General features: G+C 44.0%; 1 protein-coding gene and 1 long non-coding RNA gene across 9 annotated transcripts in view; both read right to left on the reverse strand.

Annotated features, from left to right (window-relative positions):
• Positions 1-3931: 3931 nt before the first annotated feature.
• TRIM36 (tripartite motif containing 36) lies at positions 3932-52305 on the reverse strand. 8 transcript variants are annotated; one of them, XM_065599256.1, is made up of 11 exons: positions 33591-33832; positions 32202-32288; positions 31856-32093; positions 16516-16859; positions 14963-15109; positions 13129-13224; positions 11684-11937; positions 10087-10211; positions 7678-7971; positions 7049-7346; positions 3932-5634 (listed from the first exon to the last, which is right to left on the reverse strand). In XM_065599256.1, the coding sequence occupies exons 4-11, from the start codon at positions 16672-16674 to the stop codon at positions 5280-5282; spliced, it is 1728 nt and encodes a 575-aa protein (XP_065455328.1). In that variant the 5' UTR covers positions 16675-16859; positions 31856-32093; positions 32202-32288; positions 33591-33832; the 3' UTR covers positions 3932-5279. The 8 variants fall into 8 exon arrangements, with proteins under 8 accessions (XP_065455328.1, XP_065455327.1, XP_065455329.1 ...); XM_065599255.1 differs by having other exon boundaries at positions 16516-16841; positions 33591-33817; XM_065599257.1 differs by lacking the exons at positions 32202-32288; positions 33591-33832 and adding an exon at positions 52176-52305.
• Positions 52306-71755: 19450 nt separating this feature from the next.
• The window catches only part of LOC135972395 (uncharacterized), a 2614-nt gene continuing 2280 nt past the window's right edge, over positions 71756-72089 (reverse strand). The window contains exon 2 of the long non-coding RNA XR_010588833.1: positions 71756-72089. This exon is cut by the window's right edge and continues 1529 nt beyond it. This is a non-coding gene — a long non-coding RNA (uncharacterized LOC135972395).

Below are 72089 nucleotides of genomic sequence, written 5' to 3' on the forward strand. Positions count from 1 at the left end.
GTTCTGGCTAGAGCACTGCTGGGCTTTGGTGGTCATTGTGTGTGCGCATGCACACATGTTCTGACTGGAGCACAGGTGAATTATGTGGGTGGGGGAGGAGTAAAGTGGCAGGGGGGACTCACATGGGAGGAGTAGAGAAGGCTTGGGTGGAAGAGAAGGAGCTTGCTTCAGTTCCACTATATCCTTGGTCCAAGGTTTCAGGTTGCCAGTTCCCTCTAGGCCAGAGAGCCCTGGCCTCTCTGGAATCTTCCCCACAGCATGATGCCTAGACTCACTTCTCTTTCCTCTTGGTTAAAGGATTCCACAGCCTTCCTTCCTGGGGCTGTGCTATGACTCTGACAGGCTTCCCCAGCCCTCCAACCTCTGCTCTGGTTCTAGTTCCCATCCCAGAGAGCCTCTGTCCTGACTCTATACTCCCCTATAATTCTCCTCTCTGGGCAGTCACCTAACAGCTGGGTTTTATTGTTTAAAGGCAGTACCTACCTGATTAAACAATTCCCCAAGCTAGGCCTCAGCCCTGCTGTCCCTTAAAAGGGGACAAATGACCATGTTAGGAGTTTACCACCACCACCACCACCAAGCTCAGGTACCACAACCTAGTCTGTGTAATTTCTTGTCTTAACCAACAAAGGAAATAGAGGAGAGGTGGAAAGCAAATCCTCAGATAGGGCTTATAATTGAGAAGCTGTAGTATTGCCTCATTCTAAGTGGAATGTAACATGATGTAATGGTGTTGAACAAAACCAAATGTGGATTGGCCTTTGTATATGCCTTATGCAGACATCTCCCATTAACACTGAATAGTGTGCATATGAAGAGGGACTATACTATGGAAAAGGATATATTACAAGTAACTTGATTCATCATGCCACTAAAGAACATCTACACGTGCATCCGATTCAGTAATACGCAAAGTCCTAAATAAGGATGTTATCCCTTTGCCACCGGTTTTCAAAGCACGTAATGTATTAGTACTAATGGAGGGCTCTTGGAACAAGTGCCAGCATGAATGAACTGACTCAGGCGTATGCTCTACTTTATCAGCCCAGCAATTTCTTAGTGAGAAAAGGATGGAACAGCAGCACTTCACGCTCCGTAATTCACTGCTTAGTTTGGTTACTTGGATAAATAGATCTAGACACAGTAAGAGCTCATGCTTATTTCTTGAGCTGGTCTTGCACATGAAAAACTGTATTTAGAAAGCACTTATGACTCCTATTTATTTTTAATAGTAGGAATCTCTTTCACTTCATCACTTTTTTGTAGAGTAAAATGACTAAGATTTAGTTTTGCTCTCTTATAGCCCTTTTAAATGGCCTCATTGCTCACTGGGAGACTGACATCTTCTTAAATCAAGTGATGCAATCAAATAGGGACCATATAGTTTCCTATCTAGTGCAGAGGCAGAGAAAAAGCATTGGTTTTAAACTGGAGTAGGAAGAGATATTGCATTAGGGCAGGGGTTCTCAAACTGGGGGGGGGGCACGTCGAGAGCCCTCCGGGGATCATGAGGGGGTTTGCGAGTTATCGGCTTCCAACCCAAACCCTGCTTTGCTACCAGCATTTATAATAGTGTTAAATATATAAAAAAAAAAGTGGTTTTAATTTATAATGGGGTGGTTATACGCAGAGGCTTGCTCTGAGAAAGGGGTCACCAGTACAAAAGTTTGAGACTCACTGCATTAGGGCTTGTCTACACTGGCAATTTTAAAGCACTGCCGCGGCAGCGCTTTAATGTGGCTTGTGCTGTGCCGCCACTACACTGGGAGAGAGCTCTCCCAGCGTTCTTAAAAAAAAAAAACAAAAAAAAAACACCCACCCCCACAAGGGGCACGGCTCCCAGTGCTGGTGCACTGTCCATACTGTCACGTTACAGCCCTGAAACTTGCAGCACTCGGGGTGTTTTTCCACACCCTTGAGCGAGAAAGTTGCAGTGCTGTAAAGTGCCAGTGTAGACAAGCCCTTAGAATCCTTAAGACAGAAGTGTGAGAATCTATCTAGCAGAGTAGAAGAGGGAGGGAGAAAGGGGTTAAGAATTCAATAAAAGGACAGTCTGTCAAACTAGACAGGCCAGCGAAAACAAACGAATCCCTTCATCCTCAGTTGGATTTGCCTAGTGCGATGTTTATGGTTGGTAATAAAAAGACAAAAAAAGCCTTATTGCAGTGCCAAGGAGCTAGAAATATTCCTCAGGCCATGCCAAAGCCACTTCTCTCAATTTGTACTGAAGTCTCACATTGAGTTTTCTCATACAGATATACATTTATAGTAATGTTTTCCTAAATCTTAAAAATCCAGCTCCAGTCAGAGACCATAAAGTCTTTAACTATGCCCCTCAAATTATGCACTTCCAGGAAGTACCAGCAAACTACCTCAACTCAAGTGACACTCAGAGAATGCTTACTTGTAGTCTGACAGTTGCTCTCCCCTCACCCCCAACATTTATTTTAAATATCATTTCTCATGTTAAAGGTACATCACTCAAGGCACTTTACACAAAAAGTTACAATGTATTAGTGCAGTCACTATAAAAACAAGAGCAGCATTTTTGCCTTTAACAGAACAACAGTGTTTTGAGCTTGTGTTGGCTAAATTTGGACTGCCCCCTTACCTCTTTGAAAAGGTATATGGGATCATTTATTTGCACAGATGAAAGGCTGGAAAGACAGACTGTTCTTTAGTCTCTGTAGAGAGCAACTCTAATGGCCAAGCAACCCACAAAAGTCAGCACTGCGTATGAACCCAACTCCTTGGGTGAAACATGAACCAAACCCTTCTGCCTCAGAAGTGAGAATCCAGCTGAGCCATATTGACATTTATTTGTTTACAGTTCACTAATTTGTTATATAGTAAACTTAACCATAGCTCTCAGTGTGCAAAAAAAAAAAAAAAGACAGATGCAGAAAACCCACTGCCACAAAATAGGAGAAACTTGGGAGTTCTGAAAGCAACAAATTCCATGTTTAAGAAGTCTCATATAACTTCATTTTCATGGTGCAACATAGGTGAAGTCAATAATTATCAGAAACTGTTAAATCACTAGGGTTACCATATTTAAAAAAAATAAAAAAAGAGGACGCTCCACGGAGCCCTGGCCCCACCCCTTTCCCACCCCAGCCCCGCCCCAACTCTGCCCCCTCCCCTGAGCGCCCCCCATTCCCCCTCCTCCCTCCCAGCCATGCAAAAAGGGCTGCCCGAGCTCTACCGGCTTCATGATTTGCCAGGCAGCCCCCAGACCCTGCGCCCCTGGCCGGCGCTTCCCCAGCGCAGCTGGAGCCCGGGAGGGGAAGCGCCCAGCTGGGGGCGCAGGGTCTGGAGGCTGCCCGGCAAACCATGAAGCTGGTAGCGCTCGGGCTTCGGGCAGCCCCCATGCCTCCAGACCCTGCACTCCCGGAGCCCGGCAGGGGAAGTGCCCAGCCAGCGGCTCAGGGTCCGGAGGCATGGGGGCTGCCCGAAGCCGGTAGCGCTCGGGCAGCTCGGCTCTTTTCAAAACAGAGCCGAAGAGTCAGGGGAGGCGCACAGCAGCTGGAGCCAGGGAGGGGAAGTGCCCGGCCGGGGGCGCAGGGTCCGGAAGCATGGGGGCTGCCCGAAGCCGGTAGCGCTTGGGCAGCTTGGCTTTAAACAGAGCAGAAGAGTCAAGGTAGGGAGCACAGCAGCCGCGGGAGGGGAAGGGCCCGGCCGGCGGTATTTTTCCCGGCAATTCCCCCCAGACGGGGGTTTGATTACCAAAAAGCCGGACATGTCCAGGAAAAACCAAACATATGGTAACCCTAATTTATTAGTCACGGTCTAATAAATAAGTTCTGGCATAGGTGGCAAATCTCAAATAAAACATTAAACTTTACCTTGCATTCATTTAGGTTTATGATCCAGAATGATTAATACCCTCAATCTTGGATTAAAAAAAAGAAAGAAAGAAAATACTGTGATGTTCAGGTTCCGTTTAAGTATTTACTTAAATACTATATACTTAGTAAATGTGTGAAGTACATTTACTATTTACATCCATCAAGACAGACAATCACAACCAAACATGAACAGTAAGTTATTAAATATCTTGTATTTCAGGAATATTTTCAATTTTAGAGATGCATGTTTCTTATAAGCTACGGTAACAGTGCAGATACTTAAACCATTTTTGCACATACTGCTTTCAAACATATATAAACACCACAACATTAGAAAATTTTAATACAACAAGGAAATGTCTGAGCTAAACAGACACATTAAGGCAAAAAAAGAATGTCTCAAATGTAATCAGTGCCTTTTTCTAACACATTCTTACTAAAAACAATCCTTTATTAAAGACAAAGTTAACTTACAAAACATGTATTAACAAAGACCTGAATTTTTTAATTAAAAAGTTGTTTATGTATTTTATCATTTGTGTCAGTTCATTATTTGTTTTTGCCCAGCAAAAGACCAGGAACCATTATTATAGATTATACATACCGATAACTGAGTTTCATAGACATTGAAGACCAATGTTTCAAGACAAATTGCACTTTTTTAAATATACTTTATACAGTCCATACTAAAAACCTGGGATAGTAAAGATATTTAAGAACCTCATTATTAACCACTTGTACAGTTATTCACCAGTTTCTGGAAGTCATAATTTTAGTTTATAGTCAATCTAACTGTATATCAGATACAATAATTGCCGCCCCCACACACACACACACACCCCAAATATAACCTATTCAGTGCAGTTTTGATTTCCTACTGCTTTGCATTTTCCATTGGTGCAAACATTATTTAGCACAGAAAAATCCATCTCACTGGTGCTCATGAGTCAGTTACAAAAATGCCTGACCACTCAAATGCATTCAGACAAACGCCTTTTAAAATAAAAGGACACACAAAAGATAATCACAATAAATGCACTATTATGTGGGCCCTGACTCCATTAAAAAACAAAAACAAAAGTGAAACCAGCAGAGCCAGCTAAGTAAGGATATAAATTATATAACAAACAGGTTTCCAGCTCATGAAAGACAATTAGGTTGCTAATCAAACTCTGAAGAGCAAGTTTCACCACACAATCAAAGAAAGGCAGGAGAGCGACTGGAAGAATGTCCTCATGGGCACTATAAGTTGGTTAAAAGGTTGAAGAGGTTGGACAACAATTTTTGTTTCTATGATTAAAAAATGACCCAAAAGCATGAGTGCAGCAAAAGCACTTAGGAGATATGATGTAATTAATCAAGACTTAATGCTAAGGCAGATCCTTCTGCTCACATTTTTCATCTCAAAAACAGTACCAGTAGATATTTGCACTACATATCATCTTGGTATTCCAAATACTTTGCTGTGATGGCTTCCTCAAGATGAATTCCTGCACTCCCCATTAATGCAAATGCTGGATACATTGTACCAGAGCAGTCTACCTGGCGCTCATAGAGGCATTTCATGTGGTCTGCATCATAGAATCCAACTTTGCCTCTGTCACAGTCAAGGCAGATTCCTATACAAGATGGCATTGGAAGAATTCTATTTGCAGAATCTTTGGGAGCAGTAGGTGCCTTGGGAATAAAGAATTTATTCATGCCTAAAGTAATCAATGTGAAAGGCTGTGATGAGTCAAAGCAGGTATCTTCACTCCCACTGTCGTGACCGCTGTCTTGTTCATATCTAGAATCAAAGAGTACAATTTTCTCAACGAACAAATCATAGTCAGAAGGCTTTACGTTATTTTAAACTGAAGTATTTTATGAACAGATAACACTATATTTAACTTCTGGCTCTGCAACAGATGCTCAAAATGGATGTTCAATCTCAAACTGTTTTATGAGCATTGGAAGGAAAAACATTTGAATTTGGACTTCCTCACATGGTGTACACTGCTCAGCATTCAAACCAAACAATTCTGCTAATCCTTCACTGACTCAAAGATTGGTTAGGGGTTTTCTGATTTTTGGCTTTTATAAAAGATTGATGCAGCTAGTCCCATCAGGCTGACGGGTTCTTGCCAGAGTTGACAACTCAGACGTGGTGCATCTCATTGACATTAGGAATTCTATTTTGAAGAGTTCTACATAGATCTCATCAGTATAGTATCTGACCTCACCTGAATGTTAGTGAATTTAGTTTCACAAGAACTTTGTGACGTAAAATAGAACTATCCTTATGTCGCAGAGAAAGAAACTGGCACCAGCGTCATGAATTGACCAAGGTTGCACCCAATCTGTTGCAGAGCCGGAAGTTAAATCCAGAGCTCCTGATTCCCAATCCTTTTCTTGACCACCAGACCATTTGGAAATCTGTCCAAGTGGCAAGGTTCCAAGATTTATTGCACAAACCTCTTGCCGTGCTCTGGTTCATACAGCATTATCTGTGACGTTTTGGTCCCTCCAGGAATCAGAATACCCTGAATGTATAACCTCTTCACATGGATTCTCCATCTCACGGTAGATGCATCCATGATTATTACAGTTGTGACTGAATATATTTGGAAGTCCTTCATTTGTACTTTGCCCCTTGACTGCTACCAAGCCAGCAAATCTTACTCCAGTGCAGTGCTATGCCTGCAACCAGTGAGACTCTGAGGTCCACTAAAGTAGACTATTACAGAAACATGTCTCAGGTATTATTACAGTGTCCATTCCAAGACCTAACAGGCCCACTGAACTCTGGGAAAGCCTTCTTACCACAGCCTATGATATCCTGGACACTTGCAATGGCTGAAAAGTCATGGAAAGCTATGTAAAGAAAGACACCAATATACTTCAATTGTCTCCAGGGGACAAACTAGGGTTTTGGATAATTTAGACATCAATAGTAATTGCTAGCTTCTCAGGAAGTCAACCAACTGCTGAAAACGTACAGTAATTTTTCTTTAGATCAGAGGTTCCCTGGACTGCTTCCCATCTCTTCTTTCACCCCTCCACCTTCCCCCACATGATTGCTGAAGCTAACCAACTGGAACCAATTAGAGGTAATTACGGTCAACTCTTAATTCTACCAAATGGAAAGCTGTCCCTTTAAATTTATTTTAAAAGATTCACTCTTAAAAAAAAAAAGTTATACAAAGATCTACCACATTTACCTTGGGCTGGTTACATCACGGGGATTATGGAGCCATTCTTGTAGTTTAGTGTTAGATGCAACTCCCACTTTCACCAAGTATGAATAAGATTCCACATGAAAAGCCCAAAAGTGCTTCCCTTTTGTGATTCCAGTGTCTCCAATGATGTAGTCCAGAGTTGTGTAACACCCCACTTGGATACGTTCAGCCCCTAGCAGCAAAGGAAATCCAGCCCTACTTTCCACAGAGGTTCTCCTTGGATTCAGCATGAGACGTTCACTGTTGAAGCCACATTTATCATCAAAAAGAAAACTAAAGACTAAAAAACAAAAACAAAAATTCACACTAGGTCAATATTTTACCATGGAGTTTTTTGTACTTATCTTACATTTTTTTAAGATGCGCTAACATAAGAGATAAACTACTGGTAGTGCGATACAAGACAGTGTAAAACTCTTACAGCTGATTGCCAACTAGTCAACCTTAATTCATGAAAAAATGCATGCTTATTTATTCATTCACACACACGTGGGCCATAAGGATCACAGCAGGTTGCAAATTTAAAATTTACTTGAAAATGGGCATAGGTTAAAGAGAAACTGTAGGCATTGTATATTATTCCGTTATGGAGTAACTTATACTTGGTATACCTGGAGCTGCAGGTGTGTGTAAAATAACTTCCCTGCTCCAGGGGCTACAGATAGATCCTTTATATCCTCGGACTCTAAAGGCATAGCTGCTGTTATTTTCAAGGTCAGAGATTACTTTACTCTTGCTGCAGGCTTCAATCTCTTGCCATGTTGCATTCTCCTCTTCTCTATTAAGTTTACGGTATTCAAGGATATAGGTATCAGCTGAATCTTCCTTCACTATATGTTCCCAACAGATCAAAGCTTTATTATACATTCTGCTCTTCTCCTCATTGATCTCTGGTACATCTAGACCTGGAATAGCCATAAGATACAAGAAAAAACAAAACAAAACATATTTTTGTATGTAAGCAGCTACTAGTATTAGTTTTAGAACTACATACCATTGGTGTACAAATGGCTTATGAAGTAATGGAAAGTTCTTCCTCCCATGATGAAAGACATAGAATCAGAGATTATTAGGGTTGGAAGGGACCTCAGGAGGTCATCTAGTCCAACCCCCTGCTCAAAGCAGGACCAATCCCCAACTAAAGCCCTAAATGGCCCCCTCAAGGATTGAACTCACAACCCTGGGTTTAGCAGGCCAATGCTCATGTTCTCTGTACTCATGTTGAAAGTTTCCAGAATTCCTTATCTATATATTTAAAATGTCAAGAAACTATAGAAAGTTTAAAAAAGAAATCTATGTATGTTGTGCGAGGCACAAAAACTTCTAGTTAGATCAAGTATTATTGCCAATCTAAAAGATACTTCTAACCATCAAAGAACAATCCTGATATAAGAGTATTAGCAAATAGCTACTGAAATAGTTTTTGGTGCCAATACCTCTAAACACAAATGTCAATTATTGTGGTTACTTATAAAGTTGTTCTGTGTTCCAGGTTACATTAGGTTTCTATTGTATCTCATTTTTACCCATGCACACACACTAATAGTATTTTTCCATTTTCGGAGTTATGATGATACTGCGTGTTAAGATGGAGAGAGTTCCACTCATGCTCTCAGGCCTAGTCTAGGCTTAAAAATTAGACCCAAGCTACGTCAGTCAAGACTGAAAAATTTTGCACCCAGGGCATCATAGTTAAGGCTAAGATTTTGTTGCAGTTTTTTTTAGTAAAAGTCACGGACAGGTCACGGGCAATAAAAAAAATTCATGGAGCCCATGACCCTGTCCCTGACCTTACTAAAAGTAACTGGGGTCAGGGCTAAGGGGGGAGGAATGGAATCGGGGTGAGGTGGGAACCAACAGGCGGGCACAGCCCCGGCCCCAGTGGCCACAGCGGATGATGAACAGCCCCCTGCTCCAAATCTGGCCGCAGCTGTGGGACAGGAGTGCATGGCCCCAGCTCCAGCTCCCGCCAAGCTCCGGAGGCAGCCCTGGGGAGACATGAGGAGGATACACAGCCCCCATGGCAGCTGCCAGACAGAGACGCGGGGCTGGGACGCAGCACGGGGGGCACATAGTCCCCACTCTGGAGCTGGCCGTAGTTGTGGGACGGCGTGCACGGCTGCACCTGCAGCCCCTGCCAAGCCCTGGGTGTGAGGGGGCACATGGCCCTGGGACACCACGAGAAGGGTGCATGGCCCACAATGAGGTCCCTGCCACGGGGCTGGGTCACATGGCCCTGGCTGCAGCATGCTCCCCACTGCAGCCCCTGGTGGAAGCCACGGGACTGGGATGCTGTGGGGGGGCGGTGGCGCAGCGCAGCCACAGGGACCACACAGTTCCTGCTACAGAGCTGCCTGCAGCCCCTAAACAAGGGCTCACAGCCTGGCTGCAGCTCCCCACTGCCCCCCTAAGCTGCAGAGCAGGGGCTGCAGGGTACTGGTTCCAGCCATCCAGCCCCAGTTGCAGGGTTGGGGCGCACAGTCCTGCCTCCAGTTCTGGCTTCAGCTGCTGACAGCTGAAGTGGAAGAAATCACGGAATCCATGACTAAACCATAACCTTAATCGCAGTAAGGAGGGCCTAAATTCCTGGTGTAGACGCAGCTAGGTCAATAGGAGGATTCTTCCGTGACATAGGAACTTCTCGAAGGCATTATATTAACTACATTGATGCAAAAAAACAACCTTCCGTTGATCTAGGAAGCATCTACACTATAGTGACACAGCTGCAGCACCACAGGTGTGTGCTATAGCACAGTCATACCCTTAGTAAACATGGAGCTACGAGACTGAGAAGCTTGAAGTTTCAGAACATATTGTTGGGAGTGTAGAAATCTGTCTCCATAAAAAGCTTTTTCCTGATGGAAAGCAGCTTTTGGGAGGCGCATCAGGGATCTCTGCAGCCATGGTCTGAAGAGCTTGGGAATCCTACCTAAACCTAGCCTCCCATCAGAGCTAGCACCACCACCTGGGCCACAACTCAGGAAAGAGGTAATAGAAACAACCACCTTTATTGAACTTACCACTGGAGTAAAAGGACAAATCTCCAAGAACCTCTTCTTGCTTTGTTATATCAACCACATAATCTTCAAAAGAAGTTTGAGCTGCTGGCCTGAAACTCTTCAGAGATTCAGTAGCTTTTTGAATTCTGAAAGGGAAGTGGGGGTGGGGAGAGAAGATACATAGACAGAGATATAATTTAGCAAAGTAGGGCTACATTCACAAGGGGAACGGGATGAGACTTTGGGTATGTCTACACAACCAAAAAGGTCCTGTGGCAAGGAGTCTGAGAACTCAGGTCAACGGGTCCATGCTATGGGGCAAAAAAAATAGCAGCGTAGACTTTCCTGCTGAGACTGGAGTTGGGCTCTGAGACCCTTCCCCCTCACTGGGTTTCAGAGCCTGGATCCCAGACCGAGTAGGAATGCCTACACTGCTATTTTTAGCCCTATGGGCAGGAATCTGAGTCTGTAGACCCAAGCTCTGGGATTCGCTGCTATGGGTCTTTGGTTTTGCAGTGTAGACGTACCCTTAGGCTCTGAGTACTGCAACACCTAACTTTTAGGCTTCCTAAAAGGCACCTACAGGAATTCACTACCCCAGACACCCTATACAATGCATGGGAACAGTTAGCTGCCTAAGAAGGGATTCAGAGAAGCCAGCATGCTGAGCAGACAGCCACCTAAGCTAGCTGACAGCAAATGCTAAGGAGAGAGGTCTAAGCCCTGCCCCTCAAAAGGAAGTTAGATGCCTAACTCCAGGCCAGAAGAAGCACGCTTACCAGACTGGACCTGGCAAGAAGGAATAGGCAGAGGAACACCTGGACTTAGGTGTAAGCTAGGTGCCAAATTTTTCAGTACTGTCAAGATTTAGATGGCTTTGCATATACCCACCAGCATGGTTCAAGGGTTTTGTGAATGCTAGTAGTGCCTAAATGTTGGTCTTAGGCACCTAACTATCCTTTAAAGCACCTTTGTCTCCCCTGTGAATCTGACCTATAGTGTATCGAAAACAGCATTAAAATACAAAGCATGAAGTCCTGCTGTCCTGGGCAAAACTCCCACTGACGTCACTGGAGCCAGGCTTTCACCCAAAAACTTTTAACATTGTACACTGTGACAGAGAAATCTGACAAGGTAACAGATTAAAACTGATATTTCTATTTACACATTTCAGTTTTGTAAACATGCCACCACAAAAATAGCTTAAAGAACAAGATGACTATTCATTGCCCCTAATGGAGATCAGCTTTTAGGATCAAAGAGGTTAGAGGCAGAAAATACCTATTAGATCATCAAGTCTATCCCTTTGCAAATTCATATATAGTCTCCCTGCCAACAGTAGGATATGTATTCATCCAAGAGTGTTCCACTTTGTTTGTCATTTTGCAAGGGATGAATTTTTGACTTTTCATCTGCATACAGTGTTTCCTATATTACGATGCAACTTAAGAATTGCCACCTCAATAAGATTGAACTCATTAAATTAACCTCTACACAATGAGCATCAGCTACATCCAAAATTTTATTTAACAAACAGCAATATCTTAATACACGTGAAAGATATGATAGAAATAAGACAAAACTTTAAAAACACTCTTTATAACATAAGATAAAATACCTAACATGGAGCTGTTTTGCTGTTTGAACAAAGCAAGATTGGTCTGTTTCTTTAAGCACTTCTTGAGCATATCCCACAAGACCATTGTTTTCCAGAAGTCCTTGATATTCTTCTATTTGGGTTTGGAGTTTCTCTAGTCTTAAGTTCTTGGATGCCTCAATTGCCCTCAGAGCAGCTGATCTCCTCTCTTCCAAAACCTCGAACAGCTTGTCAAAGTTATTAGATGCTTCTTCTTTAGCCCTCTCACCATTGCACTATTACAAAATACAAAGTACATTTAAAAAACAAAAGAACTCATTCTGTAGTACTTTGAAATCTTATGGGAAGCAATAGAAGGTTTTATGAAAATTTTTCAAAAACAGCATTGCAAAGTTCTACTCATTCATGGCAAATAATTTTTGATGGGCAAAACAGACGTCAGTATTTTCATCATCAAAATAAAGAGCAACTGAGTAGATTTTGTGCCTGAGTTGGGAAACGGTCATGACAATTTCACAACTTTAATGTAGTTAGGTGAGTGGACAGGAAAATGCTTCTCTGCTCAGCCAATGCAAACCCTTGAACCATGCAAGGCATTTCTCCACCTACATCATCCCGCAAGGATTTAAACTGATTCTTGAACAACTTCTGTGATGGCAGCTCTACAACTTTATGTGAGAGTGGAATAATTTAAGCCCTGGAGAACACTAAGAAGTTTCCTTAGAGCTAATATTCATGTATATTTCCCATGTAAACGGAGAGTTATTTCCATTATATGCGAGTAGAAACATGATTTTTAAAAGAATATTTCTTTTATTCTATATTTCTAAAATATAGTAAGTGAAAACTCCTGGACCTATTATATTTTCCATTCTCTCTGCACACGCTCTTTGCTTATGTAATACCAGCTTCTTCTCAGCCCCTTATGTCTTATATATAAGCTTTTTTCCCAGCCTGAACTTCCTACACTTTCTCATTCTGTTATTTCCTTAAATTTTATTTTGACTGTATTATAGTCTAACTACAATTTAAGATGGAAGAGACCTATTAGATCAAGTTCCTCTTCTGCAGGAGGGTCATTGAATATTATTTCTATTTAGCTATAGAATGTAGCACCTATACATTTCTAGTTCAATGGGGACCCAATGCAGATTGGAAGACATTCCCTGTCCTAAAAAATATATAGCATAATGGGATGTTATCAAACATTAAATTTAGTATATTAGTCAAAAATGGTTTAACTCCAGACAAGCAACTTTTGATTATTTTGTGCATTGTCACTCACACTGTAAAGTTCTACTTTGAAGCATCTGTTCATCCCAATTTGCAGAACATATACAATTTTTATTTACAGTGTAAAAGATGACAGTCTAGAGAAAATACATAAGAGCACAACCTTTTCTTTGAGAGAGCGCGCGCGCATGAATGTCTAACAAAAAAAAATCTGACCAATAAGTTATTCCTACCTCTGTTTCTTTCATTAAAAGACCCAATTCAGAAATTTGACCTTTCACCTGGCTCTCCTTACTAATGAGGTATTCTATGTCCTTTGAAAGTTTTTCCTGTAGAAATAGAATAGTAAGTTAGAAGAAATAGGATAATATACCTACATTGGCAGTTGGTGCACGTAAGTCATATACAAGACAGACGTCCAATGCTCAATTTGAGTTGTTCAGTTAAATTTACCTATTTACAGAAGACCAACAGCCAGCCATGGATTATATATAAGCAATAGATTACAGGAACGACAGGTCACTGATCAGCTCTACCTGGTGATCTGTATGCAGTGTCAGATGTTTCCAAGGATGGTGAAAAATCTCTATAATGCACCTAAGTTCATGCTATAGTGTACCATACGCCATCGAAGGACATTTCTTCCCAACCTCAGAAACCAATTTTCTCATACCCTGAAGAGTGAGATTTAAGGTCTTTGTGATAATTACTAATATTTATATAAATGAAATATAAATGTAATATCTTAAAAACACTATGGTAATTAAGATGATTAGGACTGGCAGAATTTGACTTTATATTATTTTGATAAAAATAAAAACTAAATATTTGTAGTTATCTATTTAATTTTTCACAGTTGCAGGATATTACTGGGGGGAGGGGGTCATAAAATAATTTAATTTCAGTAGACACTGGGATTCAAAAAGTTAAATTTTTAACTGTAAAAACACAAAAAGTGTCCTTAAATTAAACTCTAGTAAGTTCCCATGGAGCCTTTTTCTTACTTTGCCTACATGTAAATTGTGATTATCCATCAATGGAAGTTTGTGCATTGGTTCGTGTACACCGTGAATTTGACTTTAACCAAAAGTTACCAATAAAAATCTTCCAAGACTAATTAAGATTGAGTTTGGAGTTTCTGAATATTTTGCTTCTGTAGCTCATTATTTTTCACCAGAACCAGAAAGTTGGAAATACTGCAAGGATAGTGTAACATAAATAGCCAGTGCTGGAAACTGAATGAAAAAGAAACCCTATCCTAGACCAAGTAGCTCAGATAAACAACACTCCCACTTCCCTACCCCACAAAAAAGGAAAAACAAGTATTTTAAGTTTGCTCTACAGTTTATATATATATATATACACACACACACACACATATATACACACATATACACACACACACACACACACACACACACACTCTAGTTCAATTTTGGTTTAATTTAACTTGTGGTTCTTTTAGGCTTCTAGAACCTGCTTCAGCTATGGGACAAATTTGCTTTTCACTATTTAAAAAACAATTTCATCATTTGAAATTCCGTTTGCTCCTTTGTTTTTTAGTCAGTTCCTCCCCAAGTCATAAGACAAGAGTCTGTTTTACCTGAATAGCTAGAGTGAGCTGAGCTATACTGGCCAGTAGTGCCATGTTCTTAGAATCATAGAATATCAGAGTTGGAAGGGACCTCAAGAGGTCATCTAGTCCAACCCCCTGCTCAAAGCAGGACCAATTCCCAATAAAAATTTCTTAACTTTTTTGAAGTCTGTACTTTAGAGTGAGCTAAAAGAAACATTAATGGAAACATTTTATAAAGATGGGCAGATAAGGTTTATCATTTTATATGAGCCAGAGTATGTAGTGTTGTGTATTGTTTTAGATAGAATTAACACCCACTCACATGATTTAAGAAACTAGTTACATCATCATGTTCTATTGTGCAACAGCCACATGGATAAGGCATTAATTACAACATCCTCTAAATGCAAAAGCCTGGGAGTGTTTATAACATGCAATACCTTACACAGTTTTCTTAAGACAAACTGAAAAGACAAGACATTTAGTCTTACCTTGAGAGTTTTGTAGGCAGTGCTCATGGTTGTTACTCTATGATTTGCATGAGACCCACCCAATTTACAAAGATGACACACAGGCCTTCTGCAAATTTCACAGTACATGTTTACCCTCTCCATTTCATGTTCTGGACACATCAAGATCTGCCAAAAATAATAAGAATGAACTGTATTTCAGAAAAACATCTAACAGCTCATTAAGGTACAGTATAACAGTAAATCAATCCCACTGGACAAACTCAAGTAATTTACGTTCATTTTATTATAATCCATTGCATTATAATCCATTGCAAGTAATATCAGGAGGGGGGAAAGAAATATTGCCCAGTGGCCTGTGAATAGAAGAACAGAGGTGAAATGAGCAAAATATGCAGTCCTCAAATGAAGCAAACTTTTCCTTTGAATTCCAAGGCTTGGTCTACACTACCCCCCTAATTCGAACTAAGGTACGCAACTTCAGCTACGTGAATAACGTAGCTGAAGTCGAAGTACCTTAGTTCGAACTTACCTTGGTCCACACTCGGCAGGCAGGCTCCCCCGTCGACTCCGCGGTACTCCTCTCGCCAAGCTGGAGTACCGCAGTCGACGGCGAGCACTTCCGGGTTCGACTTATCGCGTCCAGACTAGACGCGATAAGTCGAACCCAGAAGTTCGATTGCCAGCCGCCGAACTAGCGGGTAAGTGTAGCCAAGGCCCAAGTATCAACTTTGATCTTCTTTAGGCTTTTCACTGAAGAAGACAACCTGTTTACCAAGGTGCTACTGAGACAATTTCAAGAGTGCATCATTAGGCTAGAAGTATGAATATTCGGGATTCTATGGTTACAAACTACTGGGCTGGCAAAAAGAAGGGAAGCCCTAATAAAATTCCTTTAAACAGACCTCAAAATATGAGGATTGAATTAATAAGGACATTAGCAGCCACTGTTTGGAAGACAAGCCATTTTTCCACAGGAATGTCTGGCCTTCATAACAGATCACATTTCTACTCCTCATCTTGTCTCTTACTACAATCAAATGAAAGTTACAGCCCTCCAACAAGGTGCAGGTGGAAAAAACCAAGAAGATTATCTTGTCCTTCTCTCAATTCAGGAACAATCATAGTCAGGGCCGGCTCCAGGCACCAGCTTAACAAGCAGGTGCTTGGAGCGGTCAAGGGAGAGGGGCGGCACCTGCATCAGTTCAGGGGCAGCAGGTCCCTCACTCCCTCTAGGAGGGGAGGACCTGTCGCCGAACTGCCACTGCCACCGATCGCGGCCTTTTTTCGGGGGGGCGCTTGGGGTGGCAGAAATGCTGGAGCTGGCCCTGATCATATTATATGCTTCTCTGATCCCCACCACACGCATCACCAAGTGCTATCAAGTCTGGTTTTAAATGAATCAAATAGATGACTGGGAACATTGTTTAGAGGACTAATACTTCACGCATTCAAGTCATGGCCTAACAAAGCATGTGATGCAAGTGCACATTTAATCTTACATAAGAGTGCTGGCATCCCTTAATAAGGCCATCACAAAAGCTTTAATGTACACCACATTAAAAACCACTTACCTTGGGCCTGAAGTTAGTAGTTGGTCCTACATACTCATGCTGGGCTTTTACAGTTCCCCAAGGATGATGTATTTTGAAGCATTCGTTGCAATAGCTTGCACTGCAGTCCATGCAACTCTTTGTAGATTCTTGAGGTGGAGGTTTGCAGGCATCACACATAATAGCAGTGGCTGCCCTGGCTGCCTGCCTGTATCTTTCCACAATAGTTTCCAGGGTGAAATTTCGAAATAAGCCATTGATGCCACGTTCTCCCAGATCCACATCATGCCGGCAGCCAGGACAAGGAAAAATGGTCGTCTTAGGAGTCAGTGAATTGCGTTTCCAGCCTGTATAGATGGCAAGTCCTAGTTTAGTTACAACATAACAGGAAGAATGATTAGCATGAGAAAGGGGGAAAGACAGAACCTAACACAAGAATCCACGAGCCTAAATTCTGAGGAAATCCTGAACTACTTTAGCACATGTCATTCAAAGTGGTATAATGTGAATACAGGTGAATTCTGCCAAGCCAAAGAAAATAACCTTTTTTTAAAATTAAACAAGGCATGACCCCTTGTTGGATTCAGAAGATAAAGTAAAAAATTAATTCCAAATGAAATTGCAGTAAAACTATAATAATTCTGACTACAGAATTGCAATGTTGCAATTTTGTTTCTTGCTATAGTAAAATATGCCAATAGTGCTACACTCATGCCTTTATCTTCAGAGTAGGCACTGTATGTTCCAGTCATTCTGAAAGACAATACCAGTTAAATTTAGTGATTAATCTCGGCAGAACTGTGCACGATGCGGAAAATGGCCTAATAGGTCTGTATTCATTCCTGGTGGCAAGTCACTTTGGCACAAATGCACTCCGTCCAGTTACTTAAACTTGTCTGATTTTACACAGGAAGGGAATATCTACCCTACTAAGCTTGACAAATTTACATGGTAATTACATGAATGTGAAAAGCTGAAACACAAATCACTAACAGACCAAGAGTTACCATAATAAATCTAGTTTTGGATACCACATGGTTAAAGTCTCCGACACTTTCTGGAATTCACATTAGTGTTTGGGGTGACTCTGTCCAAAGTGGAGATTGTTTAATCTCAAAAAGTAAGAATAAATAGCAGATGTATGTAGTTGAATTTGAACTTTTACAAGTTTTATTATGGCTGCAACATATCCCAAGGGAGCCACAACTACAAAACAAGACAGGCTGGACATTTAGAACACTAGAAAATCCCAACCAAATCACCCAGTCAATCACAATATGCACAGACTGATTTGGTTTTTCCCAGCTGAATTGCTCAGAATATAGCACTTTTAAACAAGGGTGTCAGAACCATCTCTGTGAAAGGAAGACTACTTCTAGTAAGGTTAAATGAGACAACAGCTCCAAGTCTGGGGGGTGGGGGGGGAGGAGGAGCTAAAAGGAGTTACTGGCAAGAAGTAATGTTCTGCCCTACAACAATAGAAGTTTCAACATAGCCAATCAATTGGCTATTTTCATGGCTTCGGTTACCAGTCAAGGGGAATCCGAGCACCAAGAAGAGGTATCTAGTTTTTTTGAAGGTTTTATAGTTTCACCTAGTCTGTATTAAAGAAAATATCAGCTTACTTAGGCTTAAAGGAATTTTGCTCTACTTTTAGTTGGGGAATATAGTGCATTATGGTGACATCAAATAACTGTGCACAAAACTCAAGAATTCCCCTGCTCCTTCTCTCAATAGCTATTCCATCTTCCCTTGTTCAAAGACTGGGATAAAGTGGCTAACTTCACCACGTGCGCACACACACACACACACACACACACACCTGTTTCCATTTTGAGTCTGCAAAACTTGGGATAGCTCAACACTCCTACAAAGCCTCAGACAGGAAGTACTTAATTTATTTCATTCTTGTGCAAAGAAATAGGAGGCGCATCAGCCAAAAGGAGGCAATTTAAATAAATTCAAAATTGACTAAACTGGTATTTAGGCCTGGTGCATATCCTCCCCTCCTTCTCCTGCCATTAAGCTTTAAGTGATGCTTCTGTAACTAGAGCATGGCATTACCAACCTTTTCTCAAAAATGTTTTCAGATTCTGAGAATTGTGTTGCTATGACTCATGCAACTGTAAATTAAGGCAATTTCCTCTTTTCTTTTTATGCATATGTTGGATCCCTTACCACCAAATTCTAAGGGAGAATGTCTCCCACCAACATAGCTTCCACCTCTCAGAGAGGTGGAGTAATTATGCTAATGGGACAGCGCTCTTCCATCGGCACAGCGCTTCTTCACCAGACGTGCAGCTGTGCCAACATAGCGCTGTAGTGTAGACTTGCTCTAAGTCTTATAATTTATTAAGCTCGTTTAATTCTTTTCAAGAATAATTATTTTCTAAAAGGAAATTAGACAATATCTCTATTTAGTCAGCTGTCTTAATTCAGAAAAAAATTATATAGTTTCCCAGAATTTTGAAAGTTTACCTCGAGTATTAAGATTCCATTACATGCAAAGCTATCTATCTGCCCCTAATATATCAACCAAATCAGAATTTTCTTCACAACTTCCAGCATTCTGCAACCTTTCTTTAAAAATATTCACACCAGGAACTAAACACCCTTTTTATAACCTTTACTTTAGGGTGAAAGAACTGTTTTTCAAAATATGTTCGATATGGCAGGTATGTATATGCTTCTGGAATTGAAAGGCCCATAGAGTGAGCAAGTGTGCACAAGCAGACAGTGATCTCCAATTCAGTAGGTTCTGTATTTCTGTCTAGACAGCCTACAGAAAGATGGCCAGCTCAGATTTATGAATAAATACAATTAAACTGATTAGTGTAGTTAAGGGAACGTACAGATTTCTGGCTACAAAGGAATCCAAAGTGTTTGGGTACTTACTTGCAGTGAATTTAATAACCCAAGCCGGATGCCCTGCAAGACCTGTAACTTGGCATAGATGAGCAACACACATGTAATGGATGAAAACAGTACTGATTTAAAAGCCTTATTTAAATGTACACCCAGACATATGCACTTAAGTTTAAATAATGCACCTTCAGACACTTCAAAGAGAGCCTGAAAGGTCTGAGAAGAAGGATTATTTGGCATTCAAACCATGCAGTGAAGAGTAGCAAGATAAAAGCAAGAGAATACTCACGTTCACTAATTAAGCAAATAAATAATGAAAAATAATGGTAGCTTGTAAAAACACAGCACATGAGCAGTTTAACATGCCAGCTAAATGAGCAATGACAAAAAGCAAAACAGGTGAAAAAAGTATAGTGCAGTGGTCATGTTTAAAATCAGAACAATCAAACTCTTATCCAATAGCATGCTTTTGAAGTCTGGACCAAGTGACACACAGAAGTGGCGTTAATATTTATTTAACCCAGAAGTGAGTTAGTTGCCAACCAATTGTGGCCTTTCATTCTGTCACTTAAAACACAAAATCAGACCATGGTAATGACTACATGCTTTACATATATACTGGTGACACCATACCTAGAACAACACATTCAGTGGCCAGGAAATCCAAAAGATCTTAAAAAGATGCTCCATCCCTTTTTGTTAAATTTACTCCAATAATTTGATTTTTCTTAGACTCGTGACTACTTCATGGCATTTAAGCCCTCTCAAGAGGCGAAGATAATTTTTCTAGTTAAAATAGCACCATATGCTAAATAGTTTTAGATACATGAAGAATTAGCCTCATCACTACTAATGGCTGCTCTCTCCAATTTTTTTTAAGTCAAATATAGTTGTTAAAAGATAAGATTTCTGTTCCAAAGATGGAGTAAATTGATCACAATGTGTGATGAATAACCAGGTAGATTAATATATTATAGTTAATGAGATGGGTTTTGTTCCTCATTCACAAAAGCAAAAAGTTAAATTTTGCAGATATACAAAATCCAATTCTGCCAACAATTAATCACATGCTTATGTTTACTAACATGAGTAGTAAGTCAAGGCATTAAAATTGCACACATTTTATCTAAATCTTTTTTTTAAATGTTTTCCTCTAAGAGTGTGCTAGGTCAACATTTACAACGTAGAACAGCATAATATGTGGCAGTTAAAACCAGAAAAGGGATAATGCACCTTAAAAATATAAATTGCTTGTTTGTGTTTTTCAGATAAAATATGATATCACCAGTATTCTGTGATTATGGTGGATATGAACACTGAATTTGTGGAGGGGTTAAAAAGATTAAAGGATACTTTAAAGGTCAACTGGATTTAGGGTGACCAGAAGTCCCGATTTTATAGGGACAGTCCTGATATTTGGGGCTTTTTCTTATATAGGCTCCTATTACCCACCACCCTCTGTCCCGATTTTTCACACTTGCTATCTGGTCACCCTAACTGGATTCAGCTACAAACCTCTTAAATTAATTAATATTTCCACCTCCCGCCCACAATTAGCATTTTTGTAAGATTCTTAAAAAAAAAAAAGTATGGACTTTCCTTTCTTTTTAGAAAACATAACTTCACTCATATTAGGTACTGCATGAATTTAAAATCTTTCAGTTATAATAATTCTAGGTATTGCTTATAACTAGAGCAGACATATAGCAGAAGTGATTTTTAACTTTTTTTTTAGGCTACTTGAACTGTCTGCAAACTGATGGCAATCTCTATTTTGAGAGATCCTTCATAATTTATTCCATATCATATTTCTAAACATTTGAGTGAAATAAGTTATATTATTTTTTCCTCCAGTTTGATTTTTAGATTTGTGTGTTTAATGTGAAGTTTGGATTCAATTAATAATTTTCTGAAATCCATTCATTTTTTCTCTTTCAACAGTATATACCCAATTTAATCTCTTATAGGTGTACTATAATTTGCAAGACCACAACATTATTTCTCCATTTTTCTGTTTGCTTTGTGCATTTGACAATATTTAAATAAGTGAGTTTCAGTGCTTCCCCTGTTTGTGTGGGCCTGTCACACAGCAACAAAAAGGATTATTTAGCAAGACAGGAAAGTGCAATCGTAAAACCACAAAAATTGGCAGGGAAAATAGGGAGCAGGTTTAATAACTGAAACTATATATTTTTTGTAAATTGGTTATACTTGGGGTTGACTGTGTTCCTTTAAGCACTCTGAACATTTATAAAACAATATGTTGTTTGGGTTTCTTGGGTATATACAGAAACCAAAGCAGAGCTTGATAAGGAAACGCTATCTAAAAACTTGAATTCCTAAATAACAATGTACTGTTACAAACAGCAATTTACAATTATCACATACATGTAGTATCACTTAATCTTTAAGAAAGCTACAAGTGAATTTTCATAATTATAATAAGAACTTGTCAATGTTTCAGTGTCCCTGTGATGAGTGTTGGTATATCACAAGAAAAGCTACTATTACACTACTACTTCCCAGCATTAATTCCACTCAACATTTTGGAACTGACAGGAATAGTCATCTCAGTATTTGAATGTCTGAAGAAGTTGTATAACCAAAGCCCTTCTAAAACAAAAATCACACCGAAACAAAAAAAAACAAAACAAAAAAGGACACACACACCACCAGATATTGGTATATCATTTTGAAGTCTCCTATTTTCCTCACGCCGAGATTCATTTCCTGGATCCCAAAACTACCTTATCAGACTGGCAAGATGGCAGCTTCCTCTTTAGTAGTTATGTATTACATTAAAGTAGGGCTGCCACCCCTGACAGTCCGGGTTTTGGCTTCTGTATCCCAGTGCCATTGAGGGTTGCCAGGTGCCCGGTTCTTTTTCAGAAAGTCTGGTCAAAAAGGAGACCTGGCAGTGTCTGGTCAGATGTGCTGACTGGACACCAAAAGTCCAGTTACCACAGGGCGGGGGGAGGCATGGGGTCATTAATCTATGCCAGCCCCTGCTCAGCTCGGGCTACTTTCTACCTGCAGGCAGGCTCCTTGTCAGGCTACAGAAGCTCTCATCCCAGCCCAGTAGCAGAGGGACCCCCGCTGGAAGGGAAAGTAGCGGAGCACAGGGCTGGATCTTGGGAGTCCGGTTACCAGCCATTAGACAGGTAGCAACCCTATATTTAAGAAACCTTTAAAAAACTGTTTATTCATTCACTCTTCTTTGTGATGAATTACAAATTTATATTGCCATTATTTTCCCTTTAAAAAAAGGATTATAACCGACCATAATTAACAATATATAGAAGATCAATACTTTAATTAGGTATTACTGGAAGTAAAACTACAATCAGTTTTACTGGAACCTGGTTTTATAGCCTCTGAGGAAATGATTCCTTAGGAAAAACAATAGACAGAAATTTTTGGATGGTATACTACAGAAATTAAGAGTAACACTGACAAAAAATATTCTACAGGTTTTAGTCCAGTTGACCTTTAGATCAATTGCAAAACAGAATGAAAAGTTTTTCAGATAATCTTCCATAACTTTGGTCAAGTCTACAAAAGTGTAGCTGATGGACACTGATATTTAAAAACTATATGCTAACCAATTATATTTAAATTAAGATCTAAATGCTACACTATCTACAGCCAGACAAGAAGTGAAGCATTTCTACCTCTCCACCCAAAAGACCTCCGCTGCGTGGCTGTGAACAATGAACAGAAAGCTGTTTTTAGAAACAGAGAATAAATTCACCATTGGTTTACAAAAGATAAAGCAGCAACTCTTTTCTTCTCCACTGCAGTTGCCAGGTGCCCAGGTTGCCAGGTGAAATTAAAAAATATTTAGTTTCCTAATACTCTATACAGTTATAATGCATAAATGGGGGAGAAAAACAAAAATCAAGCTCTCTTTTACTGTATTTCAAGAATCGTTCATCATTTACACAGCATTGGAGACCTAAACACTTTATATGATTTTTGTAGTATAATGGCATTATACTTAAATATTTGCTTTCAAAATTATAAACCACCCCTATATTAATTAAATAATCATAAATTCTCCAATCCATAAAATCAAGGCCAGGATTTTTTAAAGTAAGCATTTGTGTACAGTTTAAGTTAGAGGATAAACCATTTACCAATTTCAGACCTTTTTGGCATTATTATAGCAAACAGCATTCGTAAAAAGCAAGTTATGCAGATAATAGCTCCATAATAGAAACCAATTTGCCTTTGGCACTTAAAGAGTTAAAAGGTCAAGACAGCAATTAGTTTTTACTACTTCACATTAAATTAATTAATTCTTTATTAATCATGTTTATGCCATATATATAGGCTTGGCAGAATTTTTATATACAAAATCAACAGATACCAATGTTTATTTTTGAGCATTTTTTTTATTGGATTTAAATTTTCACAGTTGCAGGAAATTATGGGGGAGGGTCAGACAATTATTTAATGACAGTAGATGCTGAGATTCAAAAAATTAAAATGTAAAGCTTTAACTCACATTATCAACATCATCTGTCAAAATATATAAATAGCCTTATGTCAAACTCTAGTAAGTTCTCAGGCAGTGTTTTTCTTACTTTGCTTATCTTTCCATTTCTATTATTGCCAATGAAAATGTTTTTTCGTTGTTTTGTGTATGCATGGTGAAATTTATTGGTAAGTTAATAAATCTTAATATAGTTATTATAGGACTGGCTACAAGCGTTGTCCTTGGTGTGAGATCTAAGGCACAACTGACCTGGGTAAGTGACTACTCCTTCGGGACTAGGAGTAACATGAATATTGCTGTGATTCTTGGTCTTAAAAGACCATCTATCGTGGAAATACACTCACTCGCCAGGGTGACAAAACAGACCGGAGTATCCTGGGGACCGTCAGTGAATCTGTTCAAGGCTGTTAATGTGCCTGAAGAGTTTGCACATGGTACAGTTGGTTAGGGAAACCTACATTTAGAACTCGCAACCAATTTAGGGTTTGTGTCCTGTTTTTTCAAGTCTGCCCTGAGCTTGGTTCTCATGCTCTTTGGCCACCGTTGGGAGCATTACAAAGTCAATGGGAGCTTTACACATAAATTAGCATTTTGTACCAAGTACTCTGAAAAATCAGTCCCTAGGTGTCTCAGATTGGGCACCCTAAATTACTTGTCACTTTTTTTTTTTTTTTTTTTACAATATTTACAAAAATATAATCTCTGTATTTCCAGTCTTTCATATGTAAAATGGGGATGAAAATACCACCTCACCTCAGAAGTGTTGTAAAGATTAATTAATTAATATTTGTAAATAACTAAGATGTTTGTGAAGAATTAAGGTACTATGATGAGAGTACCACAGAAAATTTCCAGAGGAAATTAATAATTCTGTGTTCAGTGCAGAGTTGGATGGCATGTGGCAAATAGTGCATGGGGTTACATACTGAATAAGCTACCCATTCAATGAGCACTGTTCATCCTACACCAGGGGTCGGCAACCTTTCAGCAGTGGTGTGCCGAATCTTCATTTATACACTCTAATTTAAGGCTTCGCGTGCCGGTAATACATTTTAACGCTTTTTAGAAGGTCTCTCTCTAAGTCTATAATATATAACCAAACTACTGTTATATGTAAAGTAAACAAGGTTTTCAAAATGTTTCAGAAGCTTTATTTAAAATTAAATTAAAATGCAGATCTTTTCAGTTTAGTGTGATTCTTGCCCTTGCTTTTCCTTGCTGAGTTTTCCAATGACTGGCACGTATTTGGATACTTTAAGCTGCACACAGGCTTCTGAGTGATCAGTTGTTAACCGGCTCAGAGAGGTACAGAGGACAGATTTCATGTTTGAAAATACCTGTTCACACAGGTATGTGGATCCAAATGCTGAAAGCATTGCAAATGAAATTTTCTTCAAACAGTTAAATTTCACTGGCAGGGACGTCCAGCAGGTCAAAATAGAGGCCCCATGATCTCTCTCGGTAGCTTCAAGTGCGCTCCACAGATCCACAAACTTTGATATCCACAATTCTGAGCTTTTTAACTGAATGAGTTGCATTTCGAAATCTTCAACACCCATCCACTGAAATACAGACAAATAAATCCAAGTCGCTTTCGTTGAACTTTTCAGGTTTAATTAGAAAAGAAAGCATTGGGCCAAATCGCTGGAAATCTTGAAATCTGTCAGAAAATTTGATTCCAGTTCTTGCATGTACTTTCCAATCTATCGACATTGACAGTGCAACATGTCGATAGCTCTTTTATGTGTTGGAAGTAGCGGAAAGTAGAAGTTTGAATATCCCTAGAAAAAACTGCTAGTTTCACAACAAATGCTTTCCAGGCTTCATAAAGATCCAGAACTGTTTGCCGTGCACCCTGGAGACAGAGGTTAAGTTCGTTCAGGTGAGCAGTGATATCAGTTAGGAACATGAGCTTACACAGCCATTTGTCATTATCCAGTTCAGGGTAGTTTTGTTCTTTTTCCAACAAAAAGGCCTTGATTGCCTCAAAACCGTTTACAAAGAGCACCAAAACCTTGCCACGACTTAGCCACCGAATGTTGCTGTGAAGTGGGATGTCGTTATAAGCCCTGTCCATCTCTTCTAGCAGTGCTTGAAATTGTCTGAGTCAAAGCAGATCGAGCAGCAAGGAAATTCACAATTCGCACCACTGTATTCATCACATTATTAAGCTCTGAATTAGAAATTTTTGCACACAGGTTTTCTTGATGGATGATACAGTGAAATTTGACTGTCGGATGGCCAATTTGATCTTCAAGTAACTTTACAAATCCCTTCTGTTTTCCAACCATGGCAGGAGCACCATCTGTTGTCTCACAAAATATTTTTCTGATGTCAACTCCTCGTTCTTCAAAATGGTTTACAAAACTTTCCAGTATATCTTCCCCCTTTGTTGTGCCATGCAGGGGTTTTAGGCAACAAAGTTCCTCTTGGATTTCATCGGAAGCACAGTATCTTGCAACAATTGCCAAACGTGAACGTCATTTATATCCACGCTCTCATCAACTGCAACACTAAACACTGCTGGGTCTTTCAATGCAGTCGTCTGCTTTTCCTTAATGTTTTCTGCCATTTCACTTATGCGTCTCTCAACTGTTCTGGCAGAGATGGGCAGTTCTTTTATTCTAAATATGATTGTATCTTTATTTGGCAAATCATTGAACAAAATCTCTGAACTGCTGAGAAAAACTTTATATATATTCCCCATCTGTAAATGGCTTTCCATTTTTTGCAATGCACTGTGCAATCTTGTAACTTCCTTCTGTAGATTGATTTTTACTTACACTTAAGCTTTTAAAAACCACTGCTTTGCTTCTCATAGACTGCTACTGCCTTTTTGATTGATTCAGTCTTGTCTGCTTCATCAAGAAAGGTTCTCGTGCTTCGTTTCAAAATGTCGAACACTTGATGTGCGACAAACAACACCTTCATAACAGAAAGCAAAATAGCACGGTCCTTCTTTTCAATAAATCCAAATGCATCTGTCCAAGCAGGCTGAAATGATCGGACATCTAGCTTCGCTTTCTTAGGAGCTGCCATTTTGTCAAAGGTTCCCTTCAACTCTCAGTGGGGAAAAAAAATGGCAATAGAAGGCAGGCACAAGGTCCAAGGCAGTGTTGTCTAAGATAAGCAATTTTAAGATGGGGTTTTGAGCTGCACCCCCTCTTGCCTGGCGTGCAACCCTCACTGTCCCAGGCTGGGGACAGTGGGCCACAGCAGGGAGGCTGAAGAGGACTGATCCAAGGCCAGGAGCAGAGCCCAGGGTGGCCTGCTGGGACTCCAGGCCCGAAAGCAGGCTGAGCAAGGGCTGGAAACCAAGATTGGCAGCTGAGGTGAATGGAGTAGGTGGCTGGTAGGCCTGAGCAGGGCTGGAGGCCTGGACCCTGTCTGCAAGAGAGCCTCCAACTGGAAGCAAGGTGAGTGGAACTGCGCGGTAGAGACCCCTGCTGGCGAGGGGCCAGCAGCCAGAACCCCAGAGCAGCAACTGGCTCAGCCTGCCACCACTCTGGGGTTTCTGTCCCCAGCTCCTGCCAGCCGGGGTCTCAACCCGCTGCCAGCCTGGGGTTCCTTCCCCCCAGGCCAGCAGCGGGTGCTGAGTTGGACCCGCGGCAGGTCCCGCAGGAGCCAGCAGTGGGAACTCCAGAGTGGCAGCAGGGCTGAGCGGCTCAGCCCACGCCGCGTGCCAATAAAAATTGGCTCGCGTGCCAACTTTGGCACGCGTGCCGTAGGTTGCCAACCCCTGTCCTACACACTGAATGAGGCAGGCATCTTATGGATAAAATAATATGTGGTCATGTAATTACAGACAGTTTCAGAGTGCATATGCACAAAGGGGCCCAATTAAGGTTGTATGGTCAACACTTAGTTCTGCCATTTCTTAGCTTCCACATGCTTGATTTTGCAACCCAAGTGTTCTTTTAACAAGTTTGGTTTTGTTTGTGTTTGGTCTGGATGTAATAGTACACAAAATGTGAAGATGGTAAATTACTGTATTAACATCACAAACAGGATTGCTAGCCTCAGAAGTGCAGGATAATGTCTCACAGAAGGCAATTTTCAACAAATCTACAGTGAACATGATGTGCCAGTAAAGAGATACTATAATTGACATGTCCTTGCAGAACAAGAACCTCTCTGAGACTAAATATCTTGGACACTTCCTGGGCAACAGCAAGCCAAAATGCAAAATATTAGAGGGTAACTAATTTCAGACTAGAATTTTTTTTTTTAAATTAGCAAATCCAGGTGTGCAACATATTGGTCAAACTTCATCCTTTTGGGAGGTGGGGCAGGAAAGAGGACACAAAAAGAGGTATAACTAGCCACAGTCCTAATTTAAGTGTTCTTTAAAAGATGATGGTGATGTAAGTTTCTGCTCTTGAGAAATGAAAGACAAGAATTTAACATTGCTAAAACCTGAGATGCAAGTTTTAGGATTTGTCTACACATGGAAGTTATTCCATAATAAAGGTAGGGCTTGAATTTAAAGGGAATCCACTTTGGAATTCTGCAGACAACTTTTTATTTCAGAAGGTTGAAAAAGCTACTGGGGGGAAGCTGTTCTAGACGTTGAGAATTTGAAAGTGGAAGGCAGGTTGGGTGAAAGTGATCATGAAATCATAGAAGTTCACAATTCTAAGGAAGGGGAGAAGGGAGTACAGCAAAATAGAGACAATGGATTTCAGGAAGGCAGATTTTGGTAAGCTCAGAGAGCTGATAGGTAAGGTCCCACGGGAAAAACAACTGAGGAGAGTTGGCAGTTTTTCAAAGAGACACTATTAAGGGTCCAAAAGCAAGCTATTCCACTGAGTAGGAAAGATAGAAAGTGTGGCAAAAGACCACCTTGGCTTAACCACAAGATCTTGCATGATCTAAAAAATAAAAAGGAGTCATAAAAAATGGAAACTAGGACAGATTACAAAGGATGAATATAGGCAAACAACACAGGAATGCAGGGGCAATATTAGAAAGGCAAAGGCACAAAATGATCTCAAACTAGCTACGTGAATAAAGGGAAACAAGACTACTTTTTATCAATACATTAGAAGCAAGAGGAAGACCAAGGACAGGGTAGGCCCACTGCTCAGTGAAGAGGGAGAAACAGTAACAGGAAACTTGGAAATGGCAGAGATGCTTAATGACTTCTTTGTTTCGGTCTTCACTGAGAAGTCTGAAGGAATGCCTAACATAGTGAATGCTAATGGGAAGGGGGTAAGTTTAGAAGATAAAATAAAAAAAGAACAAGTTAAAAAATCACTTAGAAAAGTTAGATGCCTGCAAGTCACCAGGGCTTGATGAAATGCCTCCTAGAATACTCAAGGAGCTAATAGAGGAGGTATCTGAGCCTCTAGCAATTATCTTTGGAAAATCATGGGAGACAGGAGAGATTCTAGAAGACTGGAAAAGGGCAAAGATAGTGCCCATCTATAAAAAGGGAAATAATAAAAAAAAAAAAAAAACAGGAAACTACAGACCAGTATTGGAGCAAGTAATTAAGGAAGTCATCTGCAAACACTTGGAAGGTGGTAAGGTGATAGGGAATAGCCAGCATGGATTTGTAAAGAACAAATCATGTCAAACCAATCTGATAGCTTTCTTTGATAGGATAATGAGTCTTGTGGATAAGGGAGAAGCGGTGGATGTGGTATACCTAGACTTTATTAAGGCATTTGATACAGTCTCGCATGATATATTTTTATCAATAAACTAGGCAAATACAATTTAGATGGGGCTACTATAAGGTGGGTGCATAACTGGCTGGATAACCATACTCAGAGAGTAGTTATTAATGATTCCCAATCCTGCTGGAAAGGTATAACAAGTGGGGTTCCACAGGGGTCTGTTTTGGGACCGGCTCTGTTCAAGATCTTCATCAACGACTTAGATATTCGCATAGAAAGTACGCTTAAGTTTGCAGATGATACCAAACTGGGAGGGATTGCAACTGCTTTGGAGGATAGGGTCATAATTCAAAATGATCTGGACAAATTGGAGAAATGGTCTGAGGTAAACAGGATGAAGTTTAACAAAGACAAATGCAAAGTGCTCCACTTAGGAAGGAATAATCAGTTTCACACATACAGAATGAGAAGAGACTGTCTAGGAAGAAGTAAGGCAGAAAGGGATCTAGGGGTTCTAGTGGACCACAAGCTAAATATGAGTCAACAGTGTGATGCTGTTGCAAAAAAAGCAAACATGATTCTGGGATGCATTAACAGGTGTGTTGTGAGCAAGACACGAGAAGTCATTCTTCCGCTCTACTCTGCACTGGTTAGGTCTCAACTGGAGTATTGTGTCCAGTTCTGGGCACCACATATCAAGAAAGATGGAGAAATTGGAGAAGGACCAGAGAAGAGCAGCAAGAATGATTAAAGGTCTTGAGAACATGACCTATGAAGGAAGGCTGAAAGAATTGGGTTTGTTTAGTTTGGAAAAGAGAAGACTGAGGGGGGACACGATGGTAGTTTTCAGGTATCTAAAAGGGTGTCATAAGGAGGAGGACCACTTGTTCACTTTAGCCTCTAAAGTGATAGAACAAGAAGCAATGGGCTTAAACTGCAGCAAGGGAGGTTTAGGTTGGACATTAGGAAAAAGTTCCTAACTGCCAGGGTGGTTAAACACTGAAATAAATTGCCTAGGGAGGTTGTGGAATCTCCATCTCTGGAGATATTTAAGAGTAGGTTAGATAAATGTCTATCAGGGATAGTCTAGACACAGTATTTGGTCCTGCCATGAAGGCAGGGGACTGGACTCTATGATCTCTCGAGGTCCTTTCCAGTCCTAGAATCTATGGAAGTGGATTAAGCTAACTCAGGAAAACACACTCTGATTCCAAAATAAGAGTGTCCACACTCAGGCCTGGTCTACACTAGGTGTGGGGGAGGGGGCGAAAAATTGATCTAAGATATGCAACTTCAGCTACAAGAATAGCGTAGCAGAAGTCAACGTATGTTAGATCGACTTAGATTGACTTACTTCGCGTCCTCGCGGCGCGGGATCGATGGCCGCCGCTCCCCCATCGACTCCGCTTCCGCCTCTCTCCCTGGTGGAGTTCCGGAGTCAACAGGGAGCGCGTTCGGGGATCAATGAGTCGCATCTAGACGAGATGCGATACATCGATCCCCGATAGATAGATCACAACCGGCCGATCCGGCGGATAGTGTAGACATACCCTCAGAGTTATTCCAAAGCGATAGCTATTCCAGAATACCTGCAAGCGAAGCCATCCCTTGTGATTTTTTTTTGAAGTGTTACAGAGTACTTTTACACTTATTTAAATTTACATTTAATAAGGTGTATTTATTTTACTTAACATCTATGAATATTTAATTAATTGAATAATAAGGTTAAGCTAAGTATGTTCAAGATAAAGTCAGACATGAAATAACAGTTAAAGAAACCAGTAATTAAGTATTCCTTGATACTTTACGAGAACTCTGGTTCAATCTTCTTGCAAAGTTTTCTGCTTGAAGAGTTCTGATATCACATATGGAAAGTAATCTACTAATATACTTAGTGAAATGCATGAAGCAAAGGAGATCTATAGTTGGTGCAGCTTTTCTAAAAAAGACTCCAAAGGAAACCAAAGCCACCAGACTGTGAGCAGCATAAAGCCTGGAGACCAACCCAAACAAAAAAACATGGCATTTTCTAAAGATATCTAAGATTTTGTCACATTAAACAGCCATAGTGACTAGGATAATTTAGCAACAGAAAAATAGTATCCTGTAAATTGGTTCATAGCTATTATATTTAAAAACTATTTTATATATGTCCACTAGAGTAACTCAACTTTACAATAGGACATTTCCACGTCCAATATTTTTTTGTGCATGCTATAAACAAAGACCGAAAACTAAACCATTCTGAAGTTATTCATGTGACAACATTCAACATTAAAAGTATCGAGATGACACCTTTACTAAGGCAAAGACCATTCATATTAAATCAGTCTTCTACATGAAATTCCCAGAGCACAAACAATATTCTGGTACATACCTGATCTATTAACCCTGTCAATTCTATCCAAACTAGGAGAATGGATTCGAATACGAGGGCTACTTTGACTGGAGGATTCAGAGCCTAGATCAGTGAAAGAGTCTTCAAGTGTGAAGAAGAGAATTTCTTTTACACATTTGTGACAGATACTGTGCTGACAAGGGAGGATCAGTGGATGGGTAAATAACTCCTTGCATGCTGGGCAGATGAGCTCTCGTTCAATATTCTTAATGGTAACCTTGAAGAGAGAGAGATGAGGAGGAAAGCAAAATTAAGAAAAGATCAGAATCTGAGCCAGTAAAACTCACATTATATACAAACATTCAAAACTACATTTACATCTTACATCAGAAAAAGAAAGTGGCTCCAAAAATATAAGCACAACAAAGCTAAGGCTTGCATCTCAGGTCCTCCAGCAAAAATGAGAAGTCTACTGTAAAAACAAAGCAGTTTTTTTTTAATCATAAAGTTCCTGTCTTTTGGCTTTGCAGTTCATCTTCTAAAAGGGCCAAAAATTCTGTAATACCAGATTCACTATCTACATTACTAACACCACAGATTAAAATGTAAAGGCTTGAAACTAATTCATTTCACCTCCTATTCTGTGATTATTATCCAAAGGGAGTGCAAACAGTAAATATAGTAAGCAAAAGTGAAACTATCTGGAGTCAATATCAACTCCTTTTAGTTCTACTTCTCCTGCTTTGCACAATAATCTGCATAAGAGCTGTAAATGACATTTAAAAAAAATAAACGAAAAATGTAACAATCCTGAAAACATGAGGTTTTGCATGGGTTTTTTTTATTTTTTTATTTTTTTAAGTAAAAGCCATGTGTTCATGCTTTAATTACCTGAAAGTATCACTTTACTATAAATAACTGTTAATCAATTGCATTATTCAATTTATTTCAGTATATTTGGTTACAAAAATTTCTTCCACAAGAAAGATCCAAGTTCTCAATAAGTAGCTCTGGATAAACTATTCCTCACATATCTACTTAAGCTTGCTTTTCTCTAGTGTGCATTCAATAGTTGGGTTTACCCTTCTTCCAAGATCCTAACAATCACGAAGAATACAAGAAAGCACATTGTTTCTAAGGAGGCGGGGGACGGGGGGAAAGGTTCCTGTCCCAATTACAGTCCAGTCAAAGTAAATTATAGCCTGGTTGAATGAATTAGGAGAAACGCTCTGCAACGCCCTAGGAATGGTGCTTTGTGAACTGGGTTTGGTGGGGTGGAGGAAAGGAGGGAGCTTGGCTGCTAAAGAATCAGTGAGTAATGGGCAACCTTGCTTCGGTCCCCCAAAACAAAGGCTTCTCCAGCCACACCCCCACGAGGGATTTCTGGAGGGCGCTCTCCAGGCCGGGCTGTCAGACGGGAGCAAGGAAGGGCGGAGAACTGCAGCAGGATGAGTCTGCAGAAAGCCTGCAATCCACGCGCCCAGGTTTCCAGCGCCCGAGAGGGACGCAGCCGGGAGCAGCGCCGCCGCCTGCAGCTCTCGGGCTGGGTGCGGCGGGGCAGCCGCTGCAGTTACAGAAGCACGGGGGCAGTGCGACACGCCAGGGGCCGGCAGAGGGGCTGAGCGGTGCTAAAGGCAGAAAGTTTGGGGCGTCCACGAGCCCCGCCGGCTGGGGGAATCTCCCGCCGTCTGAGCGCCCCGGCACCCACCGTCCGCCCGACCCCCACCCCGAGCCGGCAGCCACGGCCGCAAGAACCCCCGCGCCCCGCACTCACGGCGGGCTCCAGCCGATCGCCCTCCATCCTGGAACCGCCTGGGCTCGGGCTCTCCTGCGGGCGGAGAGCGGGGCCGGAGACGGCTGCAGGTTCCCAGACAGTGCAGCAGCTGCCCGCTGGCCGGGGCGGGGCGGCCTGACAACCGCGCCCACCGCACAATGAGGGGCGGGACGACACCTGGCACCTTTGTCCGGGAGGAGGGAGCGCGAACCGCCCCCAGCCGGCCCGGCTCCCCGCCCGCCGAGAGGAGGGCAAGGGCAGCGCCACGGGCTGGCCGGGGAGCCTGAGCTAGGGGGCGGGGCGCGCCAGGGACCGGCGCTGTCCGGCAGGGACCGGCCCCAGTGCCACCGCACAGCACCCAGAGCCACGCCCCGCGAGGCAGGCGGAGGGCAGGAGAATCGCTGCTTCACCCCGCCTCAGAGAGGGGACACAGGGCAACTCACACGCTCTCTCCCCCCCCCCCCCCGCCCCGCTCAGCCTGCTGGAGACTAAGCCCAGACTGACTTCCCTTAAAATCTATCCTGGGTGAAGGATTTTCCCCCTCCTCCCCCTGTAAAAGAGACTTGGCCATGCACTTAAACTCTAGCAACAAGGGAAGAAGTTAGAAGTGATCAACAGGGGGTTTTTTCGTGTGTTTTTTTTTTTAATGAAAAAAGTCACACTGGAAGAGGTGGTACAGAACGGGACAGTCACACCTGAATATCCCAACCTCTCCGTTTACTCTTGACTATTTGTTTTCAGTGGAGGTAGGGGAAGAGTTAAGTATTTTTCAAATATAACAATACAAACTTGAAATGTTAATTAATCACAGTATCGACTATTTACATATGAACATACTCCATGTGTACACTACAATAAAGTGCCTAAATCTGTGACTGCAGACATTCAGAAAACTCTTAATACTACCTTACGCCACAAGGAAAAGTAAACAACATCTCCCCTCTACATTTTAAAACACTTTGTGTTTTCAGTGCCAAATTGTCCAGGTGGTGGTAGCAGGCTTGCAGATTTGCCAAGGCTGCAAAAGCTCCAGCTGGTGCAAAATGCAGCTGCCCACTACTTGTATGGTTTATGCTGCCAGGAGCACATCAAGCACCTCCCTCCCAATGCACCACCCTTGCCAGTTCAAGGCTTTGGTCATAATCTTTAGAGCCAGGAATGAACCAAATTCCAGATGCATTACAGTACACAAAAGGTAACACTTTCAAAGGTGCCTAAATCCCTTTTGAAATCTAGATTTAGGAACCTAAATCTCAATCTCTCTTGAAAATGGGATTTATGCATTTCCAAAAGTTTTACTCAATATCTCTATTTATGAACCATCAAGATAAAAGCACTTCTCTGGGACAATGCAGATCATAAAACTGAGGGAAAAAGCATGCGAGAGTTGGAGACAAGGTAAACAGAACTTGTCTACATAGGAAATTGACTGGATAAGTGCCCCATGTGGACACACTTATTCCAGTGTAAGAGTTTCCACACACAGAGCTATTCTGGAATAGATAGTGCTTTATGCTTTATAGTCACACTCTACCTTATACAGTAATAACTTCCCTGTGTAAGGGCCCATAAGCCCTGTCTTTATTAAATAAATTTGCACCAGTGTAATGATATTGATGCAGTTATACCAGTAAGGATTTGCCCCATAAACATGCTGCATTGGTGTAAAGCAGTGCTTACACAAGTGTAGCTTGATCCTTTAACATACCAAACCAAACTCACGTAAGTAAAATTCCTTAATGTAAACAGAGCCTTTGTCAAAGGTATCCAGCTGTGAAGTAAAATCAAGAGACTAGGTGAGTCTAGAATCTGACCATCTTTAAGAAACTTCAGTTACCTCTCTCTTTGATCACATTTTCCCCATGACCAAAACAACATTCTCATCTATTTTTTCTCTCCCTCCCCATTCTTCCCCCCCCTCCCCAAAAATAGAACCCCACTCCAAGCACAGACTTCAAGGACACCAAAAGGGAGAGTAGCCACTCTATGATGTTCAGAGACTTTGCTATTGTCAATCTAACACGAAATGCTCAGGTTCTGAGGGAATGGAGTGCAGTAAAAAGTTTTTTTTTGTTTGGTTTTTGTTTATGTTGATAGAACCTCAATTCTATCAGCAATGGAGACACAGGATTTTCTCTGCAAGAAAATGATATACTATATTATGGGGGAAGAGAGAGACAGATACACTTTCTAGTAGCCATCATACATCTCAAAAGCATTTAAATAAGACTGCTTAGGATGAAATGGAAAATTCTACCAGCATAGGCATCACTGTTCTATGATCAATGTATGTCCTTGTTGTGAACTAATCACAGAACAGTGGTGCCTATAGTGATAGAATTCTCAGTTTCATCCTACTAACATTGATACAGAAGCACCATCTTGCATCTATCATTGTAGCCAAGGAACAACTAGCAATAAAGGAATGATTCTTCTTTGCAGCAGGATGGGCCTTCTGCAGTCTAGTGGAAGTACATCATAGTTCAAGACTGGGTCTTAGGGCATGCCTACACTTACCTCCAGAGTGATCGATCCAGCAGGGGTCAATTTATCGCGTCTAGTGAAGATGCGATAAATTGACCGCCGAGCACTCTCCCATCGACTCAGGTACTCCACCGGAGAGCGAAAGGCGCAGGCGGAGTCGACAGGGGAGCATCAGCAATCGACTTACCACAGTGAAGACACCGTGGTAAGTAGATCTAAGTACGCTGACCTCAGCTACGTTATTCAGATAGCTGAAGTTAAGTAACTTAGATCGATTCCCCGCCCCCTCCCCATGTCAACCAGTATTGTACTGAGAAAATAGCTTGGCAAGAACTCAGAAGTTTGTGGGGAGAAAAGCACCAGATGTCATTTTATAGTCATCTGAAAGAGCACTGCAAGGTACCTCTTAACTGGTATCCTGGGAGCGAGAGACTGGAATTCAAGATTTTCCCCAAAAGGGAAAAGGGGCAAACAAAAAGGGAGTGGAATGAAGGGGGCAGGGAGAAGGAACAAATACAATGAACTGATTGTGTCCAAAACTAGAAGAAGTCAGGAATTCCCACTTAATCCCACCTCTGCTATTAACTCCCTCTGTGGCAATGGGAAAAAGCACTTAACTGCTGTGATTTATGCCTTCTATACTAGAAAAGTGCATCAGTTTAAATTAAATTAATTTTTTACACTGAGCTACTTAAACAAGTGCTAAACTCTAAAGTAGACACACGTAATCCAATTTGACCCTTGTTTGTATCAATTTACGTTAAATAAGTAGTTTAACATAAGGTAGGATTGAACCTGGTTTAAGTGCATCATCTTTATGAATTTGCACTAGTTTAACTAGACTGGTTTTTAAAAAAATAAACTAGGTCACTTTTCTGGTATAGGCAAGGTCCTAATTCTTATCTAGATAAGGGGATAAGATTATCTGCCTCCTAGGCTGTGCCCATGCTAGACTATTTTGGGAAGTTTCCCACCATTGCTGCATTAGGTTAGATTAGGAAAAACAGAGAGTGCACTCTGTGCCAGGCCAGCTCATCTTGCTTAGAACAGGTCTAGACACATAGGCGTGCGCACGGGGTGTGCCTGGGCACACCCTAATGCCCATGGGCCGGATCCGGATCTGGCCCCTCAGGGCTTTAGATTCAGCCCGCGGAATTTGTCCCCCATGGTGCCGCAGGCCCCGCGCTGCTTTCCGAAGCAGCCATTAGGGCACCATGTCTCTGGGGTCGGGGGGTTGCTCCAGGCACCGCCTCCCGAAGCTCCCATTGGCCAGGAATGGGGAACCGCGGCCAATGGGAGCTTCAGGGGAGGTACCTGGAGGCATGGCAAGGGCAGCATGCAGAGCCCTGTGCCGCCCCCTCCCCTCCCTCGGGGCTGCGCGGGGACATGGCGAACGGCGCGGCGTGGGGCCCTGGCAGGCAGGGAGCGCACTGCTGTGGGTAAGTGGCGCTGCGCCTGCACCCCCCCCCGCCCTGAGGCCCCTGCCTGCACCCTGTTGAGCCGGGCTCCCCTTCCCCAGGGCCAGGCTGGCTGCTTTAACAGCCCCATGTGCTCCCTGAGAGCCTCCCACCTAGCAGCACCAACACAGCCACTTAAGGTGGCCCGCAGGGGTGCTGCCACAGCCCTCCCCCCAAGGCAGCTGCCCCCCTCCAGCACCAGGGCCCCAAACCCACCTGTGGCTCCCCATGCTGGCCGAGGGCCTGGGCACCACCCGGGAGGGGTCAGGCCACCCCTGAACCTAGCCCACCTTAAGTGGAGCCCGGGAGCCAGCAGGCCCGGCCCACAGGCCCCCCCGCAGCCCAGCTGCGAGCTCAGCTCCCCAGCACTGTTCGGGGGCTCCGGCCCAGCACCCTCAGCCTTGAGTCCAGCCCTGGGAGCAGCCCAGCCCCTCTGCGATCCGCCCCCTCTGCCCGGCGTGGCCCCCGAGCCTGCCTGGCTGCCGGGTCAGGGGAGCCCAGATACCCAGCCCCGGGCCTGCCTGCAAACAGCCTACCCTCCTGCCCCCCAACTCCCTGCCTGCACCCTGTACCCCTCCTGCACCCCAACTCCCTGTCCTGAGCCCCCTCCTGCACCCCAACCCCCTTCCCTGAGCCCCCTCATACACCCCATACCCCTCCTCTGTCCCAATCCCTTGCCCTGAGCCCCTTCCTGCACACAGCACCCCCTCCCACACCCTGCCCTTTATGATGATTGCCTTTAAAAAAAAAATTCCCTGGGTGCACACCCTAATGAAATGTGCTGTGCACGCCTATGTCTGGACAATGGCGGTAAAGAAACCTGTGTCCTGTTTTCACCTATGCTTGCTGTTGCTACCACTGGTGGGAAATTTCCCCAAAAAAGTTTAGTGCAGATAAGACCTCAGGGTGTTTAAAACATAAATCTTCAAAGTGCTGTACAAATATTAAGGTGCACTCTGTGTTAAAAATGTACTGGGTGTTTTCTAGTCATCAAAAACAAAAGCAAACAAACAAAGGAACAAAACAAAAACAAAAAGGACATGGTCCTTGCCCCAAAAAGCATCAAATGTATGTCATCCGAGGCATCAGAAAAAAATGTGGAGTGTAATTTTAGAAAAGCGGGGAGGAACAGGCCAGGAGCTCTCTCTTCTTTAATGGCAGTTGAATGGATAAAAACATAAGAATGGCCACACTGGGTCAGACCAAAGGTTCATCTAGCCCAATATCTTGTCTTCCAACAGTGGCCAATGCCAGGTGCCCCAGAGGAAATGAACAGGTAATCATCAAATAATCCAACCCCTGTCACGCATTCCCAGCTTCTGGCAGACAGAGGCTAGGGACACCATCCCTGTCCATCCTGGCTAAGAGCTATTGATGGACCTATCCTCCAGGAATTTATCTAGTTCTATTTTTAACCTATTACAGTCCTGGCCTTCACAACATCCTCTGACAAAGAATTCCACATGTTGACTGTGTGTTGTGTGAAAAGATACTTCCTTTTGTTTGTTTTAAGCCTGCCGCCTATTAATTTCATTTGGGGACCCCTAGTTCTTATGTTATGAGAAGGAGTAAATAACACTTCCTTATTTACTTTCTCCACACCAGTCATGATTTTATAGACCTCTATCATATCCCCCCTTAGTCATCTCTTTTCCAAGCTGAAAAGTCCTAGTCTTATTAATCTCTCCTCATATGGCAGCTGTTCCATACCGCTAATCATTTTTGTTGCCCTTTTCTGAACTTTTCCAATTCCAATATATCTTTTTTGAGATGGGTCGACCACATCTGCACACAGTATTCAAGATGTGAACATAGCAGGAATTTATAGAGACACAATATATTTTCTGGCTTAATATCCTATCCCTTTCTTAATGATTCCCAACATTCTGTTCGCTTTTTTGACTGTCACTGCACATTGAGTGGATGTTTTCAGAGAACTATCCAAAAGTGACTCCAAGATCTCTTTCTTGAATGGTAACAGCTAATTTAGACCCCACCATTTTATATATATAGTTGGGATTATGTTTTCCAATGTGCATTACTTTGCATTAATCAACATTGAATTTCATCTGCCATTTTGTTGCCCAGTCACCCAGTTTTGTGAGATCCTTTTGTAGCCCTTCGCAGTCTGCTTTGGACTCAACTATCTTGAGTAGTTTTGGATCATCTGCAAATTTTACCACCTCACTGTTTACGCCTTTTTCCAGATCATTTATGAATATGTTGAATAGGACTGGTCTCATTTCAGACCCCTGGGGGACACCCTATTTATCTCTCTCCGTTCTGAAAACTGACCATTTATTCCTACCCTTTGTTTCCTATCTTTTAACCAGTTACCACTCCATGAGAGGACCTGTTATCCCATGACAGCTTACTTTGCTTAAGAGCCTTTCAGATAAACAGCTGAAAAACCCAGAAGTTTGTGTCTCTCACCTTCGCCTTTTCCAACATGCTTCCATTTGAAAATATACAGAATACATCCTCTCCACTCACATCCAGGACAAAAAAAATAAATTAAACCTCTACATAATATGGATTAGCGTCTTTAGATATTGGGGGAGGGGCAGAAACAATACCATCTGTGGTCATGTATAGTTAAGCTTGTGGAAAAAAAACATTAGCTAGGAAATTCAAAGTTAAGACATACAATGTCCTTAATTCACACAATGGAAAGAGGTTTAGTTAATTAAACAGATTGAGTTATGGCCTGAGTTTCAATGTTAAAAGGCTGTCCAGTTTGATAAGCCCTACATTTGACCTACATGTCACTCACACACACAACCCCACAAAGTAAAGTCAGTTTAAAAGAATGTAATCAAGATAGTCAGGTATGTTTTTCCCTGAAATTCTTTAATGATGTTACTAATGCCACTTCAGAGGATTCATTAATACCAAAAAAATTTAAATAGTAATTTGCTTTTCATCATTATTTACTTTACTGGGCTCGAGCAGTGAAATTTCACTGGTAAATTGCATTTGCTGGAAATGGTGAACACTTTGGTGAGCTTTTTGCATTTTCAGCATTGCAAAGGAATATTTATATTCAAAACAGAGGAAAATGGTTTATTTATTTATTTTTAAAAAGACAGATGCAGCCATTTTATTTCAAGTTCACTTTGTAAACCACTCTCCTAACAAAATCCAGAATGTTGTACTTAAAGTTATGGCATTAACAGGGTCACTAATTTGTATATGCTTTTTTAACGGGAAAATGTCAGTTGGCCAAATCTCATGTAGCCCTGTAGCACAGACAAGGGAGGAAAAACAGGTTAGTGAGGAAATGTTTTATTGTCAAGCTTCCAAGAGGCTAATAAACCATGAATTAAGACTTAATTTGGAAATTTATGAGTAACTGCATTATCCTTTAAATTTAAGAATTCCTTGACTCTATAGGCATGTTCCATCAGAGCTTTGAAAGTATTAGTCTTTGAAAGAATCACCCAGTTTTGTCTACACTAGCAAGAGTGCCCATTGCTAACAACAGACATGACTGAATTGGTGCTGAATACGGTTCAACTATCAACTGCCAGCCTATTAAGACATTGCATGGATGAAAGATCTGAGAGGCCTGGGCTCCAACTAGTAGATCTGGAAAGGAGAAGCACATGTTCTCCCTTTAACGCCTCCCCTTTAATCCCCCTGGACATCTAATTTACTATCTTTTTGACATCCTCTGACTCCAGAACTACTGCATTCTCAGGGCAGTTTCCCCTGCATCATTTTTGTTCATATTGCTGCATCACTGAGAAGGAAAAGGAAGGGGCAGGGGAAGGGAAGCACCATTAAATAAATTAGTCAGAAAATCACCACCAGAGTAGGTGGCTTTGTTAGTTGTCTCTTCAGAAAGGTCAACCTGGAAAGCTGTCCAAATGGGAGTCCCTGGAGCTTGGGAGTCCCTATGCAGCATAGAGTTAGCTACACTATGTTTTCCTGGCCCCCTCAGCATAGGAGGTATAGCCAGAGTGCCTTGCATTCCCATGATGCATGACTCGCAGAACCATTAAACTGAAATACATTTTATGATCCATTATCCTTGCTTTTCCCTCCCATGTCCTTAAACTGTATTTGTTAACTTGTTCACTAATTCACAATAGGTCTCCCAGGCATTGGACTGCACTGGCTTTCAGGTAATTTCCAGGTAGGATATGAGGTACTAGTTTTAAGTAAACTAAATTATTTAGCTAAATTGTTTTTCATTTGTATTGTGATAGTGCCTAAAGACCCCAGTCCAGGACTAGGCACTTTACACACAACACAAAGATGGTCCCTGCCCCAGAGAGCTTAGAACAGTTTGTGACCTGGCTACTAGAGACACAGCTCTCCCTCTGTACAACACTGTGGCATTTGCCATCAGAATGGATGTGATAGAGTTTGAGCTCAGAGTTTGTTGGTTAAAAACAAGGAGGCGAGTGGCAAAGTGTTCTCTGCGAATTGTCATTTTTAATGATTACATCCCTCTTAGGTCCAAAAAAGTTGATCTTCAGAACATATGGCAAAGCTCATTTGTTTTCTTGGGCTTTTCCAAAATGTAGGGGTTTCAGGATGCAGGTTAATCTAGCAAGGAAGGTTATTTAGAGTGGCTTCACTAAAGGTGCTATTTTTAGTTTGGGAGATATAACTGGTTTGGGGAGTATGAGCTAGTTTTTGTATTCTAGATATTTATCCTTCAGTTGTGTTACTCTGAAGAGTGGACAAGTGCTTTGTAAAATAAGCAGAGAAGAAAGAATAAGGTTTTGCTATAACATACACACATACAAATATATTTAGATAATACCATTATTTGGTTGCTAAAAGGAAAGGGGATCACCGTTCTAGAGAATGTTTGCTTAGTCTATTATTATACATACATAGCCATTGTCACATGAAGGCTGTAACTAGCTTCCCATAATAACTTAAAGTTTAACCATTCAATTTCTTTCATCTTCTCTAATTTTTTTCTTCAGAATAAAGCCATTGTGCCTGGAAATTGTTATGGATGGTATTCTTAATTTTTAAGTGATTAATATATCTGTATATTTTATTTTCCAAGGTCTTTCCAGGTGACTTTATGAACTCCACAAGGAATAGTGGCACCCACACAGGAGAGGTGCAGTGCTTAGATCTTTATTTAGAGTTTATCAGAGTTTAAAACACCCGTCCAAAGTTCAGAGGGCTTCCACAATAGCTATGTTTTGTAGTTTGGTTTGGTTGTTTCTAAACATAATCCTAGATTGTTTTTTATATTAACATCTCCCCACTCCATTCCATCCAAAATGTGGCTACCAAAGTCATTTCAATTGGTCCTAACTTAGATCTTCTCATCCACCTACCTTTGAGTTACTTCATTGCCTCCCACGGCACTGCACAGAAGATTCAAATACTTTGTCCTTGCTGCCAAGCCCCTACATTGGGCAGTTTCTCCCTTCAAAGTTGTTTCCATTCTGTTCCTAACACTTAAAACACGCCCAGAGTCCATTTGCTAAGGCCTGGTCCCCACTAAGTCCCCACTTCAGACTAAGGTACGCAAATTCAGCTACGTTAATAACATAGCTGAATTCGAAGTACCTTAGTCCGAACTTACCGCGGGTCCAGACGCGGCACAGAGGCTCCCCCGTCGATGCCGCGTACTCCTCTCGCCGAGCTGTAGTACCGGCGTCGACGGCGAGCACTTCCGGGATCGATTTATCGCGTCTTAACCAGACGCGATAAAATCGATCCCAGAACATCGATTGCCTGCCGCCGGACCCTCCGGTAAGTGAAGACGTACCCTAAGCCACCTCACCGACTACATTCAATGCAATGGAGACTATGGCTAGTGAGATGGAGGATAGGCAATCTTAAAAAATTAACCATCAAAACGGCTCAAGTGCTATGGAGTCATCCTCCTCTTCCTCTCCGGTCCCCCACTTTACCTGTTTACGCCCCTCACTAATTGTATCATGCTGAATTCAGTTTGCATGCTCTTCAGGGCAGGGATGCAAAATTAAAATAAATTTAAAGGAAACAATGGATTTCTGATTAATACATGCAGCCAACACCAAAACCATCAGCTTAATCCTTTGCCCTTCTGAAATACAAGGTGGAAAAATGTGAGATCGACAGAATCAGAAGTCTGGGCTGCACTTAAAACTTAGATAAACATAGCTACACTTCTCAGAGGTATGAAAAATCCACATGCCCGAGTGGTGTAGCTAGGCCAACTTAAGCCCTGGTGTAGACGAAGGTAAGCCGATGGAAAAATGCTTCCATTGCTTGGGGAGGTGGTGTTCCTATAGCAATGGAAAACCCCTTTCATCACTGTAGGTTGCATCTACTCTAGGAGGTTATGCTGGGAGTTATGCTGACATAGTTATGGCACCATATTGTAGACATGGCCAGAGAAGGTTTTAATTTCTATGACTCTCTCAGTGTACTAAGCCATTTACAGGCTCTAAACAGTCCTTGGGTCTGGCAACTCAATCTCAAGGAGCAGAGATGTGCTACAGGACCTGAACCCTAGTTGGTCTTACAAACTCTGCTAGGCCAGTTTATAAATTTTCTCAGCTGCACTGCACAGGTTCAAGGTTACATTCGTAACTGATGCAGATACAGCACCATGGAAACTGCTCAGTTGCTAAGGCCTCTGCTTTCCAAAGTCCCAGGATGTTATGATCCTCCTCAACTATGGCGAAACGAATGCAGCTCGTACCAGTGCTTAATTTGTACCAGGGCTGAGCCCCAGCATCTTTAGGCTTGGCAGTTCATGGCCCCAGCACCTCTGGGCTTGCTGCGTCAGTTATGAATGTAAAAAAAAGTGCTTGAACCCCAGCACTTAATTGTTTGAGCCCAGGCATCTCGTTCATTACAAATTGATCACTGTCTAGTATGCTTCTACTACTCTGAAGAGTAAAGAGAAGTTCAGCACATCTTTTCTGCTCCAAACCTGTAGCATCCTGCTTCACATCAAGGGCAACCCAGGGAGCAGCAGCAGCTGCCCCGCTTTGCTGTGCCAAGTGATCCAGGAAGCAGTAGCATACAACAGGTCCAATGGATGAGAGCTTCAGATCTGTTGGTGCTGTTGCTTCTCTACACATCACCTGGAGCTTGAAGAGTAGTCACTTGCCATACAAATGTAAGATATATTGTGAAAATGTAGCCACTTTTAATATTATAATTTTAGAAAACATCCAAACCAAAATACACTTCATTAAGGCAGAATTCAATCTGCCAAGAAGTAATGGCACTTAGATCATTATAGTTATTTTTAAAGCATTTTGAAGTCTGGGAAATTCATAACTAAGGTTTAACAAGCAACTTTAATCCTGACCTCATAAAACCAGACATAAAACGTGCATAAATTACCAAACAACAGATACCCAATGATGAATTTATCAATGCTTTTCTATTCCCACTACCTCCTCCTCATGTTTTGTCTTCCCATGTCACATCATGTCCTTAGCTCCTGTAAGCTCTTCAGAACAGGACAAAATCCATCTGGGAAATGACTAATGCACCTTCAGGTGCTGTTTAAAAATAATATAACTTCTTCTAAAACAAAGCACTGACCCTCATCACATATGGGCCACCAATTCAAACACTCACCCATTGATAGCAAGAAACATCTGAAGTCTGGTATACACACACACCACTAACTCCTGTTCAATTCAAGTGAGTCAATATGTCTACACAGAATTTTGGAGCAACCCTCCCAGACTGAGTCAACAAACTTAGGCTAGCAGGGCTGGCAAGACTCTCTAAAAATAGCTGTATAAAAGCACTTGGAAGTTGTGACTCTGCCTGAAGCTTGGGCTATATGGCTGCTAATAAACGCTATTATACTTTCTCTTTTCAATTCCTCACACAGCTCAGTTTTTGTACCACTGTACAGAGCCATAACTATATCCGCTCCTAAAATTAAGCAGGAACTGCAGCATAAGACAGTTATCAATGTACATACAGACACTATTCAGGAATGGATCAGAAACAGGAATACAGAGGCAGAGTTTAGGTTATTTGAAGAGCCTGAATTATGAGTTTCCAAACTTCCAAGTGCCTTTTAAAACACTGTTTAAAAGCGATCATGTTCTAATAAGGGTTTTGGTTTGTTTTTTAAAGTATTCTTTATTGTACAGTGTTTTGTCTAGAACCAATATTTTTAAAGCTGCTCATTATGAATCACAGGCTCTCTGGAGAGCCAGATAAAAGAAAGAAAAAAACTGCAGTAAAAGGAGTGAAGAAAAGAGCCTGGGGAATTGACCAAGATGTTATATATGTTGTGCCCCTTATATTAGCAACAAAAAGCTACAGTTAAAAATAGTCATGGATAAACTAAAATATGACTTACATTTTTCATTGATTTATAGTCTCCTCTTATAGAGCCAGGCAAGAAAACATTAACTGGAGCAGGGTCAGCACTAAACACTATTTCCAGAGCTGCATTGACATCAATTATGCCATTACACTAATATATTTTTTACATTACTAGGCGTTAAACGTTTATGTCACTGCCATTAGAGAACCCACCATGTGAATTCCAAGATCCATTCCAAATGGAAACAAAAAAACTGATCTATAAATGAGACACAATTTTGTGAATGGACAGGGGAGGAGATTTGTTTTTATTAAATATTTTCACATGCCGCTGTTGCTAAGTGGTATTTCATATAATAGAGAGTAACAAAAAGGAGATTTGATATACAGTATCATTAGCATATTACATTTACTGAAGACGAGACAGGTGACAGCGAGGAAGGATGGTCTTGTGGTTAAGACATTGATCCGGGACTCAAGAGATCTGGAGGAAGATCAACCATTTCCCCTATGCCACAGTTTTGCTGTAAAACGAGGAGAATGCTTAGCCTCCCGACCTTACAGACATATATTGAGATACCCAGAGATTGTGATGATTACCATAGAAAAGCCTGTAAATCAAGAGGTCAGAGAATGCAGAAAAAGGTACCAGTCTTACATTCTTCACAAATCCCAACTTCCCATGTAAGTCAAGTGGGAGTTGGGGTGTATAAGGAATGCAGAATGGCTTTTTGTGAAATTAGCCATCAAGTTCTACGCTGACACTCAACCCTGCGCTACCCACTGAAGTATATGTTGTTGCATAGATGTAATGGAACAATTTGTTCTGTGCTGGTAACTGGTGCCAATCATTTGTGGAGGTGGGGATGGAAATAAAACCCTTACAGGCCAGTTCAAGGGTAGGAGGTGATTCCTTCCCTTGGAAACAATTTTTATTATGCACATCATTTAGAGCAATCTGATCCATGACAGGCAAACAGAATTATCTTTTTGAGCCATAAGGCACCAGGCACAAATCCCCCTTAGCAGGGCTTATAGTACAGGACAGAGAAACAGAAAACTGCACCAGAGGCAGGGAAATTTCCCTCACCCCTAGGGTGACCAGACAGCAAGTGTGAAAAATCGGGACAGGGGGTGGGAGGTAATAGGCGCCTATATAAGACAAAGCCCCAAATAGCGGTACTGTCTCTATAAAATTGGGACATCTGGTCACCCTACTCACCCCAAACATTTATAATTCCAGCTATCATTTTCAAATTACAGTTGCTTATAAAGAGAAGTGGAGAAAAAAAAAACAATGCCATGAAGATGACTGAAACAAAACCACTTTTGAGTATGTACAAAGAGTTGATCACTCCTTAAAAATAGAAAGAGGAAGAGTGCCCAAAATCATCCCCTCCGCAGATTAAAGTACTGGGCGTTTTCAGATTGTTAAACTATCACAAACTACGGCATAGGCTTTTGGGGAAAGCAAGTCTGACTGAGATATCCTTGCATTATCATTACATCTATCACATATAAGGAGGGGTTTGTTTTTTGTTTTGTAAAATTTTAGAAGATGCAGACACTGCCATTTCCCCCAAGCCGTATCTGCAAGTTCTGAATCATTTCCTGATGCCTGGCTATCTTTCCACTACAGCATTACCACATCAATTGTGGCCTTAAAAAAAAAATCCTCATTTAAAAAACATTGCCACTGTGTGTATCTACATTAGCGCACACAGCGCCACAATTTGGCGCAGGCAGATAGAATTCAAGAGGTCCAACTCCCAGCTCCCTTCTCCCCTCTCCGCCCCATTATCATGGCACAGAGTTTTCTTCCAGAGATCTTTAACAACCTTTTGTGTCAGAGAAGAATTCACCAATGTGTCCCTCCCCCCCCCCCCCCCAAGCGTTGAAATGAGAACATCCGTGACAATTCCACATTCATTTTTTATTCTATCTAGGATTCTACACTGCACACACTACAGTAAGGGAATGATGAAGCAGCAAGCCAATGTCAGAATTTTGACTAGCCCAGATTTAAGTGTAGGCATAGCCTTGGGTTTTAATACTGTAGCTGTGCCACTCTAGCGCTTCAGCACAGACACTTCCTATACCAAAGGGAGGGGCTGTCCCATTGGCACAGGTAATCCACTTCCCTGATTGGCAGAAGATAGGTTAAACGGAAGAATTCAACCTGTTGCTGTCTACGTGGGGATTGAGGTTGGTTTAACAATCTGCCCAGGGGTGTGGATTTTTCACATCCCTGAGCATGTAGCTGGGTCAATCAGCCCTCAGAGACCAAATAACATAGTGTGTTACTAATGATGTAGGCGCCAATCTTACAAAGTCTTATCCATATGTTTAACTCTAAGCATGTGAGTGCTCTCATAGGTCATGTCTACATGAGGAAAAAAGTGTGTTTTTAAAATGTATGCTAAACTCTTAGCATAGACAAGGCAAGTTGCAGTTTTCACACATTAGCTAGATGAGGTGCACACTAATGCAGAGCCTAGGGTTTACCCTCATCCAGCCAACCTATTAAAAGGACAGCTTACTTTGTCCACACTAGAATTATAACATACATTAAAAACAGACCTTCCCCCCCTAGTGTATGCCATTGAGTTCAATGGGACTAGTCACATGTTTAAAAAGTTAAGCATTTGTGTACATCTTTGCAGTCCTACTGCATCATCAGTAGAATACATCAATAATGAGAATGCACCATAGATCAGCCTTTTGAGCTTGCTGGGGTTTGAAAGGTCCAGAATGTATTACACCGATATCCTGTGAAATCAAGTGTCTAGCTCAGGGGTAGCCAACCTGAGCCTGAGAAGGAGCCAGAATTTACCAATGTACATTGCCAAAGAGCCACAGTAATACAACAGCAGCCTCCCTCTTCCCCCTTGCCTCCCCCCACTCCCAGCACCTCCTGCCCACCAGCAGCCCTGCTGATCAGCACCTACCACCCCCTCCCCGCACCTCCCGATTATCTCTTTCATGGGGGGCAGGAGGTTCGGGGGGGAGGAGGAGTGAGGGCATAGCAGGCTCAGGGGAAGGCCTGGGAAGGGGTGGAGTGGGGACAAGGTCTGTGGCAGAGCCAGGGGTTCAGCAGTGAGCACCCCCAGCACATTGGAAAGTTGGCACCTATAGCTCCAGCTAGGGTGACCAGATGTCCCGATTTTATAGGGACAGGCTGGATTTTTGGGTATTTTTCTTATATAGGCTCCTATTAGTACCCCCTACCCCCTGTTCTGATTTTTCACATTTGCTGTCTGGTCACCCTAGCTCCAGCCCTGGAGTCGGTGCCTGTACAAGGAGCCACATATTAACTTCTGAAGAGCCACCGGTTGGCTACCCTGGTCTAGCTGACTCCTGCGCCATCAAGGGGGGCTAGATGGCCTGACAGGTCCCGTCCATCTCTGTGCCATTGTGTCAGTTACTGTAATTCCCCATTAGCTCTTGGGGACTAGCTCCTCCCCCTGCTCCCGACGCTTGCCTCGCAGACCTCTCCGTTCTGGGGGGGTGAAGAGATCAGGGCGGATCAACGGCAGTTTCAACACCACGGTCTCGGTTTGGAAAAGAAAGTCAGCCCCGGGAATCCCGCTTCTCCTGCCTCAGCCAGTGAGCGCTGCGGAGCGGGCGGGGAAGCCCTAGTTCGCGGAGTCACCTCGCAGTGGCCGAAGCCCTGTTCACACGCCGGCGTTCTGGGCGGGGCTGAAGCCTGGGTCTGGATTCCAAGGGCGACCAGCCGAGCTCGGAGCAGGAGCGGCGGAGTCGAAAGCGCTGCTGGAGCGGACGCTGCCCCAGGCAGCAGCTGGCCGGGCGGCGCTAGGCGCTCTCGCACACAAAGCAATGGCACAGCTGAATTTAATTGTCCGCAGTAACCGACTGGCGCACGCCACTACTCAATAGGTGTAAACAATTCCGGAGTCAAGTTTAGACGACAGCCCTGGAGAGTCTTTTCTCCTCCCCTGGCCCCCAGTAAGGCGCCACCATGCAGCGCCCACAGAAAGCTTGGGGAAGAAGAAAGGCATCCCGATCGCGTGAACTCTTATTTGGTGCAAACCTTGTTGCCTATTGTGACTACCTATTAAGAGGGTTTCCCATTATCCACGGCCTAACGGGCTGGGAGGAAACTCGGACCCATTGCCCCAGGGACTGAGTTTCAGCCCATCAGTTTCACGCTTGAGTCGCGATCTGGTTTTGCTCTGACAGATCGTTCGTTCCACTCAAGCCCCCATGTAAATCAGTCGCTCGAGTTTGAGCTAATCCAGGCTTTAGCAACAACTCACCAGGTGAAGCGTTTTGAATGCAAATAATCCTACCCCACACCTTGTGCTTTGCATGCTGCAGCGAGCGAAGGAAAACCTACAGTTGATGGGTCTAAACCCAGCCCTGCCTATATGTTCTGACTTTGCACAGTCAAATCTATTTGCCAGCCACAGTAGAGCTCTAATCTGGAAATACCCGCATCACCCACAGGCTGTACCTTCCCGGGGTCTAACAGGAGGGAAATTAACCAAGACAGTCTTTCGAGGAGTCGTTTTCCTTACCTTGCCTTTTTCTATCAACTTCATTATGTAGGCAAACTCACTCCCTTCATCTGACTCACACATGATTAGTAATGCATGCAAACAAATAAAAACGAGGAAGCAAATTCCTAAAGACAAACGAATTTCGAGAGCATTGACTTTCGCCGCTGGTCTTGGCCGGAGTTTTGCCAAAGGGAGGAATAAGACCCCACTCCGCGCGCTATCAAGGAATAAAGAAAGGAGCTGCGCCGTCTTCATTGATTCTATTTGTGATGCGGTCAAGGAGAAGATGAGCTAACGGAAAAAACGTGAGAGGCTGTCTGATGTGAAAATGTCATTAGATGAACTCTATCTCGGGACATTCAAGCTCCGCCTACAGAGACTGACTATTTTCTCCTCCCCCTCCGCACGGGGTATATCTCATCAGCTGGGAACAACACAACTCCAAGCCAGTCAATTTCCAGAGGGTAATATGAATAAATGTGTCTAATCGAGTCTTCAGATCTGGTTTATTCATGCAGCCTTTTGATTCGTTTGGGACTTTCAGAATGTCTTCCATGCCTTTTCCTCAAGAACAATCAGCCTATTTTTAGGTTAACAAACAAAAGAAAGGAACGATACACAACAAAGAAAATGAAACGGTCCAGGGCATCTGGAAATTAGGTCCAGCAAATACTAGGGAATCGCTGGAAATCAGCCTATTAGGCCTGTATAATGAATGAAGCTAGGTTTATATTGATCGTTTAGATCAAGTGCAATGTTGCTTGGAAAACTAGGAGTGGTTAATTGTTTTAAAACATAATGGACTATGGCATTTGATGAGCTCAAGTGAAGAGTTACATGCAACAGCGGACTGGAGATTTAAAAGATATTCCTGAACTGTTTATTTTAAAATGACAGTCAGGTTAAAAATCAATTCATTACCTGTATTACATTAGGTAATTAGAACTGAGGGTTTTTAAATGGGATTTATTTTTTACATTAATGCTGTTTCTCTACTTTTAGCATTTAATTCACCTTGGACAAGGAAAATAAACTAACACCCTCATCTTTCAAAGACATGTACCTGTTTAACTTTACACACTCTAAAGCAGTCTCACCGAAGTCACAGGACTTGTCAGAATGCATAAATTTAAGTATGTGAATAAGTTCTTTCAGGATCAGGGCCTAAAGCATACCTTCACCCCTGATTAGATATTAAGGGGAGAGGTGGCTTTGAAAACCCGTTGGTCTCAGTGCAGCAATTGGATCTACCAGAATGAACCTTGCTCCCTGGCAAACCTCACAACACACTAACACGGCTACCACTCTGAAACAAGCACAGGGGATCAACCACATCAATCTGATTACAGAATCAAGGTCTAATAGGTTATTTACACAGAGAAATTGACAAGAATGATTACTGTGGAATAAACTATTCTGTAATAGCTATTCCACAATAACTCCTGGGGTGTTTCTATGTGGACACACATTCCATAATAAAAGTAATTTTATTCCAGATTAGTTAGTGCACTCATAAAGCCCACTAATTCTTTGGGAATAAAATGATTTTTAGTCTGGAATAGAATATGCACATGGGGAACTATTCTGGGAGGATCAATTTCCCCATGTAGACAACTCCTGCAGGACAATCAGCTTTTCTTTCTGGTTCGTTTTGCACTATAGAATCCTGTTGCAATGTGGAAGCTGCAAACACTGTAGTAGAATGTTTAAATCTAAAGAAACATATTTAAATTAATTTTAAAAGCAGTTAACATTTTTTCTAATAATACATTTTGCAAAACATTTTTGTCTCCAAGAACAAATATTTGTGACTTTTTAAAAATATCTGATAGTGACATTTCAATTTATAATCTCACCTGTCTTTCTTCGCCTGAGAAATTACTGATGTCCTTTCCTAGTTTGTAAGATGGATCACAGGTGTGACTTACAAAGACATAGTATATATTCCTGATGTTTATGTACCTCTTTTCAAAGGGAGTAACTTGACACTGGGGTTTAAAGTGGGTTATGTGGAGTTATAAAATAACAGCAGCTCTTCCATGATTCCACCTTGTTTTCCCAAATCTATGCATTTGGGAGGGGGGAACGAGGCAGGTGACGACTTGATTATACCCAGAACTGAATTGGTATAGCATATATGGATGTAATTTATACTAATTGTGTGCATGATCACACTTGTACTGGTGTAAACTATTGTATTTGAGCCACAGGCCCACACAGGGCTCTGTTGCACTAATTGCAGCATACTACAATTTGGGCAAGAATCCCAGACTCGTGTCATTTTAGGCAATTTTCATGCTAGTTTATGGGATAGGTCGAGGAGGCTGGAGGAACTGTGGGTGGAGGAGTAAGACTCCCATGATCCCCCTTGCTGTGTCCCAGAATTCAGGTGATTGCTGCACAATTTTCATATTTCTGTCACTGTGGAGGAAGCCCAGAGGGATGCTACACTCCTGTCCATTACTGAGATGGAAAATCAGCTTCTGTTGTAACTGAGATCCCACCATGTTGTATTTGTGGCAGCACCCAGGGAGCAGGGGATGTTTTGAAATTGCCTGAGACAGACTCTGCAAGGTCCGCTGAAATGTTCACATATGGTAATAAGGCTCATTAGAATGGCATTGGGTGTCTCACTGAGAATATCAGAACATAGGGGATTTCTTCCCTGGCTGACTGAATGTCAGTACATTAGCGAAGAAATAAATGGAAAGGAGATACATGGTTTGAAATGGCCTTAAAGTTCTCCTCCACCTCATAAAACTCATGATCCAGGGAGCAGGAAGCCAGAAGGGTGACCTTCCATAACTCAAACTGAGGAGCCTGTCATTGGAGTTGCAGTACCTCTGATGGGGGAAGCCCCAATTCACCCTCCCACTACCATCGGCAGAACTCTAACCAGCAGCCAAACTGCGATGAGGCAGAAAGATCTCCCCATATTCTCCTCACATGAATGCTCAGAGCGCTAGTCCCCTCCAAGGATAGGTAGTCACAGAGCTTGGGAAATAGAGATTTATGAGCTGTTCTCCTCTAAGCAACTTTAGAACGCTTGCAAGAGTTAGGGGGGTTAATTCTTCATCCCAAGCTGATTTTTCTCCTGGGTCATTTAGCTTTGTGGGAAGCCAGCAGCTGTTGTGTTCTGAGGTCTGCAAAAGTCAGAAGGCCTTGGATATTTTCTGCTGAATCAGAGCCAGAGGTAATTGCAATGTTCTGGAAAGACAGTATTCCTGTCTAAAACAGGTTAAGGTGCATGTGTGCCATGTTTTCAGAAGTATCTTCTGTGGCTATATGGGCTATTTCCCAATAACATAGGGTACGTCTACACTACGAAATTAGTTCGAATTTATAGAAGCCGGTTTTATTGAAATCGGTTGTATACAGCCGATTGTGTGTGTCCACACAATAAAATGCTCTAGGTGCTCTAGTCGGCGGACCGCGTCCACAGTACAAGGCTAGCGTCGACTTCCGGAGCATTGCACTATTGCACAGCTATCCCACAGTTCCCGCAGTCTCCGCCGCCCCTTGGAACTCTGGGTTGAGATCCCAATGCCCGGATGATGCAAAACAGTGTTGCGGGCGGTTCTGGGTACATGTCGTCAGGCCCCTTCCTCCCCCGTCACAGCAACGGCAGACAATAGATTCACGCCTCTTTACCTGGGTTACCTGGGTTACCTGTGCAGACAACATGGAACCCGCTCAGCTGAGCTCACCGTCACCATATGTCCTCTGGGTGCCAGCAGACGTGGGACTGCATTGCTACACAGCAGCAGCTGCTAACTGCCTTTTGGCGGTAGACGGTGCAGTAGACTGGTAGCCTTCATCGGCAATCTGGGTGCTGGCAGCCGTGGGGTTTGCCTTTTGGCAGTAAATGGTGTATTACGACTATTAGCCGTCCTATTACAAGTCGGGTCATCGCACGTCAGCAGAGTCTTCCCCGAGCAGCCGATTGTGCAATAGGCCTGAAGGCCATCGTCATACGCCGCCCCGTATTTGCTGCCAAGCACCCAGAAAGATGCCGAGGGCTATCAGTCACGCTGCACCGTCGTCTTAAGATGTAAAAAATTGATTTGCTCTGTATTCATTTGCTTCCCCCTCCCTCCGTCAAATCAACGGCCTGCTAAGCCCAGGGTTTTCAGTTTAATCTTTGGTGGGGACCATTCTGTGTGACAGTTGTTTGTGTTTCTCCCTGATGCACAGCCACCGTTCTTGATTTTAATTCCCTGTGCCTGTACGCCATGTCGTCACTCGGCCCGCCCTCCCTCCTTCCCCTAGTCCGTCAGATACTACGTTTGCGCCACAGCTCAGAGAGCCGAGAAGCGGTTCGCGCCTTTTCTTTGAATTCTGGGTTGAGATCCCAATGCCCGGATGATGCAAAACAGTGTCGCGGGCGGTTCTGGGTACATGTCGTCAGGCCCCTCCCCCCTCGTCACAGCAACGCAGACAATAGATTCGCGCCTTTTTACCTGGGTTACCTGTGCAGACAACATACCACGGCAAGCATGGAGCCCGCTCAGCTCAGCTGAGCTCACCATCACCATATGTCCTCTGGGTGCCGGCAGACGTGGGACTGTATTGCTACACAGCAGCAGCTGCTAACTGCCTTTTGGCGGTAGACGGTGTAGCATGAGTGATAGCCGTGGGGCTGGCAGCCGTAGGGCTGCATTGCACCAGCCCCTTGCCAGGCGATGTTATATTATGACTGGTACCCGTCATCGTCGTATTGGTGTGGCTGTCAATCATGGCCACCTGGGCAGACATGCTACTGTTTCGATGATGATGGCTACCAGTCGTAATATACTATTTTCTGCCAATTGCCCAGTATTGTCTGCTAAGCACCCAGAAGAGGCCGAGGGCGATGCTGGGTGCTGGCGGACGTGGGGCTGGCAGACGTGGGGCTGCATTGCTACACAGCTGCATTGCCTTTTGGCAGATGATGGTATTTTATGATTGGTACCCATCGTCATCATACTGGAGAGGCTATCACTCATGCTGCACCGTCGGCTGCCAGCTTAAGATGTAAAAAATAGATTTGTTCTGTATTCATTTGCTTCCCCTTCCTCCGTGAAATCAATGGCCTGCTAAGCCCAGGGTTTTCAGTTTAATCTTTGGGGGGACCATTCTGTGTGACAGTTGTTTGTGTTTCTCCCTGTTCCTGTACCTGTACGCCATGTCGTCACTCGGCCCTCCCTCCCTCCCGCCCTCCCTCCTTCTCCTGGTCCATCAGATACTACTTTCGCGCCTTTTTTCTGACCAGGCGCCATAGCTAGCACTGGGATAATGGAGCCCGCTCAGATCACCGCGGCAATTATGAGCACTATGAACACCACGCGCATTGTCCTGGAGTATATGCAGAGCCAGGACATGCCAAGGCGAAACCCGGACCAGGCGAGGAGGCGATTGCAGCGCGGCGACGAGAGTGATGAGGAAATTGACATGGACATAGACCTCTCACAAGGCACAGGCCCCAGCAATGTGGAAATCATGGTGTCACTGGGGCAGGTTGATGCCGTGGAACGCCGATTCTGGGCCCGGGAAACAAGCACAGACTGGTGGGACCGCATCGTGCTGCAGGTATGGGACGATTCCCAGTGGCTGCGAAACTTTCGCATGCGTAAGGGCACTTTCATGGAACTTTGTGACTTGCTTTCCCCTGCCCTGAAACGCCAGGATACCAAGATGAGAGCAGCCCTCACAGTTGAGAAGCGAGTGGCGATAGCCCTGTGGAAGCTTGCAACGCCAGACAGCTACCGGTCAGTCGGGAATCAATTTGTAGTGGGCAAATCTACGGTGGGGGCTGCTGTGATCCAATTTGCCAGGGCAATGAAAGACCTGGTGATAGCAAGGGTAGTGACTCTGGGCAACGTGCAGTCAATAGTGGATGGTTTTGCTGAAATGGGATTCCCAAACTGTGGCGGGGCCATAGACGGAACCCATATCCCTATCTTGTCACCGGAGCACCAAGCCACCGACTACGTAAACCGCAAGGGGTACTTTTCAATGCTGCTGCAAGCCCTGGTGGATCACAAGGGACGTTTCACCAACATCAACGTGGGATGGCCGGGAAAGGTACATGATGCTCGCGTCTTCAGGAACTCTGCTCTGTTTCGAAAGCTGGAGGAAGGGACTTTCTTCCCGGACCAGAAAGTGACCATTGGGGATGTTGAAATGCCTATCGTGATCCTTGGGGACCCAGCCTACCCCTTAATGCCATGGCTCATGAAGCCGTACACAGGCAGCCTGGACAGGAGTCAGGACCTGTTCAACTACAGGCTGAGCAAGTGCCGAATGGTGGTGGAATGTGCATTTGGACGTTTAAAAGCGCGCTGGCGCAGCTTACTGACTCGCTCAGACCTCAGCGAAAAGAATATCCCCATTGTTATTGCTACTTGCTGTGCGCTCCACAATATCTGTGAGAGTAAGGGGGAGACCTTTATGGCGGGGTTGGAGGTTGAGGCAACTCGCCTGGCCGCTGATTACGCGCAGCCAGACACCAGGGCGGTTAGAGGAGCACAGCAGGGCGCGGTGCGCATCAGAGAAGCTTTGAAAACGAGTTTTGTGACTGGCCAGGCTACTGTGTGAAACTTCTGTTTGTTTCTCCTTGATGAACCCTCCAACACCCCCCCCCCCGACCTGGTTCACTCTACTTCCCTGTAAACCACCCACCCCACCCCACCCTCCCCTCCCGCTTGCAGAGGCAATAAAGTCATTTTTTTTTAACATTCATGCATTCTTTATTAGTTCCTTACAGAGGTAGGGGGATAATTGCCAAGGTAGCCTGGGATGGGTGGGGGAGGAGGGATGGAAAAGGACACACTGCATTTTAAAACTTTAAGTCTTATTGAAGGCCAGCCTTCTGATGCTTGGGCGATCATCTGGGGTGGAGTGACTGGGTGGACGGAGGCCCCCCCACTGTGTTCTTGGGCGTCTTGGTGAGGAGGCTATGGAACTTGGGGAGGAGGGCTGTTGGTTACACAGGGGCTGTAGCGGCGGTCTCTGCTCCTGCTGCCTTTCCTGCAACTCAACCATACGCTCGAGCATATCAGTTTGATGCTCCAGCAGACGGAGCATTGCCTCTTGCCGTCTGTCTGCAAGCTGACGCCACCTATCGTCTTCAGCCCGCCACTTGCTCTGTTCATCCCGCGATTCAGCCCGCCACCTCTCCTCTCGTTCATATTGGGCTTTTCTCATCTCCGACATTGACTGCCTCCACGCATTCTGCTGTGCTCTATCAGCGTGGGCGGACATCTGCAGCTCCGTGAACATCTCGTCCCTCGTCCTACGTTTTCGCTTTCTAATGTTCACGAGCCTCTGCAAAGGAGAAACATTTGCAGCTGGCGGAGGAGAAGGGAGAGGTGGTTAAAAAAGACACATTTTAGAGAACAATGGGTACACTCTTTCATTACAAGGTCGCATATTTCGGCTTGCAGGCAGCCATGGTAGGCCACAGTGTTTTGGCTTTTTTAACCTTCTTAACATGCGGGAAAGGTTGCAAACAGCAGCGCATTTCCCATATCAAGGATGAATTGGGTTGTCCATTTAAAATGGGGTTTCAATGTAAAAGGAGGGGGCTGCGGTTTCCCGGTTAACATGCGGCACAAACACAAGTAACCCCCCCCCCCCACACACACACACACGATTCTCTGGGATGATCACTTCACCCCTCCCCCCACCGCGTGGTTAACAGCGGGGAACATTTCTGGTCTGAATGTCCCCTTAATAAAATCACCCCATTTCAACCAGGAGAGCTTTCTGGAGATGTCCCTGGAGGATTTCCGCTCCATCCCCATACACGTTAACAGACTTTTCCAGTAGATGTACTGGCCGCGATTGCCAGGGCAAAGTAATCATTAAACACGCTTGCTTTTTTTTTGTAATGTTTACAAATAGTTACAAAGTTACACTCACCAGAGGTCTCCTGTGTGCCCTGAGGGTCTTGGGTGAGTTCGGGGGTTACTGGTTCCAGGTCCAGGGTCACAAACATATCCTGGCTGTTGGGGAAACCGGTTTCTCCGCTTCCTTGCCGCTGTGAGCTACCTACAGTACCTCCATCGTCATCTTCCTCGTTCCCCGAACCGTCTTCCCTGTGTGTTTCTCCAGTGAGAGAGTCATAGCACACGGTTGGGGTAGTGGTGGCTGCACCCCCTAGGATCGCATGCAGCTCCGCGTAGTAGCGGCAAGTTTGCGGCTCTGCCCCGGACCTTCCGTTTGCTTCTCTGGCTTTGTGGTAAGCTTGCCGTAGCTCCTTAATTTTCACGCGGCACTGCTGTGTGTCCCTGTTATGGCCTCGGTCCTTCATGGCCTTGGAGATCTTTTCTAATACTTTTCCATTTCTTTTACTGCTACGGAGTTCAGCTATCACTGCTTCATCTCCCCATATGGCGAGCAGATCTTGTACCTCCCGTTCGGTCCATGCTGGAGCTCTTTTGCGATCCTGGGAGGACTCCATCACGGTTACCTGTGCTGATGAGCTCTGCGGGGTCACCTGTGCTCTCCACGCTGGGCAAACAGGAAATGAAATTCAAACCTTCGCGGGTCTTTTCCTGTCTACCTGGTCAGTGCATCTGAGTTGAGAGTGCTGTCCAGAGCGGTCACAATGAAGCACTGTGGGATAGCTCCCGGAGGCCAATAACGTCGAATTCCGTCCACACTACCCCAATTCCGACCCGCAAAGACCGGTTTTATCGCTAATCCCCTCGTCAGAGGTGGTGTAAAGAAACCGGTTTAAAGGACCCTTTAAGTCGAAAGAAAGGGCTTCGTTGTGTGGACGTGTCCAGGCTTAATTCGGTTTAACGCTGCTAAAGTCGACCTAAACCCGTAGTGTAGACCAGGCCCTAGTGTTGTCTTGGCCGCTAATGTGTTCAGATTGCTGAATGTCCTCAGTAATTGTAACCAAGTGTACATTTAACTGATATCTGTGCATACATCAACTTGGTCTCTCTGCACTTCAAGGTGATGTTTGAGATCGATTAGGAATGGTTCCTTTCTCTCTTCCTCTCATTTGGAGGGGAATGGAAAATGAGCTGGATTGGTCACTCCTTTCTTCTTGTGCAGCAGCTGGGTAGGCTGCCTGGAAGGCCTGGAAATGTGGATTCTTTTTTCTCTTTACCCACAGACCCACGCAGGGCCCAGGACACATCAAAAAGAGATGTGGGAGAGCTCTCCATAAAACTTTGTGTCGCTCAGTTTATTTTGTTATGATAAATGGTGGAGCAGTCTCGTATGTGATTAAACATGGGGGCCAGATCCTCAGCTAATGTAAATTGCTGTAGCTCCAATTTGATTTCAATGGTGCTATGTTGATTTACACCAGCTGAGGATTTGGTCCAAGATAAATAATTTGGTGTCCAAATGTTCATTTTCTCAATAATATAATGTGCACAAACCCACCAAGTTGTAATTATAGTTGGGCCAATAGAGCCAGGAATTTCAGCAACAACCCAGTTGTCAGTTATTTAGAACCCGGCTACAAATATTTTCTGTTTGTTGAAATATGATAGTCAAGATTCAAAATCAGAAAAGAGTCTGTAGCATTTTCACCCACTGCTCCAATCTAATTCTCTGCATAACTCCTTCCACATGGAGGAAATGAACAATCCCTGCACCCATTCCATAGTTAGAGTGAGCAATCAGTTGCTAGCAGGGCTGGTGCAACCCATTAGGCGACCTAGGCAGTTGCCTAGGGCACTAGCATTTGTGGGGGGCATTTCGGGTCCTTCGGCGGCGACGACCGCGGCGGCCGGATCTTCGGCTGCCCCGGTCGTCGTCGCCATTTAGGCGGAGGGAGCTGGGGCAGCGGGGCGCGGGGAGGGCCGCCTGCAGCAAGTAAGGGAGGGGTGGCACTCAGGGGAACTCCCCATCCCAGCTCACCTCTGCTCCCCCTCCCCCCCTGAGCACACCGCCCCGCTCCGCTTCTCTCCCTCCCAGGCTTGCGGTGCCAAACGGCTGATTGGCACTGCAAGCCTGGGAGGTGGGAGAAGTGGAGCGGTGACAGCGTGCTCGGGGAGGAAGCGGAGCAGAGGTGAGCTGAGGCAGGGAGCTGCCGCACGGCATCCCGGGCCAGGGGGAGCTGCTGTGGGGGGGGGCGCCTCAGGGCGGAGGGGGGTGGGGAGCTGCCGTGGGGGGGCGCCTTAGGGCAGAGTGGGGGGCGGAGAGCTGCCACAGGGCTCAGGCAGGGGGGGCGCAAGGTGGAAGTTTCACCTAGGGCACGAAACATCCTTGCACCCGCCCTGGTTGCTAGGGGATACCAAAGAGTAATGTAATGTCTATCTGCCCTTCCATCAAGATTTGGATCTCTACAACTGTCTTGGTCCCAAGGCATGGAAATAATGCTCCCAGACCAGATATCCCAATGATACCACAGACAGGCCTATATTTTGCCCTCATAAAAGGGGAAAGAGTGACTGGAAAACTTTGCTACTACAAAGCTGCAGAAAACCCAACAGAATTTCCTTCAGGGAGTATGTCCGCAATCAAATTGCGCAGGCAAGGTGAAGAGCCCCAGGGGCTCTTGGGAATCAGCTCCCAACCCCACAGATTTTGGAGCTTTCATGTAGCCAGCCAGCTTCTCAGTCAGCAATTATGTTGCCATTGTCTCCGCTTCTGCACTTGCACGCCTCCCCCTCTGCTAAGGTAAGCAGGAGCCAGTGGCAATTTAATGCTAGTAAATCTGGTATTTTTTTGAGATGAGCACACTGCAGAGAGCAATTGGCTCCACATTTCCTTCCTCTCCAATCTTACATCCCTCCCGCCTCCAACCCCTCAAGATCACAGGGAGGAGGGCATAATAAGTAGCCAACACTTCCTTCTCTTGGCTGGTTCAAGGGCCTATTCGCTCACCTTTGCTCCCTTCCACACCAAAGGGAGCTCTTTGGCTCTTATACCCTCGAGCCTATCTAGCCCCTTTGTGGTGCAAACATTCTAAGGGTATCTGATAATAGTGCAGTGTATCTGTTCAGAGGCTGTACTTTCCGTGTTTACTGATCCTGTAGTAACATGATCCCAGCTCCTTTCTACAGGTTACTCACAGAAACAATATACTCTTTCTTTCTCAGGAACCAGGCCACATGGATAGATATCAGGAGTGTTTGTTACTAGATACTGTATATCCGATGACTCATGAAGCAAATGGCTTGTTATTTGAATACAGGCATATACTTTCAGTACACTTTCAGCACCTGGTGTATTTGTTTTGTGACTGTGGTTTAGGAACGAAAAACATGGGGGAAAGGGAGGAAAGAGCTGTCATCAGTCAATACAGCTGAGAAGCACTTGATACATAATTTAACATGATGCTAGGTATTTTGTTTCTTTGATCTAACTAAGTAGCAAGTACCTTCTTTACAACTCAGCGGGGGCAGCAGGTTTGTATAATTTTCGGTGGTGCCAAGAATGGGTCCAAGTCCCGCCCCCAGTCCCCCCACCTGCCTAAGGCTCTAGGAGGGAGTTTGGGTGCAGGAGGGGTGCTGACTCTGGGAGGGAGTTTGGGTGCTGGATGTGGGCTCTGGGCTGGGACAGGGGGTTGGGGTGCTGGGTGTGGGAGGGGGTTTGAGTGCTCGGTACGGGCTCTGGGCTGGGACAGAGGGTTGGGGTGCAGAAGGGGGTGTGGGGTGTGAGGCTGGGGATGAGGAGTTTGAGGTGCAGTAGGTAGGCTGCCCTGGGGCTGGGGGGCCAGAAAGGACTCAGCTGGCAGCAGAGAGCTCCAGGGGAGGGGGACCCTCCCTGGCTCCCCCAGCCTGACACTCACCCAAGCCCCCCCAGGCTGCTGCTCAGGAGGTCCAGACAGGATAAGCCCCCCAGAGTTGACTTGGAGTCACCTACCGGGGTGGGGCAGGGCAGCCATGCATCTCCTCCCTCCACATACAACTCGCTGCTCCAGCAGCTCAGTAAGTAATAGTAAAAACCACCTCCATGGCAAACTTCCACCTTCTGTTATAGTTCCTTTTCCTAAGCATTACATGGAGTTAAAAAGTGAGTATGTTCCTCCCAGGACAGCGAGTTGTTCAGAAGGACACCTTGCTGGTAATACAACTATCATTCTGACTCATGCCATGTCTACACTATAGCTACAGCACTGTAGATTTGCTGGCATAGCCCCCTAGCGTAGACATAGCCTACAGGAACAGAAGGGGTGTGTCCATCACTATAGGAATACCATCTCCCTGAGTGACAGTAGCTAGGTTGACAGAAGCATTCTTCTGTTGGTCTAGTTGCATCTACACTGGGGGGTTAAGTTGGTATAGCTATAGTTCTCAGGGGTGTGGATTTTCCACACCCCTGAGGGCTGTAGCTATGTTGACCTAAGTTTTCCATGTAGATCAAGCCTTAGGATACTAATTTAGTCCTGAAGCAAGTACTGAATAAATGCTGTGCTGTGGAAGATTATAATGTGTCATGGCTGTCTGTATCCAGAATGATAATGCACCTTTGATCCGTTTAGTAATGATAAGCACTGGGAAAAGCCAAAGAATTTACAGCTGTTTCCACTTCAGAATACTTAAGACAATAGTTTACAATCTCCTCTTAACAGCTGTTTGCTACAACAAAATACCTGCTTCTTACCTTGAGCATTTTTCAGTTGAGCTGCAATATTTATTCAACTTGATTTCCACAATGGAATGACATTGAAAAAAGCCCCAGGAAATGAGTCAAAATATCAGTACAATGAAAACAAAAGGCCTGGTTGGTTAAAGGGACCAGGGAACTTGCTAAATGAAAGGATCGTTAATGGGCTAGAGAGCCTTTCATTTCTAAGTTGCTGGTTCAAACCTGGCCCAGGTTGATAATGACTGAAAGTTTCTGTCAGCTGGTGGCTTGTCTGAAAAGACTTCGTTCCCAGTCAAGAAGCATCCACCCTTTAAAAACTACCACCATAACTGTCATTAAAGCCTTACCCATGATAGGAAATTGCCTCTGAGTCCTATCTATATTGGGAGATTGACTAGATTCAAGAGCCCTCTGCAATGGCACAAGTACAAACAATTTTCAGCACTGATTCAAGGGAGCGCACTGTCAAGACTGTCTGCAGTAAGTCGGTCTCCTAGGGCTAGATTCACAAATGGACTTAGGAACCTAACTGCAACTTTAGATGCCTAGATCCCAAATTAGGCCCCGCTGGGAGTTGCCAAACTCCCACTCACATGTCCCGATCTCTGTGGGTACCTAAACTTGCTCGACACCTAAACATTTGCAGCAAAATTTCCCTAGGTGCCAATGTTTCTGCCTGTGCACACTGCAGCCCCATGCCAAGTGTTCACATGCCTAAGGCCCAAAGCAATGCACAAACCTGGGGAAGATAGTGTTCCTCTGCCTAACTCACTTGTAGAGCCTGTCCTCTAAGCATGCTCAGAGGTTGCCTACTGATTGGACCACTGTAAGTGAGCTTACACGAAATGGAGGTTGGGAGGAAGAGACAGCCCTCCCTCATAACTTTTCACCCAGTGGTTACAGTACTCATGTGGGGTGAGGAAGATTCCTGTTCAAATCCCCCCTCTTCCTGAGGGGGAGAAGGGATTTGAACAGGGCTCTACTATCTCTCAGATGAGTGCCCTAACCACTGAGCTATGGGATATTCTGCTGTGGGGCTGCCTCAGTCTCTTCTGTTGAAGCTGTTCCGCTGTGAATAAATAATGAACACAATCATTGGCCAGAGAGGTTAGAGCACTCACCTGGGAGGTGGGAGACCCAGGTCCAGGCTGAGTTATATTGCAGGGTAGGTCCTGTCCAGATGGCAATGATATATCTGTTTTCTGGTTAAACAGAGACTGTCAGTGTCTTAGGTTTTCAGTTCAACCCCTTTCACAAGCACTACATTGACACAAATAGACTCACACAGTAGAATACTGAAAAAGAGACCAAAAATCTCCCATGTACACCTATTCATATGCAAGTGAGTCCAGGATGATGCAAGCAAAGCTGTGCGGTCAAATACCCACTTGCGTGCTTCTGCACAATGGAAACATCACTCAGATATTGCAGTTAATCTATCATGCTTATTACCTGTTAAGAACACTCAGATCAGGTGTTTAGAGCCTGCTGCTTGCTGCGGTGGAAAAAGCACCTTCTGGCCTCTAGCACAACCTCATCCTCAGTATATCCAGCCCAGCAAACAGCAGGATTTAGCTCAGTGGCTCTCTATTGGGGCTGGAGGTCTCTGGAGCCTTTTTCAATGTTGCTCACATAGTGCTGGATCTTCTAATTTCCAGTTGCTAAAAATACTGTGGTTTCCTAATATCACTTGCTCTAGCTGTTGTTTATTCCTCAGTGGGAGGGGAGGTGTCCATGAGCAGATCAGATGTGGGCCAGGGCCACCTTATACAAATGGTTGAGGATCCAGCCTAATCCTATAGAAACTGACTTGTGAGACCATAGGAATTTGTCTTTCAGCTTTTTCGTTCTTTTGCTTCGTCCCTAGGAACTCTTCCCCCCTGTGGAAATGGTGTCCTAATTTTCTTCAAAAGCTTTGTGGGTGATAATCCAGCACCTTTCATTAGCACTTGACACACACAAACGTATGTTACAAATCAACAGTGAACTGCTTCACTTTGCTTGGTGTCATTTAGACCTTGAAATGGCGTGCATACAAATAAATACCATGGGCTGGACCCTCAGCTGCTATAAACCAATTTACCTCATCTGAAGCTCTGCCTCCTTATCATAATCTTATGAGTGTTGCATAAAGTAGTAATGTGTCCTGGTGCATCAGTGTGGAAGTTAACATATAAAGGGAATGTGTATTTCCTGACCTGTAAAATATGTTTCCTTTCCAAGGACAGCTCTGGATTCGCTGGTTGATCTCTCCATTGCTTGAGTTTCTGCTGTTGACCTAAATCTGGGCAGTGAAGCTTGATACTATTTTCTTTTTTAGTCTCCCAGGATTCTTAGGTATTTGCCCTTTTTCATTAGATTGTGAATCCAGCCGTGCACATACCCATTATATAGGTCTCATTTCTCGTTTACGGGTCTTTCCATATAAATCTGCACAAAGGGCTTAATGTCACTGGCAGTCCTTACAGGGGGGTGGGGGGAAAGAGGTGCCTTTAGGAGAGTGGCTGGAACCAGTGATGCAAGCGGCAACATAATATACACAATCCACTGTCATGGAAAGGAATTTAAGGAAAGATGGGAACCAGTTGTATGGTTTCTGAATGGGGCGGAAGGAATTGAGAATAAGACTGAAAGATGGCTACAGACATGACATTGAGGTACTAGCTCTTCATCTCACAGCAAGAAAATGCTGTTAATGGTTCAAACACCAGGAAAAGAGATACGACAAGAAAGATCAGATTGTGGACAGTAGAAAAATATTCTAATGTACAATGGGAGCAACCTCAGCATTGCACTGTACTGTTAGACCAACAAACACTAGAAACCATCGAAAAGAGCTGCACACAGCCAAGGGCAGACCCCTCTGGTGAGAAACAGGACCTGCTTTTATTCTCCTAGCTACATTCAAAGAAGGATTTTATGGGCTTGTGTCCAAATCAAGCAAAACTAAAGAGAACGAGTGTAAATGGTTTATGAATTTTGCATAAGCTGTTCTCTTCCACAGGGAACGGAGTATATGGAAACTGCCAGCAGCTGAAACGAGCGTCAATGATACATAAAGAGCCCCCATTACACTCAGGAGAAGTTTTACAAATACAGCACGTGCTATTTGCCCAAATCCTCCATCGAAAGCTCACTGCTGAGGTGGGCAAGACTAAAACTCCACTGGCAGTGCAGTCCCTTTGCAGTTGCTCTATACTGATCTCTTCTAAATGCCACAGACAGATTTTATTTTATTCTCTCTCATCCATGCTTTGGGGGGTGGGTAGCAATACAATTAACTTGAGACTCTCAGCAAACAATCAATGCACATACATTAGCTTCTGTCAGGAAGCTAAGAGTAGCCATTTGCTTACTTTAGCATCTACTTCTTCTCCCTCCTCCCAAATTCCTTTCTTACTGGAGCAGGGATCAGTTGGGGATATGTACAATATTTAACACTTGTGACTTTCATGTAAGGATCTTACTGTGCTTTTCACACATCAATTCCTAAAGACTCATCTCTTCGAAAAGGCCTTTCCACCATAAAAATGGTACCCCCTGTAATGCTGCTGGCTCTAGTGGGACACAACTGAGAGTATCAATTCAGGACAAATTGTTTAGAGCAGGGCAGTTACAGCCCAAGGCTGAGATTTCTTCACTTCTAAGGCACACTAATCCAGCCAAACAGAGAGGACTTCGGTCTCACCCCACTGGCTAACCATAAGTCATACAAGCAATTCCCTTAGGCCTGGTCTACACTACGAGTTTAAGTCGACTTTAGCAGGGTTAAATCGAATTAAGCCTGGACACGTCCACACGACAAAGCCCTTTCTTTCGATTTAAAGGGCCCTTTAAACCGGTTTCTTTACTCCACCTCCAACAAGGGGATTAGCGCTAAAATCGGCCTTTGCAGGTCGGATTTGGGGTAGTGTGGACGGAATTCGATGTTATTGGCCTCCGGGAGCTATCCCACAGTGCTTCATTGTGACTGCTCTGGACAGCATTCTCAACTCAGATGCACTGACCAGGTAGACAGGAAAAGCCCCGCGAACTTTTGAATTTCATTTCCTGTTTGCCCAGCATGGAGAGCACAGGTGACCACGCAGAACTCATCAGCACAGGTAACCATGATGGAGTCCCAGGATCGCAAAATAGCTCCAGCATGGACAGAACGGGAGGTACGGGATCTGCTCGCCATATGGGGAGACGAATCAGTGCTAGCTGAACTCCGTAGCAGTAAACCAAATGGCAAAATATTAGAAAAGGTCTCCAAGGCCATGAAGGATAGAGGCCATAACAGGGATGCACAGTAGTGCCGCGTGAAAATTAAGGAGCTAAGGCAAGCCTACCACAAAGCCAGAGAGGCAAACGGAAGGTCCGGGGCAGAGCCGCAAACATGCCGCTTCTACGCGGAGCTGCATGCCATTCTAGGTGGTGCAGCCACCACTACCCCAACCGTGTGCTTTGACTCCGTCAATGGAGAAACACGCAACAGGGAAGCTGGTTCGGGGTACGCGGAAGATGATGATGATGATGAAGACAATGAAGATAAGTCACAGCAAGGAAGCGGAGAAACCGGTTTCCTCAACAGCCAGGATATGTTTATCACCCTGGACCTGGAACCAGTAACCCCCGAACTCACCCCAGGTGTGCTCCCAGACCCTGAGGGCACACAAGGGACCTCTGGTGAGTGTACCTTTGTAAATATTACACATGGTTTAAAAGCAAGCGTGTTTAATGATTAATGATTAATTTGCCCTGGCAATCGCGGCCAGTACAGCTACTGGAAAAGTCTGTTAACGTATATGGGGATGGAGCGGAAATCCTCCAGGGACATCTCCAGAAAGCTCTCGTTCATGTACTCCCAAAGCCTTTGCAAAAGGTTTCTGGGGAGGGCTGCCTTATCCCGTCCCCCATGGTAGGACACTTTACCATGCCAGGCCAGCAGCATGTAGTCTGGAATCATTGCATAACAAAGCATGGCAGCATATGGTCCCGGTGTTTGCTGGCATGCAGACAACATCCATTCCTTATCGCTCTTTGTTATCCTCAGGAGAGTGATATCATTCACGGTCACCTGGTTGAAATGGGGTGATTTTATTAAGGGGGCATTCAGAGGTGCCCGTTCCTGCTCGGCTGAACAGAAATGTTCCCCACTGTTAGCCACGTGGGGTGTGTGTGTGTGTGAAGGGATCATCCCAGAGAATTGGGTGTGTGTGTGTGGGGGGGGGTAGTTGGGTTTGTGCTGCATGTTAACCCGGAAACCCCAGCCCTTCCTTTTACATTGCAAACCCATTTTAAATGGCCAACCCAACGGGTCCTTGGTATGGGAAATGAGGGCGCTACTGTTTGCAACCATTCCCACATGTTATGAGGGTTAAAAAAGCCAAAAGACTGTGGCTTACCATGGCTGCCTGCAAGCCGAATTCTGTTGCCTGGCACCGTGTGAGTGATCTCTCACACCAAACCAGTAGGCCCTCAATATAAAAGGAAAAATGCGACCTTGTAACGAAAGCACATGTGCTGTGTAATGTGAACAGCAAAATTTAACGTGAAAGAGTGTACCCATTGTTCTCTAAAATGTGTCTTTTTTAACCACCTCTCCCTTCTCCTCCACCAGCTGCAAATGTTTCTCCTTCACAGAGCCTAGCAAAGATTAGAAGGAGAAAATGGCGGATTCGGGATGATATGTTCACGGAGCTCCAGATGTCCTCCCACGCTGAAAGAGCACAGCAGAATGCGTGGAGGCAGTCAATGTCAGACTACAGAAAAGCACAATATGAACAAGAGGAGAGGTGGCAGGCTGAATTGCGGGATGAACAGAGCAAGTGGCGGGCTGAAGATGATAGGTGGCGTCAGCTTGCAGACAGAAGGCAAGAGTCGATGCTCCGGCTGCTGGAGCATCAAACTGATATGCTCCAGCATATGTTTGAGCTGCAGGAAAGGCAGCAGGAGCAGAGACTGCCGCTACAGCCCCTATGTAACCAACAGCCCTCCTCCCCAAGTCCCATTGCCTCCTCACCCAGACACCCAAGAACACGGTGGGGGGGCCTCCGGCCACCCAGTCACTCCACCCCAGATGATTGCCCGAGCATCGGAAGGCCGGCCTTCAATAAGTGTTAAAGTTTTAAAGTTTTAAACTGCAGTGTGTCCTTTTCCTTTCCTCCTCCCCCACCCCTCTCAGGCTACCTTGGCAATTATCCCCCTAGTTGTGTGATGAATTAATAAAGAATGCATGAATGTGAAGTAACAATGACTTTATTGCCTCTGCAAGTGGTGCTCGAAGGGGGGAGGGGAGAGTGGGGTGGTTGGTTTACAGGGAAGTAGAGTAAACTGGGTGTGGGGGGCGGAGGGTTCATCAAGGAGAAACAAACAGAAGTTTCACACCGTAGCCTGGCCAGTCACAAAACTCGTTTTCAAAGCTTCTCTGATGCGCACCGCGCCCTGCTGTACTCTGCTAACCGCCCTGGTGTCTGGGTGCGTGTTATCAGTGGCCAGGCGATTTGCCTCAACCTCCCACCCCACCATAAATGTCTCCCCCTTACTCTCACAGATATTGTGGAGCGCATAGCAAGCAGCAATAACAATGGGGATATTCTTTTTGCTGAGGTCTGAGCAAGTCAGTAAGCTGCGCCAGCGCGCTTTTAAACGTCCAAATGCACATTCCACCACCATTCAGCACTTGCTCAGCCTGTAGTTGAACAGGTCCTGACTACTGTCCAGGCTGCCTGTGTACGGCTTCATGAGCCATGGCATTAAGGGGTAGGCTGGGTCCCCAAGGATAACGACAGGCATTTCAACATCCCTAACGGTTATTTTCTGGTCCGGGAAGAAAGTCCCTTCCGCCAGCTTTCGAAACAGACCAGAGTGCCTGAAGACGCGAGCATCATGTACCTTTCCCAGCCATCCCACATTGATGTTGGTGAAACGTCCCTTGTGATCCACCAGGGTTTGCAGCAGCACTGAAAAGTACCCCTTGCGGTTTATGTACTCGGTGGCTTGGTGCTCCGGTGCCAAGATAGGGATATGGGTTCCGTCTATCGCCCCACCACAGTTTGGGAATCCCATTGCAGCAAAGCCATCCACTATGGCCTGCACGTTTCCCAGAGTCACTACCCTTGATACCAGCAGGTCTTTGATTGCCCTGGCAACTTGGATCACAGCAGCCCCCACAGTAGATTTGCCCACTCCAAATTGATTCCTGACTGACCGGTAGCTGTCTGGCATTGCAAGCTTCCACAGGGCTATTGCCACTCGCTTCTCAACTGTGAGGGCTGCTCTCATCCTGGTATTCTGGCGCTTCAGGGCAGGGGAAAGCAAGTCACAAAGTTCCATGAAAGTGCCCTTATGCATGCGAAAGTTTCGCAGCCACTGGGAATCGTCCCATACCTGCAACACGATGTGGGCCCACCAGTCTGTGCTTGTTTCCTGGGCCCAGAATCGGCGTTCCACGGCATGAACCTGCCCCAGTAACACCATGATATGCACATTGCTGGGGCCCATACCTTGTGTGAGGGCTGTGTCCATGTCAATTTCCTCATCACTCTCGTCACCGCGCTGCAATCGCCTCATCGGCTGGTCCTGGTTTTGCTTTGGGATGTCCTGGCTCTGCATATACTCCAGGACAATGCGCGTGGTGTTCATAGTGCTCATAATTGCCGCGGTGATCTGAGTGGGCTCCATGATCCCAGTGCTATGGCGTCTGGTCTGAAAAAAGGCACGAAACTGACGGAGGGAGGGAGGGGCGACTGACAACATGGCATACAGGTACAGGGAATTAAAATCAACAAAGGTGGCTGTGCATCAGGGAGAAACACAAACAACTGTCACACAGAATGGCCCCCCCAAAGATTGAACTCAAAACCCTGGGTTTAGCAGGCCGTTGATTTCACAGAGGGAGGGGGAAGCAAATGAATACAGAACAAATCTGGTCCATCTATTTTTTACATCTTAAGCTGGCAGCAGACGGTGCAGCATGACTGATAGCCCTCGGCATCTTCTGGGTGCTTGGCAGAAGATACTGTACTACGACTGCTAGCCATCATCATCAATTGGACTGCCAGCAGGACTGAGTCTCCAGGAGACAAGGCATGTCTGCCCAGGTGCCTATGATTGAACTGGAGTACAACGGATACCAGTCGTAATACACCATCTACTGTCAAAAGGCAAGGGGCTGCTGCTGTGTAGCAATGCAGACCCACGTCTGCCAGCACCCAGATAGCCAATGAAGGCTACCAGTCATACTGCACCGTCTACTGCCAAAAGGCAATTAGCTGCTGCTGTGTAGCAATGCAGTACCACGTCTGCCGGTACCCAGATGACATATGGTGACGGTGAGCTGAGCTGAGCTGAGCGGGCTCCATGCTTGCCGTGGTATGTTGTCTGCACAGGTAACCCAGGTAAAAAGGCGCGAATCGATTGTCTGCCGTTGCTCTGACGGAGGGGGAGGGGCCTGACAGCATGTACCCAGAACCCCCCGCGACTCTGTTTTGCATCATCAGGCATTGGGATCTCAACCCAGAATTGGGCGGCGGAGACTGCGGGAACTGTGGGATAGCTACCCTCAGTGCAACACTCCGGAAGTCGACGCTAGCCTCAGTACTGTGGACGCGGTCCGCCAGCTTCATGCACTTAGAGCATTTTATGTGGGGACACACACAATCGACTGTATAAAACCGATATCTATAAAACCGGCTTCTATAAATTCGACCTAATTTCGTAGTGTAGACATACCCTTAGACACTCCAGTTTCCCAGTATCACCACCAGTGCCACTCGTTATGAGGATGAATGGTTATAAAAACCAATGCCCCAGTAAAAGAAAAAAGGTTCTTCTGATCCCAAAGGACCAAGCCCCAAACCCAGGTCAATATACAAGTCAGATCTTACCCACAAGTCACGCTGTTTCCAGTCCCTTAGAATCTAAAATCTAAAGGTTTATTTATAGAAAGAAAGCAATATAGATGAGAGTTAAAACTGATTAAATGGAATCAGTTACATACAGTAATGGCAAAGTTCTTGGTTCAGGCTTTTAGCAGTGATGGAATAAACTGCAGGTTCAAATCAAGTCTCTGGAGTACATCCACAGCTGGGATGGGTCATTCAGTCCTTTGTTCAGAGCTTCAGTTTGTAGCAAGGTTCCTCCAGAGGTCAGAAGCAGGATTGAAAACAAAGTGGAGGGGTTTTCAGGGCCTTTTATATTCTTTACCCTGTTTCTTCTTACTGTGGAAAATCACAGCAGCAAGATGG

This window comes from Chrysemys picta, chromosome 6, assembly GCF_011386835.1.
Source record: "Chrysemys picta bellii isolate R12L10 chromosome 6, ASM1138683v2, whole genome shotgun sequence".
NCBI classification, from domain to species: domain Eukaryota; kingdom Metazoa; phylum Chordata; order Testudines; family Emydidae; genus Chrysemys; species Chrysemys picta.

Bases quoted from the DNA above. Each gene is read 5' to 3' on its own strand.
- TRIM36 (XM_008166667.4), bottom strand. From the start codon at position 50,574: ATGAAGACGGCGCAGCTCCTTTCTTTATTCCTTGATAGCGCGCGGAGT. The intron at 32,094-50,337 runs GTAAGGAAAACG...TCTCTCTTCAAG, and splicing joins AGTTGATAGAAAAAGGCAAG to GTTACCATTAAGAATATTGA. The intron at 10,212-11,683 runs GTATTTTATCTT...CTTCCCTTTCAG, and splicing joins GCAAAACAGCTCCATGTTAG to AATTCAAAAAGCTACTGAAT.